The sequence below is a fragment of the Taudactylus pleione genome, unplaced genomic scaffold (genome assembly GCF_031769625.1).
Source record: "Taudactylus pleione unplaced genomic scaffold, aTauple2 ptg000179l, whole genome shotgun sequence".
NCBI lineage: Eukaryota > Metazoa > Chordata > Amphibia > Anura > Myobatrachidae > Taudactylus > Taudactylus pleione.
The window spans coordinates 11,887,599-11,959,687 of record NW_028284581.1 but is presented as its reverse complement, the minus strand read 5'-3'; the positions used below and the strand labels follow the sequence as shown (position 1 = coordinate 11,959,687).

The 72,089-nt window shown below is 44.8% G+C and overlaps 3 protein-coding genes across 3 annotated transcripts; 2 read left to right on the top strand and 1 right to left on the bottom strand.

Moving 5' to 3' along the window:
• The first annotated feature begins 6,117 nt into the window (after window positions 1-6,117).
• CUNH6orf62 (chromosome unknown C6orf62 homolog) lies at window positions 6,118-14,818 on the top strand. The gene is made up of 5 exons (XM_088475866.1): window positions 6,118-7,568; window positions 9,208-9,384; window positions 9,682-9,804; window positions 11,644-11,778; window positions 13,466-14,818. Exons 1-5 carry the CDS (start codon window positions 7,440-7,442, stop codon window positions 13,589-13,591), a joined length of 690 nt encoding a protein of 229 aa, XP_088331992.1. The 5' UTR covers window positions 6,118-7,439; the 3' UTR covers window positions 13,592-14,818.
• A 30,049-nt stretch (window positions 14,819-44,867) lies between these two features.
• On the bottom strand, window positions 44,868-57,485 carry ACOT13 (acyl-CoA thioesterase 13). The gene is made up of 3 exons (XM_088475864.1): window positions 57,077-57,485; window positions 48,233-48,417; window positions 44,868-45,094 (listed from the first exon to the last, which is right to left on the bottom strand). The coding sequence occupies exons 1-3, from the start codon at window positions 57,152-57,154 to the stop codon at window positions 44,938-44,940; spliced, it is 420 nt and encodes a 139-aa protein (XP_088331990.1). The 5' UTR covers window positions 57,155-57,485; the 3' UTR covers window positions 44,868-44,937.
• A 228-nt stretch (window positions 57,486-57,713) lies between these two features.
• On the top strand, window positions 57,714-67,917 carry TDP2 (tyrosyl-DNA phosphodiesterase 2). The gene is made up of 7 exons (XM_088475863.1): window positions 57,714-57,969; window positions 60,904-61,022; window positions 61,760-61,930; window positions 63,461-63,552; window positions 66,548-66,666; window positions 66,878-67,048; window positions 67,574-67,917. The coding sequence occupies exons 1-7, from the start codon at window positions 57,787-57,789 to the stop codon at window positions 67,853-67,855; spliced, it is 1,137 nt and encodes a 378-aa protein (XP_088331989.1). The 5' UTR covers window positions 57,714-57,786; the 3' UTR covers window positions 67,856-67,917.
• Window positions 67,918-72,089: the final 4,172 nt, after the last annotated feature.

The following is a 72,089-nucleotide window of genomic DNA, read 5'->3' as shown; positions in this document are numbered from 1 at the left end:
CATTTGTTGTTAAAATTATTTGGTGGGTAAGGTAAATATTAAATGAAACCTGCTTAGGCCTAGATTAGAAAACATACTGATTCACCATAATACCTTTTGGTGTTTGTTTTTAGCCACAAAGCATGGTAAAATACTGAACAATTTTATTCATTACAAGATTAGCCATTAAGCAAGTTTTCATTTTTTTAACCAGGTTACACTTGCTTGTAATTTAGAAATGAAATGTTTAAACTTATCAAAAAATTTATTATTCACAAATAAGAAACACAAAGTGATGTTTCACAATCAATACACACAGTGAAAACACTCTCAAAAATACAGCCTACACCCAAAAAATAAAATTAAAACAACAATCAAGAACTGTTTTACGAAGTAGCATGCCAACATGATTCCACAAATGAGGCGACGAAAAATTTGTTCCCGAAGTTATATCCAATGTGTCCACATGAAGTCAATTTTTAGGATCAGGTAGTAGTCATCGTTTTTCCGAAAAATATTATGGAATAAAACACAAAAAGATACAAAAAAATTGTTAAAATTTATAATTAAATTATTACATGTCTACATTGTGTCAAATAACTTCATTTGGGACAATAATTACCTAAAAAATCTGGACACCACATCATCGCGTATGGCCCCCCCACATACTGACCTCCGACCAACCTCGGGGGAGCCATCCTCAGGCAAGGCATCCTCTGGCTGCATTGGGACACCACTCCTTATGGCGATGTTGTGAAATATCCCACACAGGACCGCAATTTTCGAAACCATATCCGGCAAATACATGAGCTCGCCACCAGAGCGGTGGAGGCATCTGAATCGGCCTTTTAAAAGGCTGATACAGCGCTCCACCACTTGCCTGGTGGCTGTAAGTGCGGAATTAAATCACTTTGTGGGCCTGGTGTGGGAACCAAATAAGGAGTGAGCAGCCAGGGCGTGCAAGGGTAGCCACTGTCTCCTGTGACAAAGAAGTTACAAAATCAGGATCACTGTGTATCAAGCTTTGCATTGGTATCTAATAAAGGTCTCCATTTACCCAGAAGCCACGCATCACCATCTTGTAGGTTGTTTAATTTATGCCAAATCCCTGATTGCCGGATGACGAATGAGTCATGTGCACTCCCGGGTAATTTTGCATTCAGGGACAGGATCTGGAGGGAGGCATCACATACCACCATTACATTCAGTGAGTGATAGTGTTTTTGGTTCCTAAAAATTGTCTCCAGCCATGCTGGAGGCTGAAGTGGTATGTGAGTACCATCCACAACCCCTATGATGTGTGGGAAGCCAGCTATTTGGTAAAAATTGGCCTTCGCCACACTAAGGGAAGCCATATCCAAAGGCATTTTAATAAAATGATGGAGGTGCTTGAAAAGGGCCTCCATCACTGCCCTCAGGATCCTTGAAAAGAAGGATTGGGAGATTCCGGCAACTTTTCCCACCGTGGTTTGAAAGGATCCTGAGGCACAGAAATGTAACACCGACATTAATTGCGTAAGTGGTGGTATTGCTGTAGGACTGTCAATTTGCCGCTCAAGATCACTCTCTATTAATGAAATGGTGTCTATGATGATTTGTGGAGGAAGACGGTATCGTCTTAAAACCTCATCATCGGGCATTCCAAAAAGGGTGACACGTGTTCTATATATCTGGGGCCTTGCACGCCTACGATGCCTATGCCTGGGACGAGATTGAGGTTGGTCGGCTTCCGGCAGCATGGCCAAAATAATACGACCAACATCAACCTGAAATGGTAAGTAATGTAGTTAATGTATGTTGAAATTAAATTTAAAAAAAAATACTTATCTTTCCGTTAAAATCCAAAGATGCTTACATGCCGGGGTATTGTCATGATTGCAACAACCTACATTTCAACATTAAAAAATTTATTTTGAAGTTTGGGTGGTCATTTTGTAATCTTCAGAATTTAGAAAATGGGCAAAAATATAGGAGGGGAGCACACATTTCGAAAAATTGTAAACCTACATTGAGAGGACTAACAAAATTTGCAAACAAAAATACCCCCAAAAAATTGGAACGCTAAATAGTTCGCATTTTTACAAGGGGGAAGAAGGAAACAATAGTGCGCTAAATAGTTCGCATTTTTACAAGGGGGAAGAAGGAAACAATAGTGCGCTAAATAGTTCGCATTTTTAAGATCTCCAAAAACCCCAAAAAACCTTACTGAGTCCAAAATATGCGAAGAACAATACATGAACATTTTAAGATCCAGTTATAATCAAAACTTACCAATACACGATAAATAAGTCACAGTCCAAAAACTTTGTTGGGGCCCAGCCAAAAAAAAAACTCCAAAAAAAAATACATAATATTTTAAGGAAAAAAACATCTATTTTGTAGATCCATAATTTAAACAAGGATGACGGGAAAAAACTTACTCCAAAAATAAACCACCAATAAAATAACCACACAAAAAAATGCGAACGGAAAATTTGCAAAATAAAGCGCCTCGAAACAACTCCAAAAAAACGCCTCCAAACACTAATCCCTCCAACAATACATTCCTACACACGAAACCTCCAACAAACAACACTCGCCACCTCGACTCGAGTCGCAAAAAGCCATAAATAGTGTTTAGTTTCCCGCTCAAATTAAGGACGGATCATAGGAACACACAATCAATGATGCGGTCGAATAATAAGGACGCATGTATAAATATAAAAACACAAACGGTCTGGTGTAGTTCAAGTTTTTACAAGCAAAATGGCTACAGACCAGCCAAACAATGGCCAAGAGGCGGCCGGTAAGTATTTCTCTCTTTTCTATTCAAGGATTATTTAGAACCAGAATATAGTGAAAGTTTGACATCTAAATTTAAATTAATTTAATGTAAATAGGTGTTGAGGATGACATGGAAGAGGCTGCTGGGCCCAGTATTCCGGCCAAAGCTGCCAAAAAGAAAAGGCAGCCACAATTCACAAGAAAGGAGATGGAGGTTTTGATTCAGAAGTGTGTGGACATCCTGCCACAGGCAGACAGGAATATGGGTGTAAGCCAGAAGTGGAGAATGTGGGAGGAGATAGCCAGTGCTGTCAATAGGGTGGGTGATTTTGTCCGTCTAGCCTGGGATGTCAAACGCTGGTAAGTAAAAAAAAGATTTAAAGAAAAAGTGGATACAGGGCCAAATAATGCAGGAATAATGCCAACTTTTTCACCCACAGATGGCAAGACTTCAAATATCGGCTGAAGCAAAAACTGGCTGACAGGGCTAGGCATGCAAGGGGGACAGGTGGGGTCCCACCCCTGTGTCATTGGAGCTGACTGATTTGGAAGAGCTGGCACAGGGGTGTGTGCAGGCTGTGGAGGTGTTTGGCGTGTCCAACATGGATACGGACATGCCAGACTTTGCGGCTCCTCATGTTGTCCCAGGTAAATGTTGTGATGTAACCAACTCTGAAATGTTTTTGAGACAATATGTAGATTCTAATGTGACTCTTTTCTCTTACAGAGACACAGGCGGATGAGTCTGCTCCAGAGGGGAGCCTTGGCCGCAGAATTTCTGCTGGCTCTGCAGGGGAGGAACCAGTACATCCGGCTGAGGACCCTGCAGAAGCCATTCCAGGGCAATCCCCCTCGCAGGCAGTGGCACTCCTCACAGAACTCAATTTTAAATCGGATTACCATACGGAGATTCTGCAGAGGATGGACGCCAGTCTGCTACGGGTGGCTGAGGCCCTGGAGCAAAATGCTTTGGCCAACGTGACCATTGGTCAGGCCCTGGCTGAAAATACCAGGGCCAACATCAGAATAGCCAATGCCCTGGAGCAGCTCATTCGCCAGCACATGGTGGAGCCGACCTCCCTTCCTGCCGGAACATCAGGATCCTCCACCTCTGGCACAACAGCCATTCCTCCAAATGTGCCTAGTCCAGAGGCCACAACATCTGCCTCTGGACAGGCCAGCCAGAGGACATCCCGGACCCAGTCTGGTGCCCACCCTACCCCAGCCAAACGGGGAAAAAAGCGATGACAGCACTGGCTACTTTTCCCACACTCCTTCTGTGCTTGCCCCCTATTCCTTTAGGGCCAAAACTTCCCTCTCCTTTCTTGTTTTTAATGTGTTTTTTTAATTTTGCCAAAACTGGCAATATTTTTGGGATAATTCTTTCAGTTATTATTGGCTAACAATGACCAAAAACTTGAATTGCCAAATGCACATGAAATATTAAAAAATGTGTTGATGAAATAAAAAAATTTACAAATATTCTCAATTGTATTGTGACATTATTTGAAAAATGGTTTAGAGTTAATCCTGGCCCACAAGCCAAAAACGAAATAAAAACAACAACAAAGGGTTAAAAAAAAAAGGTTTCTTTAAGGAACACTTTGAAATTAAAAAAAGGATGCAAATTCTCCAGGCCAAAGCAAAATGTTAAAATACACACAAACATGATGACAATATTGTTACAATATCACAAAACCAAAAAAAAATTGTAAAGAACATTCCTAAAAATGTACGCTAATTGATTGTGTAATCCTGAAATTAGCAGCTGAGATTTTCACCTGCGTACGGTTTTCTGCTAACCAAAAAAACTCTTTTCAAAACACATTACAAGCTGGTTTTCAATTCAAAGTTGATTGTTTTTCTGACAAGCCGTGATAGATCGATGAAACATCAAGGAGGCCCGGACCGGAGAACAAGCCCATCGACATTGTGGTCGAGTAATCCACACCCCAAGCTGTGCAAGCAGTTTGAACGGAAAGAGGATCAGCCAGTGACGTATGACTTGGTACGAACACATTTGACGTTCGCATGAGCTAATTTATGTATGCCCCAAAAACGCCTCACCACGCCTGCGTTTTCCCATCTCCACCCCCGTCAACGCCCAAAAACGGCCTGTTCTGTTAATCACATTTCACATGTCACTTCCTTTTCGCAATTTGACGAACGAGTCAAAAAAAGCTTGCAATCTGCCGTACGCAACTGCGCAGTGTTACACCGGCACATGCACGGTTTCACAACATCTGAACGCATCGAGCGTACTGCTGCTAACGAACGGCTCTGAATGAGGGCCCTAGTCCCTTGTCTAACAATTGGGACATTACACTACATTAATAAAAAAGGACATGGCCCCTTGATAGCACCTCTTTTTCCAGCGCACCAAAGTACAACCTAACATTTTCCATACCCTCACTTAGGGATGGCCATTGGTGGTTTTCCATTGATTGTGCCAGCAGTGATTACCATTGATGGTACAATAACCATCTATAGTAAACCAATGATGGTTTGCACCACTCGATGGCCACTACTGCCAGATGCATGATGGACTGCGGGCCAATAAAATTGGCTGGCGGAGCTTAGCGGGCAGCCAGGGGGCGGGGCTAAGCTCTGAGTCAGGAGCAGGGAAAAAAAAGCATCGGGTCCACTTTGCCATCGCTGGCAATAACCATATGCCATCGGTTGTAAACCATCGATTTTTATCTATGGCCATTCCTACCCAACTTTAAAATTCCCACTTCAACCACTGCCTACCCTCCAACATGACCCGATCCATTAGGTACAAAATGCTCTGTTCCTGGACTTCCCACATAATTAATGATTGCAGTCACCTGTGGTGAGGTAGGTGACTGATGAGACAAGTGTTTCTACACAGGTGGTTGCAATCATCAATTAATAAGGAAGTACAGGAGCAGAGCATTTTGTACCTAATGGAACGGGTCATGTTGGAGGGTCTGCCACTGCATTAAAGTGATGACTTCCTTGGTGACATTTGGCCGATGCTGTTTGTCTGCTATTCTCCTTTCATCTCAATAAAGTTAAGTGATGAGACATACAGCTAAGGGGATTCTGCACGAGACATCATGTGAATCGACGTCACCGTGTTGGCTCTGTGCCAGATCCAGCGTTCTTCATCCGACAGGGAGTTAGGAGTGGGCCCTTCCACTGGCGGGTTGAGGGGGAGAGTAGCCAGAGCCTGAGCCGCCGCTGCAGAGTGTGGCGTGGCGATGTTATACCAGACGTTACACACATCTATGATATGAGGCACAGTGATGCGGCATGAGGGCACAGAGACCTGGGACTACATTATTACACATTTACCGCCCCCTGCTCGTTAATGGTTTGGTCCGGAAGGTTCTGGGCGGGAGAAGCCAGGAGGTGACGCAGCGGCGGCCATCTTATTCCTCTCTGTGGGCGCTGCTAGTTGCTGCTGCTGCTGTTCCCGGGCCCGGGCTGAGCGGACGCTGGACCCGTTTTTCCGGCTGTGCGTCTGCGCCGCCCTCCCCGCATAGCTCCACCGAGACGGGCTAGGGGTCTCCGCCAGTTCTAGTGCTTCCTTCCCACAGGCTGAGAGCACTGCGTGGTACCGAGGCCCCGCTCCTCCCTCTCTCGCCGCCTCCTTCCCCTCTCACAGCGCGACCTCCGGTCCGGACTATGGGTGGGTCGGGGTGGAGTAGGGTGCGCAGCCCGCTGAGCACAGCCGCTCACAAGCAGAGGGCTCCGCTGGGGTCCCTGGTGTTCTCTTGACATGGATCCAGCCGGAGCTCTCGCCCTCACCGCCGCCAGCCTCCCCCCCACAGAGACCGCTGAGCCCAGCAGCAGACACCCCCATAATGAACACGAGCGGTAGCCGGCGCGGCTAGCACACCAGACTGATCACCCCCAGCCATACACCCTGTTTGTTTCTTCTTGTCGCCTCTTATCGCGACATGACCGCCTCAGTCCCTTATCGCTGAGCCTGCAGTTAGGGAGTCTGAGCAGAGGAGAGCGGTGACCGGATCAGTGAGGACAGGCGCCCACTCCCCTCTCCTGTCATACCCCTGCCCCGGCATCATGGTGTCCCTCCCCGGGGGGTGTCCGCTGGACTCGCACATGGGCTTCCTCTCTGCCCCAAAGGCCGCTACCTTGGGGCGACTCAACCTGTGCTGTGAGCAGCCCACCCCTTGTTGCTGTCATACGGAGAAATAATAGCGAATATCCGCAGTGTAGAGGAAGGATAGGGCTCTCCTGGGGTATAGCAGCGACAGCATCTCTTCAGTATGTATAGTACAGGCCTGGGGCCTCTCCCCTCCATCTGAGCAGGGAGGCTACAATAACATGCCTATGCAGGATGGCTTTTGATTTTATGGTACAGGCTGAAAGCAAGAAACATCTTTATTTTTTCACCACCGTGCCCCTAGTCTTTTAACATGTTTTTGGTTATCTGTTCATAAATGTGTGTATGATGCCTCTTTTAGTTTCATCAGAAAATACCACTTTGTCATGGTTGTACAGCCTTTACATTTCTTGACCCTGGTAGTACTATGGCCCTGTCACGCGTTGCCTAAGTAGTGATTTAGGTTGCATTGACCTAATTAAGTAATTTAAAGGAGGTAACATGACTTCTTTCTGTTGAACTGGTGTCCTACCTGCACATAAAAATTACCCGCAATTAGTGACAAGTATACAAGTTCCATAGGCATTGGCCGACTATTGCAAAAATGGGGGACCCAAACTCTCGTAAGAAGCAGGCTTTGAACAGGCTACGCTCTCAGCTAAGGAAGAAGAGAGAGTCGCTAGCTGACCAGTTTGACTTCAAGATGTACATCGCCTTTGTGTTTAAAGATAAGGTAATAAAATATGAAATTACATATTCACTGTATCAACTATTACAATTTTGTAACCTGAGTTTCTAGACCACCCTAGTTTTCAACTTTGAATAACTTTTTAGAAGATAAAATTTAAGGTGTGTACACAATTGCTGATATATTGTTCAGATAACGAATGATATAGCGCTAGTGCACTGGCAAGTGTATACACGCAATATGTCTGAACGACGTCAATCACACATCAGGTCAGCCCGACAGCACAGCCGATGCCAATATATTGGTATGTCTGGTTGTGTGTATGAGCAACCCACCACCCGTAAGTATTGCCGACACATAACTTGGCTGGCAAATTTAGATGCCTGTCCAGTTGTGATGTCTGGCCAGACATATCCAGCATTCAACAATTGGTAAGCTTACCAAATCGGTCATCAGCTGAGTCACTCGGGTGTGCCCAGAATTAGGCTAATTTAAGATGTCTTGACAAGGAAGTCCACACAGTTATTGTAAAATTAAGCACACATGTAAGTGTTTAATTTGGCTAATTTTCCCTCCCCGTTATAGAATGTATCACTAGTTACTGTTTTTATTTTGTTGCAATAATGCTGGATTATTATGTAAGACATTTAGGGGGAGATGTATTTATCAATTTTTGGAGAAAGTACCAACCTATCAGCTTCTGTCATTTTACAGGCTTATTGCTAGCTATAAGTAGTGTTCCCGCTAGGCTGTTTTAGCGGGGTGCGGCGCCCTGCCCTCCTGGAGGGCAAAAAGCACCCTGCCCTCACAGCCTGCGGGTGCCGTTCTCACCCGCGGGACGCAGTGTCCCGCGGGTGGAGAAACATGCGGTGACGTCCCGGTCACCGCCGGAGAATAGACGCCGGACTATTGTGCCCGGCATCTATTCTCCCTTTCTGCAGCGCTTGGGGGCTGTCTGGCATGTCCGTAAGCGCAGGGCACGCCCCCAAGTATGACGAAAAGGGGACGTGTCTTAGACACGCCCCCTTTTCATGACCACGCCCCCTTTTCGGGTGCGCGTCTACGGCGCGTGCATGAGGTTGCCCTCTCTAGCTCCGGCGCCCTGCCTGCCGCCGGTGCTAGAGTGAACACTATATAAGCCTATTGGTTGCTATCGGCAACTTGTCCACTTCTCCATTCTTTAGAAGGCTTGATACATCTCCCTTTATTGTTGTAGAGATGCCAAGTTTAAAAGGAAAACTGAAGATCCTATTTAGGGAATATAACATGAATCACAGACATTCATCACACAATATTTTAGGAGGAATAATCCACTTAGTTTATCAGTAAGTGTTTTCTTCTATACACCTCAACTTTTTAGTCTAATTACAGGGACCTACATGATTCAGTAAGTACCAATGTCAGCATCTGTAGCTGTCATTTTTCCCTTGACAGCTGGCATAGTTGAGTGAAATGGATGGGTTCCACATGTTCACTAAGCTCCATGGATATCTATCCAATGGCTACAAGGGAGAATTGTGGTGCGTTTGACATCTGGTGTAAGGATCTATTGAACTGCACAGGTCCTGAGTGATTTTAGATTTTTGGTACAGGAAATATTTATGGGAATAGAGCACTGTTCATACAAGTGAATTACAAAACTCAAACTAGCATTCAATTTATCTTTTTTTTAATCCTCTTGCAGAAAAAGAAGTCGGCTCTCTTTGAGGTGGCTGATGTTATACCGGTTATGACTAATAATTATGAGGAAAATATTCTGAAAGGTGTGCGGGATTCCAGCTATTCTTTGGAAAGTTCCCTTGAGCTTCTGCAGAAGGATGTAGTACAGCTTCACGCACCTCGCTATCAGTCCATGCGCAGGGTAAGATATTTTTAAATTGCATTTTAATAAACCTTGTGTTCAATGTGCACAGGTCTAGTATGAAAGGATTTGTTCCACTTAGCACTGTGGTATGTGGTGAACTTCTGAAAAGCTGCTAGAATTTTTAATGGATTTATCAATTTTATAGTCTTTCAATTTGGTCTGTATAGTCAGTGGTATTGCTTTGTAATATTTGGTCACCATTGCTAGCTTAGTTTCAACAATGGTTTCTTCTCTACTGTACTTTATCATTATTTGCAGAAATGGCAAATACTTTGTATCTATATTGTTTTATAGGATGTAATTGGGTGCACACAAGAGATGGACTTTATTCTTTGGCCTCGGAATGATATAGAGAAGATTGTTTGTCTTCTGTTTTCAAGGTGGAAGGGATCAGAGGAGCCCTATAGGCCTGTTATGGTAAGTGTCATATGTTGATTCTTCCCAATTAAAAGGCTTTCATTTAAACATAACTGTTCCATTTATGTTAACCTATAATGTCTTTAACCAAGCCATTTCTCATCTAGGAAAGGATTGCAACAGGCTTCTAAGCCAAGCTTACCCTTGTGGTTCACTGTCCAATGCCAGTTATCTTCCCTTTGTCATGTTTCAATGTTTGACCTATGTAGGCATGAAGCATGTGAAGTTTAAACACTGGTAGCCGTAACTAGTGTTGGAAGCTTGCCTGGAAGACAGTAAATCAATTTTCTATATTCAAAGGTGTTTGATCCACTATTGAAGATTTCATACTTGTGATTTCCCGTGTAACTTTGGAGAACATTGTTACTCAAGGCCAATGTTAAAATAAGTTTTTCCACTAATTGCTAATGGCATCCCCCTCTTAACATAGTTTCATAGTAACTGTAGGGTAAATATTAGAATTGTTTCTCAATAAAAACTTTCTGAACATGTGACTTCACAATAAGATCACATACCTTTTATCATACAATATATTTTCCTTGTGAAAATTTTATTTTAACACTCATACATTTCTTCACTTTAAACATGAATTACATCCACTTACCTGATGTCCAAACTAAAGGCATTGATGTCCTAGTTCCTGACCAATTGCTTGCTGGAAAGCAGGCCAGTGTGGCGATGCTGTCTGTTCCCATTAGTTTAGTACATGAATAACATCAGTAAGTACTTGATTGTCGCTTCCGCCAATGAGACTAATGCTGGCCATACAGGAGGGTTAAATATCGCTGGGTCGGGTATGACGGACTGTCCAGTATGCCCGTCTGATGCGATATTTGAGTTAAAATGTCTGCTGCATCGTGCAGTATATGCCCAGCCACGGCCGACAGACATTCCTTGTGTTCTTTCCCATGGAAGGAACAGGGAAATGTCTCCTCCCCTGGGGACGGAGCGCAGACGTCGGGGCTAATACACTGAGATCTCTCAGTGTATGCCACGGACATCTGTGGTGTCGGTCTGACAGGCATTTTATCTGGACGTGTATGCCCAGCTTCATGCTGGGTACACGCCTAACGGATATATCTGCAGATGATGGAGGTACATACACCGCGGCCTTTGCTGTAAGTGTACGGGCAGTCGACTGATCTGCCCCAATATATCTGCAGGTATATTGGGCATCTGGTATGCAGCCCAGCCAACATGAGATGTCTCTGAACGACGTCGTTCAAACATATCGCGTCGGCTGTGCTGCACAGCCGATGCCTAATATACCTGCAGATATATTGGGGCATCATGCTGTGTAATTAACCGGCCAATATATCTGCCAGTGTGTATTTAGCGTTAGGTTCCCTGATATTGAGATGAAAACTGCAAGTCAAGGTACAGCTGTACACAGCTGGAAAACAGAAAATTTTAAAGCCACAAGTTGGATTTGCCACAAAGGCAATCATGTGGAGCCTGCATAATTGTACTTGGGCTTAAGCCAGAAATATACTAACCATTGGGGTGTCTACAATTCTAATGTAATGTACTAGTCATATCATAGGTCCAATTTTTACATTGGTGTTTATATAGTCCTTGATATAAGATGGTCTCTTACAATCAAGGCATTATGGTTCTCAATATATCTCCCCAAATGGTTTTATAGTACTGGACGTAATAATTTAGTCCTGAAAAGTGTGTAGGTTATATGAGCACCTGATGGATGTTTACAACCACTGCCTAGTACTAATCTACTTTCAGGGTGCACTTTAAATGTAATTTGTCTCCGTTCATGCTTTATTATGCAACACCACCATTTGTATAAGTTCTATACATTGCTAAGCTTTTTCTTTCATTTAGGCCAAGTTTGAATTTCATCACAGTGATTATGAAAAACATCTTCTGCATGTACTTAGCCGTAATGACAAGACTGGAATTGTTCTGAACAATCCTAGCCAGTCGGTGTTCCTCTTCATTGATAGACAGCACTTGCAGGTAATTTAACCTCTTCTAAGAAAAACATTTTGGTATTTATAGATGTAGTGAAAAGGGTGTTTTTAAATTCTTTACTGATTTTTCTTTAGATCACTTCAAAATATTACATTTTAGATTCCATTATTAGAATAAGCCATAACAGCTTTACTTTTTGCCATGGAAACAATTGTTCCTAGATAACTTAATTCCCATATAAATTGTCTAACTTGTGCTATTGTTGTTGTGTATTTTGTTCCTAACAACAGTTCTGTATAAGAGGTGGTTTTTTTTTTTTTTATTATTTTATTTTTTTTAAGTTCCATTCCACAATTCCCAGCAGGTCATGTTTACTGAATTTCTATCTGTGGAAACAGGTGAAATGATTACTGATCTAGCAAATTGGATTAACTTGTCAAAACATGACTTGGGGGAACAACAACAAAAAAAATTCAAAACTTAAACTGTAGGGAGTACTCGAGGATTGGACTCAAAAACCAGTGGTCTAATTCTTTTGCTGGGCATACACTATACAATTATCTGTCCAATCTGGCTGGTTGGAATGAAAACCTGGTAGTGTATAGGAGCAAATGAGATTCAACCATTTGGTCCCAAACACATGAAAATGGGCAAACAATTGTTCAAATTGGTTAAATATGTTTGATTTAACTAATTTGCACAAATATTTTTGACTTTTCCAGTGTTCATGAGCAAATGGTCAATTATCATTTGATCCCATACACTACCAGATTTTCATTCCAACCAGACAGATATCTGACAGATAATTGTATAGTGTATTCCCAGCATTAGTAACAGGATCTTGTCTTTAATGTAAGTAACCCTCTTCATCTCTTGGACAATTACCAGACCTGTATTGCAGCACTTTTGTTGTTTTTTAAATTTCATAGTTTTCTAGCAGAAGTTACAAACTTGTGTTGTACTGTATCTAATTCCCCAAAAATGACTGCACCTTTTGGCATGTAATTTGAAGTGCTGATCTTTGATTACTATTTAGAAGTCCATTCAATCAGTGTTTACCTCCTGGTTTACACAGCACTACTCACCACAGTATAATTGTAAGTACTTAACATTACTGCAACAAGCCCAGCCATGTCTTAGGGTAAATACTGACCCGATGGCTTGACTGGACAAACTCTAGGGTATGTCTGTTATTACACATTCCTGGCCCATTTAAAAGAGCCTGCAGGTAAAACCACTGGTTCCTAAATTCTACTTAATTTTGTCCTTCCTACCCTAATTACAGAAAACTGTTTATTTGGTTCATGTTATCACTAACAGCATTTCACATAATTAGTTTATATGAATGAAGCAGAAATGTGTTGCTGTGCGGTTTGTGTTGTATGCAATGTGTATAAACGTTCTGTAAATGAGGAAAAGACCTAGCTAGAGAATACATTTGAATAGCATACTCAATAAGTGTCTCGAACATAATGTGATTTTTTTTTTTTTTTTTTTAACATGGTTAAAAGGATTGAGTGATATCTCCTTATTTAAGTTATTGTAGTGTAAGTGTACCCAAACAGTGCCACCTTCAACTTCTGTGTGTGCTTTCATGCACCTTTTTTTTAATGCACAGTGGTGCGGAAAGTGCATTGTGTAAGTAATTGTATATGGTTGCTTGTTTTACTTTACTCATTTTGTTGAATATAGTTAAAACATTACATTGGGGTTAATTTTAATCTGTTTGCAGACTCCTAAAAGCAAAGCCACAATCCTCAAGTTATGCAGCATCTGCCTCTACCTGCCACAGGAACAGCTCACTCATTGGGCGGTTGGCACCATTGAGGATCACCTCCGCCCTTACATGCCCGAATAAGGTTGTGACCAGTCAGACGGGGAAGATCAGATATTAGTGGCAAACTTATTTTTCTTCTCCAGATTCCAGAAGAATATGGACTCATGCTCAGAACACTTGTATGTTGTGAACCTTCATGCTGGATATTTTTTTTTTTTTTTTCATTTTATTTCTTTTTGCTTTCTTTTTTCTTTTCCATTATGATGCATCTGGACTTTTTTTTTTTTTTTTTTTCCTTTTATTTTGTTTTTTTTTTTCTGCATGGACCTTGTGAAAAAGAAATGATGTTCTGCAACATCTTTGCTTTAGTCTCGTAAAATGTGAAATGATGGGACTGTGGCACACTGAATCAAATGTATCAGTAAGCACAAGGTATAATTTGTTTTGGTGGTCTTCCCATTTGCACTGGTCATGTCCCCTAACAAAGTTTAGAGAGTTAGTCTACAATTTTGAGGCTGAAACATGAATGTAACAGGTATAGAAGCTTCACTGCTTTACCAAACTATGAAAGCACTATCTGAATCGCTTCATAGAAGCAAGGATTTGTTGCAGTAAAATGAAGGCTGGCTTTGGACAGATATAGGAAAAGAAATCCTGTTTATTCAGCATTTGCTTTCATATCTTAGTTCATTTTTGCAGGGGTGAGACGAAGTGTACAGGCACTTAAAAATTTGATCTCTTCTCCCAGTTGCTGCATACTGATCTGCATTTCCCACTGTGGATGCATTGACATTAATATAGCCTAGCAGACTGCAGTAGCTATATTAAATATTATAAGACAAGTACTTGGGCACTGTGGAAACCATATCTTTTTAGATAGAGGAATTGAGACAGAAACCTGCTGGTGATTTGTGCAGTTATTACTTTGTTCTGAAATAAAGTAATACTTCTATGAACTCATGGTGGGTTCTAGAAACTAAGTTATAAAGCAGTTGCAAACTGTAAATGAAAGTTGACGTGTGCAAAGTTGGATCAGAGGAATTTTTATTTTGTGCAATGAAATTAAGGTTGACTACTGTATTTTGAGAGAACGCTTTGCTTAAAAGGTTACAATACCTTTTTGATTAGACTTGTATATGCCTGATCCTGTTGGCTAATACTAGTGCTTACCTGGTTTAAATTTGTATCTAGCTTTTGTTTGAAATTGGATTACATTGGAAATTTAAAATTAAATGAGATTAAATCTGATTGTTCAGTTGTAGTCTAATTTCTGCAATGCTGAAATAAATGAAGTTTTTATTTCTGCTATGAGAATTATTTTTGTTAATAAAAAAAAAAAAAACCTGGTATAAAGCTACAAAGGAGACACATCAATACAAAAGGGCAATGTTTATTGAACCCCGGGCTTCTCAAAGTCTGCCTTTACTCTGAATAGTATGTTTGCATTTTGACAATATAATTTAAGTGTACAAAGATTATTAAATATACCCCATAACCCCTTAGTAAGTGTCCCAATCTCCTATAATGTATAATCAGATTGGTTATGCTTTAATAGCCAGCTTTTATTAAACCCCTTGCCTACAAATACTTGTTAGACAAACTTTTTATTCCAGTTAAGGTGCAGGAGGGCTGGTTCACACTGCTCAAGTGCCAGGAGAGCTAACTGGATTGCCTGGAGATAGTCATGCTGTTGCAGTTAGGGGTTTATAAACAGATTATCAGCACTCTTAAATACTATCAAGCACAAAAGTTGCCTGCTTTACACTTTTGCTGTTGTAAAATTAGGCGGTGTCTAAAAATCTGTCTAGTAAATAAACCCCTAAAGGTGCGTACACACTGGGGACGACTTGCAAGCGATGCGTTGGGCGTCCAGATTTTCATTTAAACCCCTGGACGACAATATAGTGCATATACACTGTGCAATCTACCGAACGATACATATTGTGTATCGTTCAGGACTTCCAAGTCTCACTTCTGCTTGAACAAACTGTCTAGTATTTCCTAGTGTTCTCTACTGCCAAAGTATACTGAATCTGCTGCCAGTTGACCCAGGCTTCCAAGTGTACCAAACCCACTGGCATTCACCTCGACTGCTATTGATAACTGTGTACTAAATCCTGGTGTTAATTTTAATCCAGGTTACTGATTGGTTCTGGTCCATTCTTTATAATCTTATCATTTTGGCCACAGTTGGTTAACTGCCATCTTCACTTTATAATTTTTCTTTAAGGTTTAATTAGATGTTTGTGTGACGTCCAGCGATTGAGGGGGTGGGGAGGGATCTAATGCCCCTTAATTTTCACTGGTCATATAAGAATATGCCACGAACAAACTGCAAAATACCATTCTAATGATAAGTGACTAAAAACTGGTCAAACAGCCAGCACAAAGCAAAGTGAGTACAACTGCTTTTTCTCAGATTTAGGGAAAACAAAGATAACACTAAAGTGTTCATTAATTTCTTCAAAAGTAGGTGAAAATTAATATTTTCAACTACTTTTGTAGATACTAAGAACGGGTGCTATTCTTTACAAAGATAATACAGGAGATATATCTGATTTCTACTGCAGACTCCACAGGGTGACCTTGGGGTATAAGGTGATAAAGGAAGTCATCCGGGCACCATGTAGTTCATTTTTCTTCCCAGGATGCACTGGGTCCCTCTCCTATACCCGGCCGGAGTTGGGTTACTGACTGCAGGGGGGCTGTTCAAACAGCCACTGAAGATTTTTTATTTTATGAAGATCTCTCCTGTAAGCGGAAAGTCCAGGGGATGTTCGCGCTGCCGCTCCATCACCCCGCTGACGCCGGTACCGAACCGGGGATCGAGGTGGGAGCCGGGGTCTGGCTAGTCAGACCCCGGGTGCTCCCAGGACTGCAGCCGGATGTACGGGGAAGGTAAGTGTGGATCACCGCCTGTGGTCAGGGCAGGCTGCCTCCCCACTGCAACAATGCGCCTTCTACTGTCGTCTGGCTCAGCTAGTGCAGCTCTCCTCCCACAGGAATGCCGCCTCCTGGATATCTGGTGGCCATTTTCCTGACAAGGTCACAGTTCTCTGAGGAGTGCGGAGCCTGGGTACCCCTACATATCTCTTCTCAGTGTATATAGCACTATATCCTACCAGGCGCTAAGTCTGTGTAGTTGATTAAAGTGCCATTTGTTATTTCTGCATTGTATGTGACTGCATGCTAGCGTTGTCTTGAGTTTAATTTTCTTCTGTCAGCCATTTTACTTTCCCTGTATCCTTTTTTTTTTTTTTTTTTTCTTCTTTGAGCCCTAATACAGGTGTTGTCAGAGAGCAACCTCAGTCTGTTATATTCTGTGTGGTGGGTCACATACTGTATTTTGTATCCTCTTCACCATGTCTGGGAGTGAATGATATGCCGAATTTGGCTCCAGCCTGGCTGTTGTGTAAAAAGAAAGAAAAATGTACAGCAGACTTAGGGGTGGGAGACATGGTACTTGAGGGATTACGTTTGAGGTGTTATACCCCTCCAGGTCTCGGCCACTCCGCAGGAGCTCCCTTGGGCGGCCATTGCAGGATGTTTAGCTGTTTCCCCCTCTAGGGTTCACACAGCAACAGCTTATGCCCTCCCAGCACCTGCATGGGTGCAGCTGGCTGAAGCAGGCACTATCTCCCCAGTGGGTTAATAGGATTCCCACTGCGTTGCAGAATGTGGCTGAGGAGCGGCAGGAGCAGGCACCCCAAGGACGACTAGCTAAAAGACTTGCCGTCTCAATCTACCCTATATGTTGATGAGATCTCATCTGATGATGGGGTGCTCCCGGATGGCTCTGACTCAATCCTCCACACGTGAAGTCCAAGTCGAAAATATATTTTCCGGGTCTGATGCAAGCTGTCCGTGCAGCATTGGTCATAGAGGAGGATGAACCTCCAGCACCTAAGTCCAGATGTGTCCTTTTTCAAGCCTGTGAAGGAGACTGCTGCCATATTTCCTTTGTCCGAACAGCTGGTAGACCAATTGGCGGTGGCATGGAAAACACCTGGAAAGCGGTACCAGCCGCAGAAGCGCCTGGCCCATGCTTATCAATTTGCTGACTATTTTTCTAAATGGGATACTTCACCGGCGGTGGATTCTAATGTCACGCGTTTGGTTAAAAGCGTGACTCCCTATGCCTTCCATGTCATCCCTGAAGGATACTACAGATAGGTGGAGGTTTGCCTGAAGTCTATTTATTCCTTTTCCGGTGCAGACCAGCCATGGCTATCTGCTGGGTGGCTCGGGCTATGAATTGTTGGGCAAACACCTTGGTCCTTGTCTTCGGATGCTACCAGGGAGCAGTTGAATCTTGTGGGCAACCTACAATATTTGGCTACCTATATTAAAGAGGCTGACTTGGATGTCAGCTTATTGAATGCCACGGCAGCCATTGTGGCTTGCTGCTCCCTGTGGCTTCGTTCTTGGAGGGCAGATGTGGACTCCAAAAAGGGCTTGGATTGTTTACTCTATAATGGTAAGGTCCTGTTTGGCCCGGATTTGGACAAAATTGTGGATACGCTGGCAGCTGTTAAGTCTGCTTGTCTGCCATCTGTTCCTGCTCCCTCAGGGTCTCTGACCTGTCGAGCCCTAGGTAAGGTAAGAACCCAGTCCTTTCCTAGGCAGTCCACCACCAAGAAAATTACCAAGCCTAAGAAACAAGCCTGGAGTATGAGACATCCAGCTGCCAAGCCTGACGATAAGCCCTCAGCCTGACTGGGTGGGCCTCCCCCCTGGGGGATCCCAGGATAGGAGGCCAACTTCTTCAATTCGCACAGTGCTGGTGTCGGCCTACCACAGACACCTGCGTGAGAGAAGTGGTCTCTCTGGGTACGCCCTCGCCTTCCGCAGATGACCTCCCCATCAGTTATTCTGCACAGGCCTCCAGTCAAACAAGGCCTTGGCTGTTCAAGAGGCAGTACAATCCATGCTTCAGGCATGGCTCATTGTACCAGTCCCATTATCCCAGAGGGGAACAGGTTAATTCAGCCTTTTTCTGGTTCAAAAGCCGAACAGATCCCACCGACCTATCCTCAATCTCAAGTCCCTAAACACATTCCTCAGCGTACCTCTGTTCACGATGGAAACTCTACGTTCCATCATACTGGCTGTGGAACTTGGGGATTTTATGGTGTCTCTGGATTTTCAGGATGCGTACCTGCATATTCCGATTGCTTTGGCTCTCCAGCGGTTTTTCAGGTTTGCTGTGTCGCAACACAACAGCGTTTCCAGTTTTAGGCTCTGCCATTTGGTCTCTCTAATGAACCTCAGGTGTTTACAAAGATTATGGCAGCCCATCTGCGGCTGCAGGGAGTCCGTATGTTGCCTTACCTGGATGACCTGTTGCTGTTGGCAGGGTCTCAAGAGGTACTTCATCACCACCACCACAACCTACAGTTGACAATATCTGTAATACAGATGCACGGGTGGCTAATCAATTGGAAGAAGTCCTCCCTGATTCCGTCTCAAAGGATGCTCCATCTGGGATCTCTGTTGTATTCGCAACAGCAGAGGATATTTCTGACCACAGACAAAATTTCCACTTTGCAGACGCGGGTGCGCAGATGCCTCCACAGTCACCGAGTGTCCATACACTCGGCCATGCAGTTACTGGGTTTCATGGTGTCTATGTTCGACATGGTGGAATATGCCCCGTTTAATTCCCGGCCTCTACAGAAATTGATCCTCTCCAGGTGGGACGGATAACCCCATCGGATAAGAACACACACGATGGTACTCTCTCCAGAGGTGCATCTGTCTTGGCTACAATTGGCCCAACTCACCAAGGGCCGCCCCTTTTGGATTCCAGACTGGGTCCTTCTAACAATGGACGCCAGTCTCTGGGGTTGGGGTGCAGTGACTCGTCCACACTCCTTTCAGGGGAGGTGGACAGCAAAAGAGTCTGCTCTACCAATCAACATATTGGAACTTCGGGCAGTCTTCAGGACCCTACAACAAGCAAGATTTCAGTCGGACAACGCCACGACCTTGGCTTACGTAAACCATCAAGAGTTCCTTCTTAAGTCCGTGGTAATGTCAGAGGTGTCACGCATCCTGACGTGGGCGGAAGGCAATCTACCAGCCATATCGGCAGTGTTCATTCCAGAAGTTCTCAAATGGGAAGCTGAATTCCTCAGCCGTCACGACGTGCATCCCGGGGAATGGTCTCTTCATCAAGAAGTGTTTTAAATTCCTAGTGGACAAGTGGGGCCTTCCGGAAGTGAACTTCATGGCCTCTCGACAAAATCACAAACTGCCTCTGTACGGGTCCAGGACAAGAGACGCCATGGCTCTCTTGGTAGACTCTGTCGGTCAAGTGGACCTTCTGGTTTGTGTACCGGTTTCCTCCAATTTCCCTCCTTCCTTGAGTAATTCGGAAGTTCAAACAAGGAGGCACTGCCCTGCACCAGCGTGGCCCAGACGCCACTGGTACTCAGTCTCTCCATCGACACTCCGTTGCTATTGCCTCTACGTCCGGACCTGTTGTCTCAAGGTCCTTGTCTTTACCCGGATCTGGGTAGTCTTTGACGATGTGTCTCTTGAGACATCCCTCCTAAGGTCCAAGGGTTTTTCCTGCTGGTTTGCTCCAAACATAGCGTGTGGCATTCACGTTAAAGAGTTCAATCTTTGTCTCATCAGACCAGAGAGTCCTTCAGGTGCATTTTGGCAAGCTCCAGGTGGGCTGCCTTGTACTTTTTTTTTTTTTTTTTATATATATATATATATATATATATATATATATATATATATATACACACCAATGAGTGACTTCCATCTGGCCACTCTAATATACAGACCTGATTGGTGGATTGCTGCAGAAATGGTTGTCATTCTGGAAGGTTCTCCTCTCTCCACAGAGGAATGCTGTAGCTCTGACAGAGTGCCCATCGGGTTTTTGGTCACCTCCCTGACTACGGCCCTTCTCCCCTGATCGCTCAGTTTAGATGGCCAGCCAACACTAGGAAGAGTCCTGGTGGATCCAAACTTTCTTCCATTTACGCATGATGGAGGCCACTGTGCTCATTGGGATCTTCAAAGCAGCAGATATTTTTCTGTACCCTTCCCCACATTTGTGCCTCGAGACAATCCTGTCTTGGAGGTCTATAGACCATTCCTTGGACTTCATGCTTGGTTTGTGCTCTGACCTGTACTGTCAAGTGTGGGACCTTATATAGACAGGTGTATACCTTTCAAAATCATGTACAATCAACTGAACTTACCACAGGTGGACTCCAATTAAGCTGTAGGTTCATCTCAAGGATGAACAGTGGAAACATGATGCACCGGAGCTCAATTTTGAGCTTCATGGCAAAGACCGTGAATACTTATGTACATGTGATTTCTTATGGTGCATACACACATAATAATTTTTTTGAATGATTTAACTATAACGATGTCGTTATCGTTGAAAAAATTGTTCAGTTTTTGAGTTATAGCGAACGATTGTCGTTCATGCGCGTTCCCGTTTGTAGTTCATTCTCACTGACCAACTGAACGATTTTCATTAAGGGAAGTTACAAAAATTGTTTGTAGTTCAAAAAATCGTTCATTACACTTTAAAAAAATCTGACAGAAAAGCGTTCATAAAATCGTTCGTTGATAACAAAATAGTTACGTGTGTATGCACCTTTTTTAGTGTTGTTTTTTTTTTTTTTTTTAATAAATTTTCAAAAATCACAAACTTTTTACATGTTGTCATTATGGGGTATTGTGTGTAGAATTTTGAGGACAAAAATGAATTTATTCAATTTTGGAATAAGGCTGTAACATAACAAAATGTGGAAAAAAAAGTCAAGCGTTGTGAATACTTTCTGGATACACTGTACAATAGTATGGAGACCTGAGGTTAATCAAGCTCCGAAAATAAAAATTTTCAGAACGTGTCACTCGTAACCTTCACCAGGCAAGCTTAGGCAGCTTCCTAGGGGCACCCAGACCTCCGGCCTAGCGATCACTTCCCCCACTTGCCGGGTGCCTGCTGAGATTATGTTACCAGTGGGTTCCCTGCTCCTTCTGATAACCCCCCCCCCGGCGGCAGCCAGAGGACAGAGCTCACTAACAGTAATATTCTAGGGATCTTCGGTTATAGAGTTGTACACAATATAGTATAGCTATAGACCAGGCTGTTAGTATGGGATGTAGTTGTGACATCCTGTCGGTCGGGATGCCAGCGCTCAGAATACTGGCGCCAGAATCTTGACAGCAGATGGTGTCTGGTGCCAGAAACCCAGCCACCGGCATCACGATGGTAAGTGTTAGGGGGAGGGTTAGGCTATTTACCATTGGGCATCGGTATTCTGACTGTTGGGATGCCGCTGTCTGTATTCTTACCACCGGCATCCCGTACCCAACCTGTCAGTATGACAGACAGTATTATACTGGTACATCAGGGCAATCCTTGCGTAAATGCAACAATAGGTCTGACATCTAATCAGCACAATGACTTAAGTCCCTGTTTCCCCTTCTTGTAGGGGTAAGACTAATAATGTGCCGTTTCCATTTTTCGTCCAATGTTAAGTACAAATGGGTAATGGATGCCAGTATAAGTTAGAGTTCAAACAAGTACCTGGAAAATAATCAAACTACAAAAAAAAAAAAATTAGTTGTTTCAGTAGAGTGCAAAGCTCTAAGGATAGTTTGGCAAAATTGTTCTGTATTGAAGCTGTCACAACTGTACTCCTGTGCAGAGAGGGACAGGTTTTTACTTAGGTCTGTAGACACCTACTGTATTTCTATGTTCCCATTGCCAGACAGTTTCAAGTTTATTTCAGGTTTTGCATCCTAAGCAACCATTATAGGTTTTCTTGTCTCCTGTTCGGGCCTGTCCGTGTCACTGAGAACTTTTACAAATGTTCTGGTCACTCATAGTGCAGAGATAAGAAAGCAGAAGACAGAAATATAGTCATATCTCGATAATTTGCCGATTGCAGGAAAATCAAGAGAAATCATACAGGAAAGAGTGAATTAGGGTCATCCTATTTGTTCAAGGCCATGGATGGGTTAAAAATTTAACTCCGGACCAGCAAATAAAGCTTCTGGGTGTACAAACAGACACTTCAGGACTTAGGACCTCATTCAGAGTCGGTCGCAAGCACCGATGCGCTTGTAACCGACTCGATGGTTAGTCATGCGCTCACGCAGCGGCTGCACTGCGCGTGCGCAAGCCCCGGAGCGAGAGAGAAACTCTCCCCCTTATAGAGTTCTACACCCCGCCCAACCCTGGAGCTTCGGACATCTGTGCCCAGACTCCGGAGTTAGTATAGCTTTCTACTTCAGGGTCCATAGGGGGTCCACAGGGTTGACCTTGGGGTATAGGTTGGGAACCAAATCCGGGCACCACGCAGTTAAAGCTTTTAGCTCCCAGGATGCACTTGGGTCCACTCTCCCTATAACCCCACCCCCAAGCCAGAGGCACCTCAGTTTAAGTTGTGCCCGGCCGGAGTCGGGTCACCGTTTAGTGCAGTGGGGAGCTGATTAGCAGCCCCTAAGCTTTATTTTTTCTAAAGGACAGAGTTTTTTATTTTTCCTTTGGATTCTTCAGAGCGGCAGCGTCAGACTGTCCATAGGACGTCTAAGCTGCCGCTCCGTCACCCCGCTGGCGCTGAGACGCCAGTACAGATCTGGGGATCTCAGCGGGACCCCAGAGTCTGTACTAGCCGGACTCTGCGGGCGCCCAGGACTGCTGCCGGATCCACGGGGAGCAGGTAAGGTCGCGGATCACCGCTTGCGGTGATCCGCGCATTTGAAATGCAGTCCTGTGCCTCCGGTCTCTGGGGACAGACCGGAGGCGCCGGCAGTGGCGGCGGGCCCCCCATACCCCGTGTGTCCACTAGACCACCAGGGACTTAGTGTTCGGTGCAGGGAGCCGGCGTCCCGGGGGTTAATAGCCGGCCAGGGGAGGAAGCTTTCCCTGTTACAGCGGCTCCTCCCCTCAGCTCAGCGCGCCTTTCAGTATCCATAGTCTGGCGTCGCTGAGCTGCTTCCTCCGCGGGCCACGCTTCCTCTGAGGTCTCCAGCGGCCATTTTCTCTGTGGTGCAGCAGAGATCTCTGGAGATGGCAGTTGGTCCAGTCCCCCTGCGTACCTCACCATCAGGTCAGTGTACACAGCGCTGTAGCCTTCCCAGACACTGAATCTGGGTAAGTTGCATGCAGTATAATAGTGCAGTATATTATATGACATGTTTATGTATATATCTGCATTGTATGTGACTTATGCTAGTGCTGACTGTCTGTATTCTCTCACCTGTCAGTGTATATCTATCCCTTTCCTTATCTGCCCTAATACAGCTGTACTTGGGGTGGTTCTGAGACCTCACATTTATATACTTGTTAATATTTGTGAGGTTTGTCACATACTGTTGCGTGCTGCACGTTGCCATATTTTGAGTGGAACTGTGTGTTGCATACGCTGAAAATGGGTCCCTGCAGCTAATTTTTAGTATCAGTCAGGACCAGTATAGCGCTGCTTGATCAAGAGCGTTATGCTGCACCCATTTTTACTATCCTGCAAGCCATGTGCTGCAGGTGTTAGTGCGGAGGATTTAACTCTTAAAGGGTTCTGTATGTGGCGTCATCGGGTGCCGGCCCCTTTCACGACCCCCTTGGGCGGTTTGTTTTCTCGGGATCCTCTTAATTGCGGATCGCCGGGCGGGCCCCATTGTTGTACCTCACTTGGGGTTACTTCACCATACTACCCCTTTTTCATCTCAGGGTATCTCGCAGTTTCTTGCACTCTTCCCCAGTGACACAGACTACCGCTCCCTACAGGGGTTTTTCGAGTATATGAATTCCCCCTGGTGCCACAATAGTCTGTCATGCCCCTTGCAGGGATTACCACTGGCCACACTGGGTGGATGTCGTTTTTCTATGAAACGCAAATTGGCGTGGTTGACGCCCTGTGGTTACTTCCCACTTGGCTCTACCGTGAACTGGATACTGTTTTGGGCTCTTTCCCTCTTACACGGGGGGAAGCCTATCTCAAGTATTATTATCCCTGCTTTGGGCTGGTAGCAGGTCCATTCTGGTTAGAGTGAATGTTGACCTGCACCTGTATCATACACCCTCAGTATGGCGTGCCTTCTGGTTCCCTGTTGCTGACTAGCGGGTGGATCGCATGGCGGGACTCTGGCTGTTGCCAGATATGAGGTATTACAACAGTGTTTGGTCTCCTGTCCCAAATTCCCTGAGGGTCATCATGAGCCCCTCCTGGGGTGGATGGGCATGTTACTCGTCTGATTACAGACGTTACTACGCCTCCCATTCCTGCGTGGTCGGATTCTTCTGATCCGTAGGTGGTAACTCTGCCTGAAATCAGTATACTCGCTTTCAGGGGTTGTTACCCATCCTACCATGGCTATAGCATGGTTGGTTAATACTATTACATACTGAGCTGATGCATTTGTAATGTTTTTTCCCCTCCAACACGTCTGGGGTTCAAATGTATTTGGTCGCTCTCGTAATATATGCAGTTGTCATAGGTGGACATGCCTATATTGGATACCAGCTCCTAACTTTCAGAGTTCCGGCTGCGACGGTATCCTCCGTAATACCCTATGGCTGCGCTCTGGGAATGCAGAGGTGCAGATACCATCTATAGGGTATATCTTGTTGGGTCCTGACCTTGACAGTGGCAGTACAAATTTCCCGCCTTCAGCTATGCTCACTATAGGGCCTCAGACTATTAAGTCTTTTTGTCCTCTGGGTCAGCCTAAAGGTCTGTTTCTTCATAGACTGTCGGCCTTTACAAGGGCCGACATATCCAGTTCCGAGCAGGCCTGGACTGCCAGCCGATCCTGCTTCTGAACCTACGGATATATCGTCAGCCTGACGAGACAGGCCTACCACTGGGAGATGGCGATTTTCTCAGTTTGCCCGGTACTAGTGTCTAGTTGCCGCGGCTACGTGGGTAGGAGGGTACGCACTCTCTTTGCTCAGGCGGCCTATTTCCATGTGATGGTACTCAGGCCCTTATTCGGAACAGGGCCTTACAAATCCAGAAAGCTATACAGTTGTTGCGGTAAGCGGAGCTAATTGGGCCATCCCCACTTTCTCAGCGAGGGACTGGTTGTTCTGCTTTCTTTCTGGTGCGGTGGCTGAATGGTCCTCTTTGGCCTATTCTCTGTCTCATTTCCCTGAACCAGTTCCTAAAGCTACCTGGGCTCAGGAGGCAATCCCTATGCTCCATCATACTATGTTTGGAACCTGGGGACTTTATGGTATCACTGGAGATACAGGACGCGTGCCTACGGGTACTTACAGAGACCTTACCTCAGCATGGACTGAGGTTTGCTGTATCACAGCACTTACGATTTTTCGGGCTCTGCCTGTTGAGACTGCTCTCAGCCCCACAGGGGTTTACCAGCGTTTTGGATTTTCTGACAGTTCTTCTGTTCAGTATATCCCAATGCTCCTGTACCTGGATGGCCTCCTGCTCTTAGCAGGATCACCGGGGTACTTTACAGCCGGGTCAGGTTGACTGTGGCTTCTTCAGGGTGCAGACGTTTAATCAATGGGGAAAAAGTCCTCCCTGCATCCCTTTCTGGGTATTCTTCACCTAGGAGCCCTGCTGGATTCTCAGAATCTGAGAATTCTTCTGGCGTAAGACGGCATCTCCACTCTTCCATTAGGAGTACATGGATGTCTGCGCAGTCGACATATGTCTTTACACTCTGGGATGCATGGTCCACTATTCAGTGTCTGCCTTTGGAAGGGTGGAATGGGCTTAGTTCCATTCCAGGCCTTTCCATAATTGGCTTATCTCCAGATGGAACAAGTTTTTTTCTGTCTGATCACTGTTCAAACGATGATGCTCTCCCCGGAGGCAAGTCGGTCCCTTTTCGGGTGACTATGGCCATCTCGTCCAGAGTATTCTTTGCTAAGGACAGTGTCTGGTTCGCATCCATTTCAGTGCAGTTGGATGTCTGTCGATTCCACCCTGTCAATTAACTTGTTGGAACTTTAGCCTGTCTTGGGCCTTCACTCTGGCATAGCCCTTGTTTCCCGGTGAACCTGAAAAAGTTCAGTCCGACAGGGTCAGAACAGTGGCTTTCTTTTTAGCAATACTGTTCGTTGGGTGGCAATGTCAGGTATGTCATACATTCGGACATTGTCTAAGGGTCTCCTCCCGACCATCTCGACAGTGTTCATTTCAGGTGCTCTCCATTGGGAAGCGGGAGTCCTCAGCCGTCACGACGTGCATCCAGGGGACTAGTCTCTTCCCCAAGAGAGGTTTCATCTCCTGGTGAGCAGGGGGGGGGGGGTCCTCCTGAGGTGACCCTCATGGCCTTCTGACTCTATCTCACTATGGTGTTACAGTCCAACTCTGGGGATTCTGAAGCAACCTTCAGTGACTCTTTGTCGGTGAAGTGGTTCTTCCAATTTGCGTAACTGTGTTCTCCGGTCTCCATTCTTCCTCGAGGGAAGTGTTTCAATCGAGACGGAGATGCTTTCCTGCTGGTGGCTCCTGATTGCCCCAGATGTCAGGGGTACTTGGTTTTTCGGAGTCTCTCCATCGATACTCCATTCCTGATGCTTCACTGCCCAGACCTGTTGTCTCAGGGTCCTGGGGTTTGCCTTGGACCTGGGTAGTTTGTCTTTGACTGCGTCCCTACAGTGGTCTTACGGCTTCCCTGGCTTTGTCATCGTTGGAATGATTAGAGCACATGGATCAGCTTTTGCTGGGACCTACCACAAACTGTGGCAGCCATAATTCTTATGGTATTATACCTGTCGATATGATCCTCTGGGGTCCAGGATTTCCAGATATTCTGGCATTCCTTCTGGCTGGCTTGGGTTTCACCCTCGGCCTGGCCTTCCTGACAGTGCGGATCTCTACACTGTCAGTATGATTAAGATATGGAATTGCTCCGCTCTGATATCCAGTTCATCCTTTGGAGTGTTTTCTGGATTATGCCTCCATTTGTCCTCCCTAGGGACTCCTTGGGAGTTAGTAGTGGTTCTTCGTTAACTCCGGGGAAAGTTAATGGAACCGCTGGTTGTGATAGCCATTACATGGTCTATTGCTTTGGCTTTCTCTCTTTCTCTCAGGGAGTTTATATCACCCAGGTGAGTGTCGGAATTGGGAGCGTTCTCATGTGGCTCCCTCTTCTGGAGGGCATCTTGTCAGGGTGTGAGTTGCTCTCACCCTGTGTTTCTTCTTAGTGATTTTTAGGTTCCATATTATTCTGGAACTTATGGTGAGGCCATTCAGTCCCCAGTCCTCTCGGCTGGTGTGGCCTCATTGACTGTAGTCCGGCCTCTGTGGATTTATGTGATCCGTTAATCGGACTCCTTGTTGGTGGTCTGAAATTTCTGGTTTTAACAGGAAAGGATGGCCGGCCTATGGCCAAATGTTGGCTGGACGGCCTCGTATGTCTTCTTCAGGGGCCTACCCATGGGTAGGCCTTTCTGTTATTGATGCTTGTTGTTTTTTCTCGGGCCATGTAACCCTCGTGGGTGGCTCGCTGTGGCGCCTTGGCTGTTTTGCCTTGCTAGATGGCCACGTGGTCTTCTGTCCACACCTTTTTAAGGTTCTAGGCATTGGTTTCCTTTGCCTCTCCGGATGCTTCCTTTTTGGCGGCGGATTCTCCTCTCAGCACAGGAGCATCCCCTCCCTTGGTTGAACTGCTTTGGGACATCCCCAAGGTCAACCCTGTGGACCCCCTATGGACCCTGAAGTAGAAAACAAGAGATATGGTAAGAACTTACCTTTGTTATCTCTGTTTCTACGAAGTCCATAGGGTCCACAGGGCGCCCGCCCTGACGCACCTGGCTTCGAATGGGCTGTGTGGCTGGTCACCGGTTTTCCGTCTCCCATTTCTGTGAGTATGGTTATCGAGTGTTCCAGTTCTCTCTCTTTTTCTCTCCTCCTCCGGCCTTTGGCTACTTACAAACTGAGGTGCCTCTGGCTTGGGGGTGGGGTTATAGGGAGAGTGGACCCAAGTGCATCCTGGGAGCTAAAAGCTTTAACTGCGTGGTGCCCGGATTTGGTTCCCAACCTATACCCCAAGGTCAACCCTGTGGACCCTATGGACTTCGTAGAAACAGAGATAACAAAGGTAAGTTCTTACCATATCTCTTGTTTTTCGCAGCGGTGCGGCCCGGTCCCTTCTAGAGCTGCATGAGATGGTGTACAGACTACAGTGGCGTGGGTGGTCTCGGTGGAAATGGATGGACAGGCTCTAAGGGTAGGACTTGGACACAGACCATGAGAGATAAGTAATATAGGGGGGGCTCTGGGCTGACACATATGGGTGAACTCGGGCTGGCATATAAGATTTTATCAACGAAGAACACTTGAATAATTGCTGGGAGGCAAACTGCGAGAAAAAAAATTGTGGCCCTCCAATGAAAGTAATTTTCTTAATATGACACTTCAAGAAAAATGTTTGAACGCCCCAGCCTTGCATCATCAACTCAAGTTAAAACTATTCACAATAATATATCTCAGCTGGTGGCAAATTTCTCTTTCTCAATTGCAATATCTGGTACTCATAGATGCGAGACGGTAGGCTGGAGATCCCATTTATTGGCACAAATTGCACAAGATATGTAGACCCTACAAGAAAAGAAATTGTCTTCAAGTCATCTGGAGATTATAGTGGCCCGGAAGGCAATAAGTTAAGGTGCGTACACACGGACAGATATATCGTTACGATATTAACCATATCGTTCAACGATATATCGGTCATTTTTATTCAGTGAACGACCAACGATGCGCATTCCCGCATGAACGATAACGATATCTATGATCGTCCGTACATGCAGGCCAATCTGGATGATATTGTCAACTTTGCATGTTCAGAGATGTGGCAGGATGACTCACTAATAGAGATCTTTCAAAGATATCTTTCATGTCGTTGGTGGAACAGATCGTACCGTGTGTATGCAGCTTTACTTTGTCTCTTCCGAGGCATGGTTTGGTATATTATGTCAACCGCAAACATTCAGCATATCAACATCAATGAAATTACATAGTGTTGAAATTTTTTTTTTTAAGGTAAGCCTAAGCCCTAACCCTAATATTGATATTTTCACTGTCGACATTTCATGTGTCGACATTCTGTCCATGTAGACTTGTTAGATGCCGACAGTTTAACCACAGTGAACATCGGTTATATGACTGTATTCCCTGAGAGAAAGCCACATGATGGTGTTTTCTAACAATATGACAGTAGTGGCATTCTTAAACCACAAGAATGGCACCCAGGACGGCATCCTGCACTATGGGGTTTGTGTATCAAGCAGTGAAGAGTGTGGAGAAGTGGACCAGTGGAGAAGTTGCCCAATCAGCTTTGAAGTAGCAATTATCCATTACAGTCTATAAAATAATAGGTAGGAGCTGATTAGTTTCTATGGGCAACTTTTCCACTGGTCCACTTCTACAAGCTTTTTCACTTGTGTGATACATAAACCCCTATGCACTTACTAGTAGGCTGCAGCGTCCGTCCTGGTGTGTGCACTTTAGATCGTCAATCCAGTTGGCTCCACTCCTATGCTGGGATATCCTGGCTCTGCACTTGGTGGTTCTCTAGTGGGCGTCCGGAATCCTCGCAAGTCCTGTGGAATCCCGTCACTATGTGTGCTGTGGTCTGAAGAGAGAACTTCCTCCAGGTAGCGGCAGTGACAGCAGCTATGTCATACCCTCTCATGGAGGTGTAACAACCCTGACGCCAGTGCTGCCATCATAAATTGTGGGTCCTGGGACTGACAAAATAGGTAGGTACCCCCATTCCCACGCTGCTACGATATCCCTACAAGAACCAATCTCCTATTTCTTTTTATGATTGTAATCAGCTTTTTTATTTCTTACCTTCTTCTTTGGCTGGTCTTTCTGTCCTCTTCTCTGCAATGCAATCTTCGCTCACTTGGAGCTCTAGGGCACGGTATTCTGCCATGCCGCTTCACCCCTACATGACGTAACATAGGTTGAGCGCAGTGGACCTGCAGGATTGCTTCACAGAGGGCCAATGCACAGGGAAGGCTTGTTTTCTCCCAGTGGTCAGTGTCCTCCCCAGTGGTGTAACTTCAACCCAGTTAACTGGAGGCAAGATAGATGTTGGTACCTCCCCACCTCTCGACAGGATTGAATTTTAACTGTTCACAAATTTTAACACTAAGTAAGAATCACTGCAAGAAGATTGTGGTACCTTACATCCTCTCCAGGTGTCTCCATGTCGCTTCTTACTGGATGCCAGCAGAATGCCATCTCCATCACCTTTAGCAGCAGAAGAGGCAGAGGAGGATGGTAAGGGGTAAAGTGGGCATAAGTGAATGAAGAAAGAGGGAGGTGAGAGAAGGTGCAGGTCAAGAGGAACAGCGGTTTGTGAAGACACAGGGTGGGTGGTTGCGGGTAAATGGTAGAAGTAAGTATGTGTGTGTGTGTGTGTGTGTAATATATATATAGGAGTAGTAATGGATGACACAGGCAAAAGAGGAAAAGGAAAGGCCAGACACACATAAGGATGATAAGAGACACATTGGGGCCAGGACATGGAAACATACACATTGGGGGGGGACATAGATACATATATATTGGTGACTGGATGGGACATACACACTGGGGACTGGAGGATATGGAAACATATACATTGGGGACTAGAGGGGACAGCTCTCATGGTAGCAAAAGTAAAGCTATTATGAGCAAGATGACAAAGATAATGACTAGTGCAGAGAAGAATGTATGTTCCATTTCGGCTCTCCATGTTTCGGGCATAGAATTTGTGGCAGGTCTCCTCAGTCGGAAGACTATTCTTCAATGAGACACAGAGGTATTCCAACTTCAAATAAAGAAGTTGACACGATTCCTGTAGTATTACTCTTCCACTAGTGTGCTGCACTTCCGCTGGTGCTCCTAGCATCCTATGGTTTGTCTCTGCAGCTGCAGGAAATTTGTTAAAGAGCTGCACCTGTTACTCCTGTTTATTGCCCACCTTCTCTGAGTATTCAGGGACAGATCATCAGTCTAGTCAATTTTTTACTTAAAGACCTGTTTATGATGCAAGTATAGTAATCTGTAAATTGCTACTACTTGTACAGTATCTATCCTGTTCCTGGCTTCCATTTCAGCTCCCGGGCTGCTCAGAATCTGTATTCCTACACGGCTTGAAATCAGCAGTCCATTACAGCTCCACGCAGACTCACAGGCAGGTCTGCACAGTTTCTACCCATTCTCCTCAGATAAGTATGAAGCAATTTCCATTAGCACTTTTAGTGCTTTCATGTTACGGAACTCTGCCTTATTGCTCCTGGGTTACTTGTATTTAAGACTTTCCACACTGCGTTCTATCCTTCTGTGAGCCACCTGTGTTACAGGACATTGCCAAATCATACCCCAGAGCTGGGGCGGATTGGGGTGGAAAACCAGCCTGGGAAATTTCTGGAAGCAGCTCTATGGAGTCTGTTTAGGGGGTGGGGTTTGTTAAGGGGGCGGGATCCAACCTCATAGGACCTGGTTCTGAGTCAGAGGCAGGGGCGTATCTATACCGCTCCGAAGTCCGTCGGGTGTAGAAGCCCTGCACAAAACGCCTGAAAAATGCTGTGGCCATTTTCCTGGTGTTTTGCGCATACGCAGTGGAGAAATCGCCGGGAAAATGGTGGCCACACCATTTTCCCGGTGGCCTGCGCATGCGCAGTACACTCAGGGAACAGACTAATCCCCAGAGTCTACTTCAGTGGTCAGTCTACTGCCGGGGTGAGATGAGGGGGCCCTGGACAATGAATGCACACGGGCCCCCTCCTCTCTTAATACGCCCCTGGTCAGAGACAGTCGCTACCTTCCTACAAAGTCCTTTTCCTGGTGTACATCTTTGTTGTTGCTTGCATAAGCTGCATTTGTCTGAACAGGCCCCTACTGTCCTAGGCCAATGATTACATGCCCCCCCACCTCAAAGCGTAAGGAGCTATAAAAGTGTAAAATGCAACCATATTTGCATAGAATGTCAGGATAAGATGTTATGAAAATGTGTATATGGCTCAAATAAATATACAAAACTGTCTCTGTGCTAAATAAAATAGTAATTGATAAACATCAGTGACTAGTAGCAATTAACATGCCAAATTGCTAGTATAAGATGATAGATGACAATCAGTAAAAAATAATTCCACTTCTTTCGCATCTGCTTTGTTCACTGAGGAGTTCCATATAAATAAAGAAACAAGCCGTCGCTATGGGTCTCGGTACAAAGGGGGCGTGCTGTCAATGGTGAGTGACAGCACGCCCCCTTTGGTGGGCGTGCCGGGGGCGTGGCTGGCCAGACGGAGGCGTTCCCATGGGAACGCCTACCATCTGGGGCCGGCCCCACTGACATCACTAGTGATGTCAGTGGGAGTGCTTTTGGCTCTGATAGAGCCTAAAGCACTCCAGGGCTTGCTGCAACGAGATCCTACCACAAGGGTCTCGTCGCAAGCCCGATGGTCGCGATGGTCTTGACCATCGCAACCAACTTTTTGGCCGCTCGCTATAGCTGTGGGTGGTCACCCACAGCTATGCGATCGGCCAGGAGGCTGCTCTAAAATTCAGAGGGACAGCCCTGATTCAGAGCGAGCGCTCTGTCAGAGCGTCCGGCTCTGAATCAGGGCCTCTGTTCTATTAAATTGAGGTGCGTTTAAGTAAGGTAAGATGTGATGTTCTTTGAGATTCTGGAATTGGACATAACTCCACTTTTACTCCAGTTTTTAGACACTCCGCTTTCACAAATGGCCCCCAATGTGTTGCATGGACAACAATCTTGTCTACTTTTATTATTAACAAATTAATTCAAACTTATGACACTGTTTACTGGAACATGTTGGAAACGGTATGCGGTCAATTTCCCGACCGAGGGGATACCGGCTGGAAAAATGCTGACACCGGAATCCCAACACCTGTCAGAATCCCAGCGCTGGCATCCCGACCGCCAGAATCCCGAAGGCAAGTAGCGGGGTTAGGGGGAGGATTGGTGTTAGGGGTTAGGCACTAGGGGGGGTTAGGTTCAGGCACCCGGGAGGGTGGGTAAGGGTATGGAGAGGGGGAGGGTTAGAATACCTACCGACAGGTGTCGGTATCCTAACCCTGCCGGGATGACGGTGTCGGGATTCTGACCGCTGGGATCCCGAGCACCGACATCCCGTACCCATCCCGGTGGAAACATCTCTGGTGTAACATCTCAATACCTTTTTTTTTACCCATTTTGTTCCTCTTAAGAGGGACTGTCCATTGATGCTGACTCAGAGAATTATATGCTATACCCTTGACCAGCATTGCTGCCACATTTTGTAGTGGCAAAACTAACATTCATATTGCTGTGCTTTGTATTTTTTTTTTCTATTAAGACTATTAAAAACTACTGATCATAGCAGGGGCAGATTGAGCCACCGGGAAAGTGGGAAAGTTCCCCCTGGGCCGTTCCCATTCACACTGCTTGCCCGTCCGGACAGGCGGCCATGCTTCCGGGATTTGCGCTCCACTGTGGAACGCAACCCGGAAGCTTACATCTGTGCTGGCTAGCGGGCACTTCTGGGTGCCTATAGCCGGGTCTCACTCTCCAGAATCTTGGTTTGCATTAGGGGTAGGTTGCAGGCAGCTGCTGCAGATCAGGCTCTGGAATCCTATACTCTCAGGACATGCTCATATGCAGGTACTGCAATTTGCATACCATCTGCTGCACAGTGTACACAGCATTGTGCTGCATTGCAAGAGCAAGGGAGCTGGCGTGTAAGAGTGAGACACCGTAGCACATCTGCTGTGTAGGGAGCAGTGCTGATAGATGTGTGCCAGTCAGTGTACTGAAGAATAAACGTGCATTGTGGATGCATTATACGGGTAGAGTTTTGTCTTCTTAGTACAACTTTTCCCCATTCACTTAATGTGACAGGACTTTAAGTTGTGCTCTTCTATTTTTATTGCTATGATCAGGGGTGAATTGGGATGGAAAACTAGCCTGGGAAATTTATAGTAGCAGCCCTATTGGAGGCAGGCTCTGTTAAAGAGGTTGGGTCTGTTGAGGGGGGGAGGCGGGATTCCTCCTCATAGGACCTGATTCTGAGTTGGATACAGTTGCAGCCTTCCTTGCATCTTTTGCTGCAGTTGCGTCTGCGACTTTATGCTAATGACGCTACAATGCCCTTCCCTGGTGTACAGCTGTACTTTCATATATGCAAGAACTGAGATGCCCACTGACAGTGTCTACAGACCCTGCAATCATGCTTTGTGCATCTTTAGATGCCACCATCAGTCGCACCATTTAAACTTTCCCCAGCCCTATGCTAGGTGATGTTCATCCATCTGTGTATGGCCTCCAATGTGAGCAATTCATCATCTCTATAGCCAACCCCCTGTAACCGCCCAGGAACACCCAATACATTTCTAATACACTTGTTGGTGCATATGTCTAAATCATACTTGCCTACCCTCTCGATTCGGCTGGGAGTCTCCCAAAAATCGTGTACCGCTCCCGGCCCCCCGGAAAGGCAGGCAAGCCTCCTGGCGGCCGCTGACCTATCCGCCCTCCACACAGTTACATTAGAAACCCCCCGCAGCGCCCCGGTGATGTGATTCGGCGCCCCGGTTATACAGCGCTGAATCATATCATCGCATGGCCCAGTCCCCTGCTTCACAATGTTGTTAATTTTGGCATTGTAAAGAGTATGCTGGGCCACAATGACTAGCGCTGTCACACCCATGCTCTGCCCAATGGAGCATCATCACCGCACCATGGACCTCATTCAGAGCCGGACGCTATTTGCGCTCGCTCATTCAGAAAAAAGGGGTGGCTATTCAAATGAACCGTTCGCTCTTTGCGGTCTGTTCACGCCTCTAGGTCTGAACGAGCGTACAAAACATGCGGTCGTTTTTTTGAAAACTACGCCCCCTGGCCGCTCGCATCCTACGTCATGTCCGCTATTTATTAGATTAATCGAGTACATCGACCAGCGTATGAACTGCTCGCTATTCTTGTGGTTGGTTTTTCCTACCGCAATCTTGCGAGCAGTTCTGTCTATAAAATAACCCAGTGACGTGGTCAATGACGTTGCTGTATTAATTATGCACACCCATAAAACGCCCGTTTTGACCTTTAAGCACGCCTGCGTTCGGATCTCCACTCCCCGTTTTCAAGCACCTTCCCCTGTTACCACCCACATACGCCTCCTCCTGTCACTCAAAATAGCAGGCATTCGCTATTTAGCGAACAAACGATTTTCGGCCGCACTGACTGGTTCGCGCATGCTCAGTTGTGCAAACATCGCTCGGAACGAACGAGCGGCCGCTTACGAGCGGCTCTGAATCAGGCCCCATGGCCCCTATCAGGTGCAACACGCCCCCCCCCCCCCTGCCGTGGAAGCCTGACGGCTCTCTCTGAAAGTAGGCAAGTATGGTCTAAGGGCCTGATTCAGACCCACTCGCCGGCGGCTGTCCGCTCGCAAGTGGGTCGATGGTGTGCACTGCGCATGCGCACGACGGAGGGAGCTCCGTCGTGCGCATGCGCGAGACGCGACGAGCGAAGGACTCCCCTTTGGTGGGCATGCCTGCCAGACGGAGGCGTTCCCAAGGGAACGCCTACCGTCAGAAGCCGGCCCCACTGACATCACTAGTGATGTCAGTGGGAGTGATTTTGGCTCTGATAGAGCCAAAATCACTCCTGGCCTTGCGGTTGAGAAACTCAACCGCAGGCTTCTGCTCGCACTGGCGATGGTCAAGACCATCGCGACCATCATCCTGCACGCTCGTATAGGCTGTGGGTGGTGACCCACAGCTATACGAGCGTCCAGGAGGACGCTCCATATTTATGGAGGTGGGCCCTGATTCAGAGCGAGCGCTCTGGTCAGAGCGTCCGGCTCTGAATCAAGGCCTAAATTCGCGCTGCAACTCTGGGCCTGATTCAGAGCCGAACGCTCTGACCAGAGCGCTCGCTCTGAATCAGGGCCCTCCTCCATGAAAATGGAGCGTCCTCCTGGACGCTCGCATAGCTGTGGGTGACCACCCACAGCTTATGTGAGCGTCCATGATGATGGTCGCGATGGTCAAGGCCATCGCGACCATCGGGCTTGCGACGAAGACCCTGCGGTAGGGTCTCGCTGCCGCAAGCCCTGGAGTGATTTTGGCTCTATCAGAGCCAAAATCACTCCCACTGACATCACTAGTGATGTCAGTGGGGCCGGCTTCAGATGGTAGGCGTTCCCATGGGAACGCCTCCATCGGGCAGCCACGCCCACCAAAGGGGGCGTGCTGTCAATCAACATTGACAGCACGCCCCCTTTGGTGCGAGACCCGGAGCGACGGAGAGCCCGTCGCTATCCGGGTCTCGCGCATGCGCACGACGGAGCTCCCGTCCCGTCCCATGCGCAACCCGCTTGCGAGCGTCCAGCAGTGTCGGCCAGAATAGCAGAGGGGTCCATGGGACCGGCCCAGCGGGAACTTTCCTGCTTTCCCGGCGGCCCAATTTACCCCTGCTTCTCGTACTGACGATGCTGCTTACCCATTGAGGTGATGGTTAATGAAGGGCTAAACCCAGCAACTTCAGCTTTCAGCTGTACTTTTTCGCTTCACCCAGATCCTTAGTTCTGCCAGGATGGTTGTACAAAACGCCTTTAGACGACTGAAAGGACGTTGGAGTTGTTTACTAACGAGAAATTATATTGACATAAAGCTGATGCCTGATGTAGTTGCAGATTGTTGTATTTTACATAGAGCAGTTTCTGCTTGAGTGGAATGTGCAGGAACATGAACTTTAAACAAAGGCAACATCTATCCAGTGGTTCTCAAACTCCGTCCTAAGGAGCCCACACAGGTCATGTTTTCCATATCACCCAGTAGGTGCACAGGTGTAGTCATTACTCACTGACACACTTTAAAAGATCCACAGGCGGTGCTAATTATTTCACTTGTGATTCTGTGAAGAGACCTGGAAAACATGCACTGTTTGGGGTCCTGAGGACCGAGTTTGAGAACCTGTGATCTATACTAAAATAATAACATTGTGTCTGTTTGCTCCACCCATATTTTTAATACTTACCTCTCCCACGCTGGCGCTATCAGCGCTGTATAAATCGCCTGGAGATGGCCGCCATTGCCATTCGCCCGATGTTTTGCACATGCGCAGTAGAGAAATTGACCTGTGCATCTGCAGTAGACTCTGGGTGCAGACTAGTGCCCAAAGTCTACTGCTGCGGCGCTGCGCTCAGTGCGCTACTGGCCGCCGGAGAGAGGAGGGGCCACGGACAGAGACTGCACATGGCCCCCTCCTCTCTTAAAACGCCCCTGCTAAACACATAGTTAAAGGTATGCTGACTTCAAGTTCTCCAGGGAATTTTAGAGAAAAGTTCTTCAGTAAAATCCATTACAGTATCATTAAACTGTTTGCAAAAGTTATAACTAAAATATTGACTAAAATTAGACTTATAGTAAATGAAAACTGAGGTCCACTGACAAAGTCTGGACTAAAACAAAGCAAATAAAAAAGAGACTAAAATGTGACTTTAATTAAACCAGCAACAATTTTAAATAAGCGACTAATGGTGCGTATCCACTAGCAGATAGTGGAACGACAGTACGATTACAGCATTGTAATCGTACAGTCGTTCCTCTTCCCCTGCAGTGCCTACACTGAACTATCAATCATTCAGTGTAGGCACCCTCCCTCATCCCTGAACATGGTCAATCTGTCGTTATCGGCACATTGTTCAGGCAATGATTGATGTCAGAAATGACCAGCAGGAGTGTGCATTGCTGGTCGTTTCCAACATTTTCATGCCAGATTTGTGCACGATTAATGAGCGATTGAACGATAACGATATCATTCAACCGCTCATTTTATTCGGCAAGTGGACACCCGCCTTAAGACTAAATAAAAAACGAAAAACCTTGTCTAAATTCAAACTGGTATTTATTTACGGAGAATTCCATTTTGTTGATCTCAGCCAGGTCATCAAGCACAATGTGTGGAGAGGGCAGGCTACATTGGTTGTGGGCCGGAGTACTTTGGATGTTTTCAGGTGACTACTGTCACAGCTGGAGGAGGATATGGGAATGCCAGCGCCGATTTGACAAAGACACTATTACATAAGTCATGATTCATAACTTCCAACGTCACTTCTCTTCTGGTTGTGGTCATGCAGCTTGCTGAATTGTTTGTGTAGTGCCTTTAGCTTGTTGACCACCTGCTGCAGTGAAGGCTTCACCCCCCTGACAGTCAGAATTTGTGCAAAATTTCTATAGACTGTTTGTATCCTGGACAGTGCTTATGTCATTTGTGTGCGTGTCTCCTCCTGTCCCCTTATTGCTAGCAGCTCCCTTACTTCTGCATCCTGCAAAGTAGCCATGATGTGTGCATTGTGGGTGCTTGGAGATTACATCAACTAAATATACAACAAGAGAGAGGTTTTGTTTGTGTTAAAAAGATTCTTCTTTATTCGATATGCATTAAAATGCCCCTTTTGGAGCACACTTCAGCAAAATAATGGTAAAAACAATTGAAAGAGAATAAATATGAATAAGTTTGAAATTGCGTCAATAAAGATTAAAAGAAAGAAACCCTGCTGTGTGTCTATTTCTTTTAGATTGATTTAATATATATATATATATATATATATATAATTGAGCTCTGTGCTATAGACAGCATGTGAGAAGGGGAATTGGCTTTATTTCAACCTTTGAAATTTTTGCATATGCATATATTTTATTCCTTTATTTATTAAGGCAGGTTATCTGATAAAGACTTCTTAATATATTTTAAGATCTTAATATATTCCGGATTTTAAGTGATATTAATCATTCAATCCTCTGGGTTTGTGTCACATATTTTCATTCCCTATAACATGTAGTTTTGCTGTGACTAATCCAGCTGAGCATCATAAAGAGATATATATGTTGTAACATTGTTGCTAATGTCCACCATGTTGGTAATTAAATAGCTCAGAGAATCAGACACATTCGCTTGTCTCTTAAGTGAAGTAATACTGCACACTGTCACCCCGCTATTTCACATAATAGTTGCATTACATTAACATGGGGGTTAGGATCAGAGTAGCTCTCTATGATGCGAACGCTCGTAGCTGGCCGATATTTACAATCTGCATCACAATGTGCATACGCAAACCAGTGCGAGAGATCAGGATGTGTTCGCTTGCTGCGCATAGACTGTCCAGCAGAGTGAGTGACAGGAGAAGCCATTTGTGGGTGGTGACAGGGGCAGACCACTAGAAACAGGGGAGTGGAGGTGCGAACACAGGTGTGCCTAAGTGTCGTTACAGACGCTTGCATAATTAATAGGCAGCATCATAGTACACGTCACTTGGTGGGATTACAATCTCAAGTGATCGCAGTGCTTGTGGCAGGGTATAGTCAACCTCAAGCGCTGCGATCGCATCTCGATGGTGCTCTATGTACCAATGTTTTCATGCACTTCCAGAAGATAACATGCACAAGTGGGCGTCTTAAGAATGGCTGATGGGTGTCTGCATACACTAAGTGCGCTGGATTTGCATACGCAGGGTGTGAGTGAATGCTTCTTGCGATCGGGACTGAATGAGCTCCAGAGCGCACACAGCAGGTGTGCCGATGCGCGTTTCGTTGTCTTAGGCTTTTTCAAAGCAAGCCGATTGCCTCTACTTCCCCGGACTATATTCATTCTGAAGGGCCAATCAGGTTCCGTCTTTCAGTCACATGATCGTCGGGACCAATAAAGGTCCTTTCTCTCTACTGATTAGAGCACCGTGTATCCTCCAATGAGTTGTATGATCTCATGGACTCAGATAGAGGGTGTGTTCGTTTTAACCAATCGGATTGCAGTCTTATTCATACTGCTTGTATCTGGCATACTAAGTAGCAGTGAGTGAAATTTACATCGATCCTATTTAAATCATTGAACCAATCCTAGTATATAATTGATATGGATCAGATAGGCAGCACAGATGGTGTAATGGTTAGCGTTACTGCCTCACAGCAATGAGGTCATGGGTTCAATCCCACCATGGCCCTAACTGTGTGGAGTTTGTATATTCTCCCTGTGCTTGCGTGGGTTTCCTCTGGGTACTCCGGTTTCCTCCCACACTCCAAAAATATACTGGTAGGTTAATTGGCTCCCCTCAAAATTGACCATAAGTGTGTATGTGTGTGAGCATGTGTTAGGGAATATAGATTGTAAGCTCCACTGGGGCAGGGACAGATGTGAATGGCCAAATATTCTCTCTGTAAAGCGCTGCAGAATATGTGTGCGCTATATAAATAACTGGTAATAAATAAATAAATAAGGAACATATTTAAGATTTTATTGATATAGAGATATATATTTGCACTATTATTGTCATAAACTTTTTAACTGTTATCTACACATCATAATAAATGAGTTTAATTTGATCATATAATTCTTTATAAATATTATTCTATGCTAAAAGCACGATATAATGTAATTACATAAATATTACGGGATGTAAGATTTAATTGTTCTTCCCTATAATATACTGTATAGTTGGAGGTTAATATTATAGTGTGAGTTACCAGTGGCAGATTATAATTATTATAATTCATTATGAATTTTCTTGATTATACAATCAGAGATTTCTTAGTATATCTTAAAGGTTGGATAATATGAAATGTGATAATGTGTGTTATATGTGAATATTTAAAGGAATTATAATAGTAACTAAAAATCTAATTACGATTGTGAGTGTACAGTGTGTACTAATATAAGTGAAAAAATACTAAGTGAAAGGGAAAAATTATTTTAATTTCTTTGTGATACATATTTAATGTGATAGTGAAAAAAATCTCAAAAAAATAGTGAGGTGAATTAAAAAAGGTGTGGTGCACGTCAGACAAATTGTGAAGGTTTATTGTATCTTATTCATATTAATCTTGAAATATACAGTGACTAGATTAGAAATGTTATTATTAATGGAAAGGAGATTAATAGTTATAAAATAACTATAGATACTGCTGATATCATATTTGGTATTTACTATATCAGGTTAATATCTGTTCTGGATAGAACTCACTGCTCCTCCACAAGTTCCAGGACTCCTTCCCCATGGTAAATATGTCATTAGATATTATTATTAACAGTTGTTCATTGGTATATTATATTTGTATATTGCCATTTACAGATTTATAATTATTTTTCACTGTTACACTTGCTGACGGTGGGTACCTATATTGGTCCTCTACATTACTCTTTAAGGGGGATATTTCTTAAATGATAGGTCAGCAATATATAAATGTACATCTCCATATCTTCATTTAATATATTAATCATATTGTACTTTGGTGTTACATATTTCTGTAGTTTTTATTAAATCATATCATCTAATTTGAGTGTTCTTTCATGGGTGTATTATTATTTGAGATCCCTAATCCAATACCTTAGCATAAATCTTCTTTTATTTATATATATATATATAGATATATATAGATATTTCCAAAGTAGAGGCAATCGGCTTGCCTTGAAAAAGCCTAAGACAGCGAAACGCGTGTCGGCATGCCTGCTGTGTGTGCTCTGATCCTAACCCCCATGTTAATGTAATGCAACCATTATGTGAAATAGTGGGGTGACAGTGTGCAATCTTACTTCACTAAGAGACAAGCGAATGTGTCTGAGTCTCTGAGCTATTTAATTACCAACAAGGTGGACATTAGCAACAATGTTACCACGTATATCTCTTTAGGATACTCTGGATTAGTCACAGTGAAACTACATAAATTATAGGGAATGAATGTACAGTACCAGTCAAAAGTTTGGACACATCTTCTCATTCAATGGTTTTTGTTTATTTAAATTATTTTCAACACAGTAGATTAATACTGAAGAAATCAAAACTATGAAAGAACACATATGGAATTAAAAATCGCTAAGTGGATACCCCCCTTTAGAATATAAATATTTTCCTGCACATTTCATCCCACCAAAGACACAGAGATTACTATGTTTACTTTGAGCAATATGCACTCTCTCCCTTTGCCAAGGTGCAAAGTTTCTTGATTTTTTTTCTTCCTTTGCTCCCAACTCAGAATCAAGCCCTTTAAATGCTGTTTTGTCTAAAGGCTCCAGGTGAGCAGAATCCAACTTTCATTATTATACTGTATATTTTGTCACATAATGTGTGCATTATTTTGTTTCATTTTCTTTGTCTCCTATGTGCTCGAAACAATGTTAAATAAGAAAAGGGACACAAACACACATTAACATGGCTGATTGTGAGAAGACAGGGATTCTCTCTTTTTAACAAACATTAAACGGAAAGACACTAGGTCCCCATCTATTTCTTTGTATGTCGGCACAAATCCCCTTCTGTTCTTTTTTTTTTTTTTTTTAAGCCATCAGCATAAACTCTAAATTACTTGCACTTATACCCCTTTCAGATCACAAATAGCGGGTTGTACCTGGGATTTGTACACGAGTCCATCCCGGGTGCGGGTCTGAGACCCCTTTCAGACTGGCGGCCTGACCCGGCAATATTGGCAGGTCGATGACATCACCGCCATCGCTTGGAGATCATCTCGAAGCGCTGGCTCTCCCTATGCCGTGAACAGGACCCTGGTCACCCGTTCACCCCGCATCACAAGCCGGGTTAAACTCAAGTTCAACCCTGCTAGTTACCCAGGTTGGGACCTTTCACACTGTGCAGTAACCCGGGTTGCTGCGCATTCATGTGCAGTAACCCGGGTTATTTTATGGCAGTGTGAAAGGGGTATTTGTGACTTCACAAGTACTCCTCAGTTGGGAGTGAACACGTTTTCATTTCCTAACCTCTTCTGTCATAATAATGACAGCCTCTTCAATCCATTTAATGTCTTCTTCACCATACACCCCACCTACCCTCTCAAGACCATTGCTGGTTATGATTATCTTCTAAGACAAGATGCAATATGAAATGGTCTAATCTTCCCAGGGCAACACCTGCTCAATTCCTTTTCTACGCCCTCTGCCCACTTCGTTTCATTTGATCCCACAGATGGTGATGCAGCATCTGTTCTCTTATTATCCCACTCTAAGACTGGTCTACTCTGTGATATCAAACACTGAACATGCAGTAGTAGAGCCTTATTCTAGTAAGGTGCAGGTAAACTAGAAGCCAGTAGGTCAGTAACTGAATTATACTAGTCCGGGTCTGAGTAGGTAAAACAGTGAGCTGTGCACACCGAGCAAAAATGTCAAACCCTATACATGCAATAAGAAGCCATATCCAAATGTCCAGGCAGAGGCGAACAGAACCAAGTCTACGTTCAAGAAGATGTAAGGGCAAGTGGCAAAAAAGAATAATCAGGATCAAAGACTCTCTTTTCCAAATCCACCTCACTTTGGAGTATATTTACTAAGCAGCAGTAATTCTAGTAATAGCCAAACTAGGAGTGTTTTGCATTTAATATTATTATACTTTAAAGTCTTGCAGCGGCTTTGAAAAGTTGCCACTTAGTAAATATAGCCCTTTGTCTGGGAACACACCCTCTTCATTTATATATCCATGTCAACCACAGGATACACAGGTATTGTATATTACTATGATGAGAATGACTGGTATTAACAGATGGGGACAGTGATGATTGGCACATTGATATTGAGGTCATGTGACGTATAAATTGAGAAGTGTGCTATGCGGGAATACAGTGATCGAGATATTGAGGTATCTATATAACATTTCTTATACTGTGTGCAGTTATGGGAACAGCAGTATTTGTGGTGTGCCTATTAGTTTGTTATTATTAAGTAATGGAGTTGTACTGTGCACAAATTTGTTGCATATTATGGGAGCAGGAGTACTGTACTAAAATTATTACAAGAGAAAAATATGAGTCAATTTGCAGTAATTAGATTTCTGCATAATATTGTGAAGATCCAAGGTCTGTACAAGGGAATTGTATACATAAAATGGAGCTAGGAATCAGTCAGAAATATAACTTAATATACCTACACAAATAAGGTTGCATCATCTATATTATTCTAGTATATATTCGGAGTGTAAGATGATCTTAGCAAAGATAACACTATTGTATAAGTAAAGATTCTATTTCATAAGCATATATCCGCATTGTGATTATGGGTCTTATACCACCTTGATGCAGTAATTTCTGTACAGAGAAACTCAGGATTTTAGGTTATTTAAAGTAGTGTGTCTTCTAAGTAAGTGTGAAAAGTGAGTGGGTGATTGACGAGATTATCCAGGAAAAGTGTACTGAGATAGCGTACACATGGTAACACACAACACTATACTTTCTTCAGCATCCACCGATATATAAATGTTCCCTATGGAGAAAATATAATGAAAATTGGTAGAATACTTGTTTGCGTGTTTTAATAAGCGATGCAGTTTGAACAATACATATTTCAGACTAGGGAGTCAAAAAACAAAACCGTAAAATATTGTAGTAAGTAAGAGTTCAAAGTAAGCACAATTTCAGTAAGTATTTAATAGTGAAAACATCCTCCTGTTGAACAGAAAATTACAACTCTATGAAACATTAATTTCCAAGATGTTTTGTGTGTCTTCCTTGTGCTACAAGTTTCCCTGTCTCCTTATTGACCAAATCTACTGTTGCAAAGGCCAAAGTTCTTCCTTGCTTCAAAACTTGAGCAGTAATGAGTATTGATTCACCTATTTTAGCAGCATTCATGTACCTTTAAAAGCAGAAAAAATACAGATTAAATGGCAACAACATGTATATAAAAAGGAAATTAATTAGGGGGAAAGGTTACAGAGAGAAAAAAAAAAGGCAGGAGTAAAGGGCCCATACATCTGCACTGTAATTCCCAGATCCCTCAACGCCGTTGGGGAAATCAGGGAAAGTCTGCATGTTATAAATCGTTTTGTGGCCAGGATCGGCAAATCAGGGAAATTCAACATGTTGGATTTCACAGATCCCCAGACGCCAGGGTCGGGGTATCAGGTAATCGTGACAATCTGTCACTGATGTATGGGGGTCTTAAGGAGGAGAACACTGGGCCATACAAAAAAAAAAAAAAAAATGTGGCAATTTTTGTTATAGGGGAATTGACAGTTTGGTATTAATACACAGCATTGTAACACAGAAAGTTGTGTATCAGTAAGCTGATGAGACCGCTGCGGCAGCCAGCCAGCAGGAGTATCTGACGCATGATGTTTGAGAGCACTGAGATTTTCTTTCCTGAGCAGGAGGGATAACGCATCTCCTTAACAGTACTTACAGGGAGATGTATCAACCTAAAGAGGACAGATGGAGAAGTTGCCCAAAGTAACCAATCAGCTTTTATCTATCATTTATGTAGTACAATCTATAAAATGATAGCTAGAAGCACATTGGTTGCTACGGGAACTTCTTCATCAAAGTTTGATACATCTCCCTCATGCTCACAAGTACTACATTCACTGCAGAACTGTTATGAGTACTCTGATGAATACACTATCTTTACTGAGTGTACTGTGCCACTTCAGTACACTGTCTTGACTATAGTTAGTGATCTAATGACCATCATTTACTGTATGGCAGTGTTTTGGAGTAGGATATTTGACTAATATGAGTAAATATTCTAGGGAGGGAAGTCAATTCAAAACAATGTGCCGTCATGTTCCATTGTATTGGAATTTGAGCACTGAATCTTTTATCCAGTGGTCATCCCCTTTCCATTTTTGCCTATTGCCGCTTTCTGCAGTGTTTGAATAAATATAGGTTGTTTTTACAGATAGTGGGCAGAGAAAAAAAAATCAATCTATTGTAAACCGAACCGTGATTATACTGCATATTGCTTGTTTTCGAAGCATTACCTTACGTGTTTTATGAAAAAAATTTATATATACACACACACACACACACACACACGGCGTAAACATCCAATTCTAAAGTGTAAGTAATGACTCACTAAGATCTCTAGATGATTTAGCTCACAAACTCCCTTGGGGCTATGGGAGCCAACACTGCACACCCTGTGCCTGTTCACAATACTTACCTCTGTCAGCTCTGCAGAAATCACTGGGAAAATTATACTGACACATTCCCGGAGATATGCATATGTGCAGCAGACTCCTGCACAATGCCAGTCTACTCGAGAATATATACCGGCGAGAGAGGGGGAGGCCCACGCGGAGACAGCATGAACCCCCTTCTCTTTTAAACCGCCCCTAGCACAGAAATAGGTGTATGCATGTGAAACCAATAACTCTAGCGCTCAGAGGGCCTGATTCAGACCCACTCGCGAGCGCTCGCAAGCGGGTCGATGGTGCCCTAGTGCGCATGACGGAGGGAGCTCCGTCGTGCGCATGTGCGAGACCCGCATAGCGACGGCCAAGCCGTCGCTATGGGTTTCGCACCAAAGGGGGCGTGCTGTCGATGGTGAGTGACAGCACGCCCCCTTTGGTGGGCGTGACGGGAGCGTTGCTGCCCAGACGGAGGCGTTCCCATAGAGCCAAAAGCACTCCTGGGCTTGCGGCAGCGAGACCCTACCGCAGGGTCTCGTCGCAACCCTGATGGTCACGATGGTCTTGACCATCGCGACCATCTTTTTGGCCGCTCGCATAAGCTGTGGGTGGTCACCCACAGCTATGCGAACGGCCAGGAGGCCGCTCCAATTTTAGGTAGGAGGGCCCTGATTCAGAGCGAGCGCTCTTGTCAGGGCGTCCGGCTCTGAATCAGGCCCAGAAATCAAAAGACATCTCCACTGTGAACGGTGTAGTGTGATTTAGTGTGAGATATTGGTAAGAGCTGTGTATCTATCAGGTGTGTAATAACAATGTAATAATCAACAATACCTGTAGTTGTGTGCTTTCTATCAATTGCATATTTATTGTGAATAATTATATTACAGTCAAAACTAGCAAACTACTAAAAAACGTGAGGAAGTGGATAATGTAGTCTAGTGCGTTCTGTATACATTCCCCCTTCTTCCCCAAGCTATTGGGCAACACTATCCACACCCCCACTCTTTTCAGTAGTTTAATGGTTTGACCGGTTGAATTTTAAATGTAACATAGTTTTTGTTAATTATTTTGTTGTAGTGGTGCAATATTTAATGTCACCATGGTGCAGACATGTAGTAGTTGCAAGCTGCAGTAATTTAAAAAGCAAAAAAAGTTGGCTAAACAATGACACAGAAAAGATCCAGAGTAAAAAAGTGGGCATACTGATATTTGCTGATAAAATATACAACAGAAGCCTACCTGGAGCTAACACATAACATGCTGTTGATTGGCAATCAATAATAGGTAGCTATGATATTTAAGGTGGGTCCACATGATGAACCTTAGTGTTCCAATGACCTACAAACACCAATCAATATTTTAGCATATTGTATGTTTTTTTTCCACATAAATATGGGTAACTGTATAGCACCACAGCTATTTAAATGTTATATTGTACAATTATATGCCATAGCATCAGGGGTGGTTTAAGAAAGGACGGGGTCTGTCCTCTCCGAAGGCACAGTAGATTCCGGCTTTACGCCCGAGTTTACTGCGCATGCGCAGGTCTCTGGAAACATGGCGCCTGCATTATGTTCCCAGAGACTTCTCTATAGTGCATGTGCAATAGTCGCCGCTCAATTATCCCAGGGATTTTTGTCTGCAGAGCCAGCCGACAAGGGACTCTGGAAAGGCAAGTATAATATAATATGGGTGCAGGGTATGCGGTGTGGGCCCATGTGCACCGCACTCCCTGCACCCATTATAGATACTCCAATGCATAGCATGATAGAAGAGTGGCTGTTTACAGAGCGTATCTCCAAAACCAACTGACCATTGCTTGTCCCCACATAAATGTAGGATTAGAACATGAAAAATATACTTACGTAATATTCATGTCCACGCTAACTCCTGGAGCGCCTCTCTCTGTATTCATTAGAGCAACTGTGGACACCATATCAACCAAGGTAGCAGTGAGGCCTCCGTGTAATGTACCTCCATGGTTTGCGTGATCTTCATCAACTTTCAGTTCACAAATAATCTTGCCAGGACTTGCAGATACAAGTTGTAACTGAAAAAAAATCATAACATTTACATTGTCATTTTATTTCCATGAGATGTGGCCCCAACACCTCGGGACCATAAATTTACAAAAAACTTCCTGTGACTCAGATTTCAGTCTGCCTGTTCATTCTAGCTAATCTCTTGAAAAAGTGGATGGATTTTGATGGGGTTTTCACTATTCTATACAGCATTGGCAGAGGAAGGTTTAGGTGTATGAACCATTCATTTGTGACTAAAGAGAGCAGAGAAGTCACAATTTTAGTGAAACAAGTCACAGAAAATGATCTTGCATCAAGCTGCTGTATAGGAGCTGACCGTGGTGCTGAAACAGGAAAAATAGCATCTGAAATTGAGCAAGAAATAGCAATGTGCCCTGTTGCTTAGCAGCAGCCTAGAGAGGGGAGGGAGTCAGGGACTGAGCAGGGTCATGTCTGAGGCAGACATAGTGTGAAAGACAGCCTCCAACGAAGCCATAAAGATGCCCTGATGCAGACACAGTAGCCAGGGGAAGCATAGCTATCAGGAATTTAATAAAAACAAACAACCATCGGAAAACCATCAAATGATTTCCATCCGATGGTGGCAGACATTGGAAGTCGGTGCTGTTCTCGGACAGGGGCACCATGACGAGGAAGCCCAGGAAATATAGAGTACATTGTGCAAAGAGGACATTGCTCATCACCATGTTCTGCAGTTGGGGAGAGGTGTGCATGGAGACTGTGGAAATATGCACAAGTGCCCCAGTCCCGGGGACATGCTGCTGACAATGCTTATGGTAGCTACAATATAAATTCTGATCCATGATGATCCTGCCCTTCCCAGCACATCCCAGTGACCGGACCCCAGCCAGCTGAGAGGCAGCAGCAGTGGGTTTGTGGTGACACTGGTCAAACGCAGGATTGAGAAGCAGGGTTTTGTGGTGAGATACAGGTGACTATGGGAAGAAGCAGGAGTGGAAAGCAGAGGCCTGTGCTTAGATGCAAGGGGCTGTGGTGAAATGCAGGGAGCAGGAGTAAGAAGCAGGAAGCTGCTGTGAGATGCAGGGGGCAGTGGTGACATGGCATAGGTTGTTAGGAGATGCAGATGGCTGTGGCGAGATGATATTGCTCTGGTTCAAAGCCAGGGCGGATCGCATTTATATGGTAATCTAAAATCCACAACTCCATCACTGTTTTTATGTCCGGATTAGTAGCATGGCAAAGTGCATTGAAGTCTTAGTGGAGTTTATCCCAATCTATATTTTGGAGATGGTGGTTGGCATGCCAGGAGTGAGAGGAACTTCGGTAACGCTGATGTTTCAGTCTGTTTTCAGTTCTATGAAACCACATACCCAGAGACTGTTTATTCTGTACTGCTCAAAATCGTTCTAAGGTCCTGATTCAGAGGCGCTCGCTATTTGCGAGAGCACGCTCTGAATCAGGGCGGATTTAAAAAAAAAAAAAATCCACCTCCAGGCCGCTCGCAGAGCTGTGGGTAACCACCCACAGCTTGTGCGGGTGGCCTGGCGATGGTCGCGACCATCGGGCTTGCAACGAGACCCTTGTGGTAGAGTCTCGTCCACCGCAAGCCCCAGTGAACTTCCTGCTCTAATAGAGCAGGAAGTTCACTACTGACATTACATGTGATGTCAGTAGGGCCGCCCACAAACGGCAGGCGTTCCTTCGGGAACGCCTCAGTTTGTGCAGCCACCCCCCCCGACCCGCCTACAAAACGGGCCGAGCTGTCGATCAACATCGACAGCTGCCCCGTATTGCTGCGAGCCCCGAGCGAGTGAAGTTCTCACTCGCTCCGGGACTTGTGTGCGTGCGCACTGCCCGACCATTGACCCTCTTGCGAGCAATGTGCGCTCGCGAACGGGTCTGAATCAGGCCCTAATTGCGAACATCAATAAGAGAGTTCTAAATTCTGACTCCTCACTATCAATCAGAGGGTCCTTCAAAGGGCTTGGAAGCATATGTACTATAGCAATGATTTTTATTTCAGTAACAGCTACAGCTGAGGCTGGTCAAACAAAACCTCTCACCACTTACACAAGCATCTACCTACTAAGAAAACATATTGGGCGATTCAATTCAGCACGATTTGAATAGTGCCAGGAATCAGTTCCTAGAGCTAATCAATTGTCCCCACCACACCCTGCACTTAGTTTGGAAGATGCCAGTTACCACGCCTTAAGCGGTGTGAAGTTGAAGAATGACAATTACTGCGACTTAAGTGTCGGTTGCGATGCTGTTAGCACACTAAGCTAGAAAACAGCTTCACTACCCTAGTCTAGTTGGATTTCTGATCACACCTCAGGAGGGTGCAAGAAGAAATCCTCTAGTGCGGACATTACAGCGTGGTCAATTGAATAGCTCCGGGAACTCCTTCTCAGAGATATTCAACATTGCGCTGAAATGAACCACCCACAGTCACCCTAATCATCACTAAACATACATACACACACACATATATATATATATATCACTTTTACATAGAGACAGTAAGATATACTACAATTCTAATTGCTGTTTCAAAACACTTCATTACCTCTCCTCCTTCATACATCTCTGACCTCACCTAAATGCAGTCCCTTCACTCTCTCAGCTCTTATCTTGCCTCTGTGTTGATTTCCTTCTCCCCTCCTGCACTCAAGATTTCGCGCACACTACTCCCCTCCTCTGGATCTCACTCCCCTGCCCTGTCAGACTGTCTACCAACTTACACTGGTTCAAACACTCCCTTAAAATTGGGATGTAGTCTACATCCCGGCGTACTTGATGCCGGCAGTCGATATACTGTCAACGGAAACCCGACAGCGTCTGGATCCTGGCTCCAGAGCGCCAGCATCCCGAAGGCAAGTATCGGGGGTTAGGTTTACGCACTAGGGGGAGGGGTAGGATAGGGTGCAGGCACCAGGGGGGGAGGGAGGTTAGGGTTAGGCACCAAAAAGGAGGGTTAGCATACCAACCAACAAGGGTAGGTATGTCAACCCTGTCGGGATTCGGACCGCCGGGATCACGACTGCCGGCAACCCATACCCAACCCCTTAAATCACACCTGTTCCTTAAAGTCAACAGCTCTCTTCACCCTCGACTCTTCCCTCCCCACTTTGTTCTTTCAAGTTACAGTTACACACTATGAGATTTTTTGATCAAACCGATAATTGGGACGATTTTTTATCAAAATCATAGTTTCGCTATCTGTGCTACACACTATACAAATTAAATTAAATACCTGGTGTATTTCAGAATGAATTTTCATATGTACGCCCATAAGGATAATGTGGCAATCAGGCAAAAGCATAGGAAATATGGGCAGATTATGGAGAATGCACACAGTGATCTTTATCAGGAAATTGAGGCAGAGATTTTCGATCTTGACCGACAGATCATATAATCGAAGGAATGCATTTGTGGATGTTTTCTAACAATTTTATTGGTGAAACGCAGAAATGATCATACACTCTTTACAGAAAATGAGGCAGAGACTACCCATGTCCTCAGTGTTCTCCCACTCATGGTTGTTAATGTCCTTTCATTCTGCCCACCCCTGGGCACTGGGTCATTGAGCGAGTTTTACTGTCACTCACAAAATTGTCTCATTTCATTGTTAAGTCTATACTTTTATTTTCTGGGTTTTTTTTGTGTATTTAAGTGGTGGTATTTTCAATGTAATTGTTTCTCTGTTTGGTGCTGCAGACACTTGATGGTGCCATATAAATAAGGGATAATAAGAAAAATAAATCAAACCCAAATTGGTTATTGCTTCTGTCCACATGCCCCATTACAGACCTTTCAATTTGTGAGGTTACCAGTGATATTCCCAAGTGAAGAAAGCCAGAATTGTTATTCAAGGTAAACTGGGAGCTGATCTCGAATGCCCTTCAGCAAGCATCATATGTGGCATTTAGGTAACACTGGCTCAACAGCTGTGAGTTGAAGTCTATCAGATCCAGAGAATCAAACCACTCATATTTGATCAACAACTCCTGAAAACTGCACAGTATCAGCAGAATGGGTACGGGATGTCAGTGCTCGGGATCTTGGTGGTCAAAATCCCGACAGGGTTAGAATACAGACACTGTAGGTAGGTACCCTAACCCTTCCCGGTGCCTGAACCTAACCCTTCCAATTAGTGCCTAAACCTAACCTCACCTTCCACGTAGTGCCTTACTCACCCTTACATATAGTCTTATGGTGGGTACACACTGGGCGATATTACTGAGTGACTGCACGATTACGACATCGTGCAATCGCTCAGTAATCGTGCACTTTTATGTCGGAAACGACCAGCGATGCGCACTCCCGCTGGTCGTTTCCGACATTGTCCATCGCCTGAACATGCAGCACTATCTGACGACCTCGTCAGGTTGCTGCATGTTGGGGAATGGGGGAGAGAGCCCGGCGCTGAATTATATCGTTAATGATATCGTTCAGCAGCTGTGCTCAATGTCATGAACGACATTGAGCACAGCCTGCCGGGGACACACTACACGATATCGTTCAGGGAGCATATCGTGTAGTGTGTACGCACCTTAACACTGCAATAGAGAAGGCACAGCAGGGAGTCCTCTGACTCACTGGAGTCTTCCCTCGTAGACATAAACAAGATCTCTCTATTTTGAACACTATAAAACTGTTAGAGGACCTCGATAAGTATGCATATGCTACGATCAATGAAAAATTTGACATTTCCAAGGGTTTTACTTTTTTCCTTAATAAAAATTTGTCGTTAATGGCCAATCGCATCAAATAATAATGAAACTTTGTCTGTGTGACACTTCAGATCAAGAAGAGTAATAGCCTAGTATGCATGTGGATTATGTACTTTCCCACATTTAGCATAGAATAAGATGGGTATAAGGTGATGAATTGTTCTGTGGAACAAGCTACACTAAATACTAGTACTATAATTTAAGATGTGCTACACAATGACAGACTCAGCTGAATGAGAGGCTGGTATAAAACCATTAGAACAGTAATGAAGTTTAACAGTGCTATGAATTAATAATCAACGCAGTTTGAAGTATTATTTGGGATGGATATTGAATGGTTTACCATTGCTGGTATGGCCTCCTTCAATGGCACCATTGGTACTTTCCATTGATAGCAGGAAACCATCAATGAAAATCCACTGATTGGTGGCTGGCAATTATGACCGTAGTAGGGTCCAATCAGAGAAAGATGGTGGAGCAATAGGAAAAAAAAAATAAAACATTGCCAAATCACCATCAGAATTTTGCCATCGGTGTCAAAACATTGATCATTGGAAACAAACAGACATCGATGGCCAATGTCCATCTTTAGCACTATTACTCTAGAACAGGGGCATCCAAAAACAGCCCTCCACCAGCTCTAATCCAGCCCATCAACAGGACTGCAGTTTGAAATCTTCGATCTAACGTTGCTACTCTACACCTCCATGCAGTGATAAATCTTAAGAGAAAAAAGCCATGATCAAGAGACAAACAGATCCAGACAGTGCTGAAGCAGCAACCTATCTAGGCAACTTGCCCCTAGACCGTGGCCCAACCCTGAACTCCCACCCAGATGCAGGCACAGCCAAGGCTGCACAAGCCAAAGACTGGAAGCAACAACCGATCGAAGAAGATTAGAGACCATGGTAATATCTGAGGATAGGGACCAAGGAAGGCGTTTGGTTAAATTATGGACATAGGGCATGATTCTGACCCGCTCGCAAGCAGGTCGATGGTGCCCTAGTGCGCATGACGGAGGGAGCTCCGTCGTGCGCAATGCGCCGGGACCCAAATAACGACGGGGTAGCCGTCGTTATGGGTCTCGCACCAAAGGGGGCGTGCTGTCGATGGTGAGTGACAGCACGCCCCCTTTGGTGGGCGTGCCGGGGGCATGGCTGCCAGATGGAGGCGTTCCCATGGGAACGCCTACCGTCTGGGTCCGGCCCCACTGACATCACTAGTGATGTCAGTGGCAGTGATTTTGGCTCTGATAGAGCCAAAATCACTCCAGGGCTTGCAGTCACCGAGATCCTACCACAGGGTCTCGTCGCAAGCCCGATGGTCGCGTTGGTCTTGACCATCATCATGGATGCTCGCATAAGCTGTGGGTGGTAACCCACAGCTATGTGAGCGTCCAAGAGGCCGCTCCAATGTTAGGTAGGAGGGCCCTGCTTCAGAGCGAGCGCTCTGGTCAGAGCGTCCGGCTCTGAATCAGGCCCATAATCTGTAGGATAGGCATTGGGAATTGCATATGAGGAGAAATCATGGGAGCTGGGGGGAAGCATAGAGACCAGAGACAGCATTTGAGAATATATAAGGGGTCTATGTATCAAGCAATGTAAAGAGTGGAGAAGTGGACGCGTGGAAAAGTTGCCCATAGCAACCAATCAGCTTGGAGGTAGCATTCATTAAGTACATTCTATAAATCAGGGCTCTACAAATCCCGGGAACCAGGTTGCCATGGCGACTAAGATTTTAGTCCTGGCGACCGGGATTTCCAAGCCCCCCCCACAGGGAAGCTCCTGCCGGGCGCGCGCTGAAATTTTACCGTCGGACGCCCGACTCCCCGCAACGGCAGCCGGAGCTCACTTCTGAGCTCCGACGTACGGCTCCCCCCACGGGCATTATGGGAGAGACGTCCATAACGTCTCTCCCATAGTTCTGAAGAGCGGCAAACGACAGTGGACGCAGGATCCTGGCCTGAGGTAAGTATTCTGTTTTTAGAGGGGGCTTACTACAGGGGGCACTAATACAGGGAGCTTACTACAGGGGGCACTAATACAGGGAGCTTACTACAGGGGGCACTATTTCAAGGGGCTTACTACTGGGGGCACTAATACAGTGGGCTGTCTACTGCGGGCTCTATTTCAAGGGCCTTACTACTGGGGGCACTAATACAGGGGGCTTTCTACTGCGGGCTCTATTTCAAGGGCCTTACTACTGGGGGCACTATATCAAGGGGCTTACTACTGGGGGCACTATTACAGGGGGCTTACTACTGGGGGCACTATTTCAAGGGGCTTACTACTGGGGGCACTACTACAGGGGGCTTACTACTAGGTTGAGGGGCACTGAAAGGGCATGTGTGGTGGTCTATACAAGCTTTCATATATTTTGGTAATGGACGATTGTCTGGCTCCTAAACTTTTAAGATGGCTCCTAGATTTTATAAAAATTTGTCGAGCCCTGCTATAAATTGCTAGGTAGAAACTAATTGGCTGCTACGGGCAACTAACTTCTCCATTCTTTATACTGCTTGATAGATCTCCATAGCAAACCAGGGACTCTCAACTGCAGCCAAAGTAATGACACTAATAAAATCTAAAATCATTAGTTTATTTCAAGATATTTTTATTAATTTTAATATTTCTGACATAAGATTTACTCACCAAAGAACCCTTGCTTAATTGGTTGGAGGCTACACACTAGACGATAAGTTGGACAATATGAATGATATTTATATCGGCATCATCCATCGCGCTCAGTGTGTATGCAAGGTATCGTTAACAATGAACGCTTCTGCAGATAGTTAATGTCTTTCATCGCCCGTACTTGCAGGGCAACCTAACGATATCGTCATGCTCTGCAAGTACGGGGATGAGAGAGGGTGCAGTCACTGAACGATTAACGATATCATTCAGTGGGCGGAATTCAATTGTTTTCGTGGCCCGCATCTCCCGTCTAAAGTGACAGATCGCGGGCCGCTATTCAATTGTGCCAGCTTTTCACGCTGATCGCACCCAAAGTGGTCGGGTTTAGCCGGGTAAATCAGCTAACCCCGACCAAAGTGCTGGGCGCGATCGCGAAAAGTGATGTTTGGGCGCCCAAACATGTCACTTTTCGCACATTTCAGCTCTCATCCCCCAGGGGCTGCGAGCTGAAATGTAGCGCTTGGCAGCTGATCGCGCCCAACAGGAGCAAGAATAGAATAGCTCCGTCGGGCGCGATAGGGGATGAAAACAATTGAATTCCGCCCAGTATCTGTATGCTCAATATCGTTAACGACATTGAGCCCGGCAATGCAGGGGAAACACTTAACAACGTCGCTCATGGAGCATATCATTAAAGGTGTGCATCCATTACCTGACTATGGAAAGACAGTACAATTAAGACATCGTAATCATACAGTCATTCCAGATCCCCTGTAGTGCCTACACTGAACGATATGTCATTCAGTGTAAGCACCCTCCCTCATCCCTGAACATGGGCAATCTGTCGTTATCAGCAGAATGACCGCCTTGTTCAGGTGATGGTTGATGTTGGAAACGACCAGCGGGAGCGTGCATCACTGTTAGTTTTCAACATTATAGTGCACGATCAATGAGCGATTGAATGATTATGATGTCAAACGTTCAATCACTCATTAAAATCGCCTAATGGATACGCGGCTTAAGTGTGTATGAGCTTTAAGATTTGTGGCTCTCCGTTCAAAGTTGTTTTTTAATACGACACTCCAAGTAGGGTTTGGACACCGCTGCTCTAGTACATACAGCAGAGGTAACAAGTTCTCCAGCATTTCTGGGACTAGCAATGCCGGCATGCTGTGATGTGTAGTCCCACAGCAGCTGGATGCCGCAGTTGGCCAAAACCTCTGAAATATTATATTCTACACGTTATATACACACAATTTGCTCACTGGGGTGCCAGTAACAGGATCCGTATAGGCTACTGCTCCCCTTCCAGCGCGATGTACCATACATCATTATACCTTGTTCAAAACTCGATCAAATCCACGAGCTTCTCCCAACGATTTCATCATCATCCTCAGGGCGGAGAGGGAGCCCATGGCTGTGTGCAGCAGTTATTACCCTGCAATGACAGACGATGCCGGGCTATATACAACAGCGCTGCTCCTGCACACACCGGGAGGGCGGGAGGGAGGGAGGGCGGGCGGTCACCTTCAGGCCGGCTCCTGTCATACCAAGCTCCGCCCTAGCCAATCACCGGCCCCGCTCCCTGGCCTGATAAGTCACATGGGTCCGTTACCCATGTAACCCCGTATACACCACCCTCGTGTGGTGGAAGTATCAGTACGCGCGCAGTCAGGACATCTGGTCAGAGCGAGGTGAGCGCGGCTCTTCTCTAGGTTGGAGATAGAGATATCTCTCCTCTGTCACTCGCAACTGACCGAGTAACGTCTACTTCCGCCATCCCGGCTGCAGCGCGTCACATGACACAGTTCGCGCTCATCTTCTGCTGCTGATTGACCGAGGCCTTGTAAATAAATCCCGCGATTCATTTACGTCATCTTTGCATCTTTCTAGCGAGTCAGCGGAGAGCTGTGTGAGGAAGCGGTCGGTGATTGGACGTCTCTTCGGCGGTCGGTGACGCTGCTGCAGGTGGGCGTGGCTAATGGTTCAGCTTGTGTGTCAGTAGTAGTCTTCTCCCTTCACTTTGATTGAGCCGCCCGGGCATGGGATGGAGGAGGACGGGGCCACATCGGCGCTGGAGTCAGGGGATGGGGCCACATCGGCGCTGGAGTCAGGGGATGGGGCGCTGATCAGCGAGAGGACACAGAGATGTGCGGAGTTTGCCAGCATCGCCGGCTGTGACCTGGCCGTGGCGCAGTGTTACCTTGCGGAGAACGACTGGGAGCTGGAAGTAAGCGCCTGTCTGTGGCATGGCAGAGGGGGCACTGTGCGGGGACTAGCAGAGAGGGACACGTTACCCAGCAAAGGGAGTATTATAGTTCTGTGTACTGTACAGATATTGTTATAGTGCATCATGTGCCCATTAATGCTGTGCCAGTCACCAGAGCAGCGGGCAATGCAATGACTCGGGTGTGTCCCGTGTCCCTCACTCTCATAACCTTTTTTGCTTTTGTTTTCTCTCCTGCTGGAGGGGAATGTGGTACAGCTATAGAGCCACAGGTTCCCCACTACTGACAGTGCGCCCAAAGTCTGCCCATGCTAATATATCCTCAAAGGATCAAAACAGTTGGGAGGGATTTAGGTCCTGATGTTTCTGGATCTGCGCATGTGCAGAGCGGGTCCTGTAGGCTCGGTCACACTCAGTCCTCCCTTAGCTGCAGCGTGATTGATATGCTGCGGCCGGAGAAGCGCATAAAAAGTGGGGAAACCATCCTGGACCCCAAAAAGTGACAAATAAGACAGCAGGACTTTTAGTGGCAATGAGGAACTTACTGGAGGTTTTTATAAGGTTATAAGGTGTATTATTTTTTGCGTTTTTTATTAATGGTGGAAAATTTGCCTTTTTTAGCAAATTAAAGTTTTTCCAGCATTTTGGGGTACCTACAAAGGTCTGTTTAGTAATTTTTCAGTATTTTAACTTTTTACAAAAATGGTTTTAAAACAAACACTTCTAGCTCCCATCTGCAAGTTCTAAAACTCCTCTCTTGTCAATACACCTCCACGCGGACCTGTCCCAGATCCCGCACGCCTCCACGCGGACCTGTCCCAGATCCCGCACGCCTCCACGCGGACCTGTCCCAGATCCCGCACGCCTCCACGCGGACCTGTCCCAGATCCCGCACGCCTCCACGCGGACCTGTCCCAGATCCCGCACGCCTCCACGCGGGAATTGGTATGAAATACTGCCGGCCGCATGGCCGGCGGTTCGATCCCCGGCAGCCCAACATCAGCAGAGATCCCAGCAGCGGAAGCCCGATAGCACTGGATATCCCGATCGTGGATAGGTAAGTATTGTCTAACCTAACCCCCCTAACCCTCCTTAGGGGTGCCTAACCCTAACCACCCCCTTCCCCGCCGCCTAAACCTAAGTCCCCAGGGGGGGGTGCCTAACCCTAAATCTCCCCCCCCCCCCCCCGGGGTGCCTAACCCTCCCTCCCCCTAGCCTAACCCTCCCGGGGGGATGCCTAGCCCTAAGTCCCCCCCGGGAGCCCTAAACCTAACCCCCCCCCCCGCGCGCGGCTGTCACCGGCGCCCGGCATCACTACGATCGGGATGCCGGGCGCCGGTCTCCCAGCGTCGGGGAAATGCCGGGCTTCTACATCAAGACGCCCGGCATTTCACCCTTGCCGGGATATGACAGTCGGGAAGCTGGCTGCCGGTATTTAGGCAGTCGACTTCCCGATTGCATACCTCCACGCGTACCTGTCCCACATAGTTTTACCAATTATTGAGCTTTGTCTTTATTGGCCAAATTATGTTATTTAAACCCTTCCAAGTGCATGATTATTCATTAGGAGAGGTGTGCCAGAGGTTCTGCACTGTGTCCAGAAATTGTTACCTTAAAATAAAGATTTTCCCTACCTTTTCACCTGTGCAGGGGCTGCGCAAAAAAACACCAATTTCCTCTGAAAAAACAAAGCGAGTTTGGAATTGCTTGTAAATGGAATACGCATTGCGTTTCCGCCTGATAAGGGTTTGCAGGACCCAACTCACACCTATTTCGATTGACCCCTATTAGTGATGATGGCTACTTTCACAAGTGGATGGATTGGGACTGTGGGCTGCAAACATGCAGCCAAATAATTTGTTTACTACCTGGCAATTGTTCAGGTTTGTATGGTGATGTTTATGCAGACTGAGCGATTATTAGCCACTGCACACGCGCAGTGACTGTATTGCCATTACACTTGCACAGAGGATTAATTTGTAAAGGAGTGACAGGTAGTCAGCGTTTGGTGGAGGTAACCGGGAGTGGCTAGAGAAACACAGGCATGTCAGGATCATTTCAATACTGTTTTCTGGGCGTCCATAAATTAGCCACTGTGTTCCTGCTCACAGCAGGAGAGTCCTCTGTGTTTCTGGAGTCACGCTGCGTCAGCTAAGACTAAAGCTGGGCATTCACTGTACAATTGTCTGTCAGATATCTGTCCAATCTGGCTGGTTGGCATGAAAACCTGGTAATGTATGGTAGCAAATGAGTCGATCATATGATTTTAAACGCTGAAAAAAGGACAAAAAAAATTGTTCAAATTGGTTACATTTGTGTGGTTTAACCTTTTTGTCTGAACAACCATTTTTGGATATTTTCCAGTGTTTGTGAGCAAATGGACGACTGTCATTTGTTCCCATACATTACCAGGTTTTCATTCCAACCAGATTGGATAGATATCTGACAGAAAATTGTATAGTGGATGGCCAGCTTTACTCAGAAGGCTGGTGTCTGAATGATCCGCGTTCTATGTTTCCGGTTTTGTGCGTGAGTGGTGGATGTGAGATACTTTCAGTGGGAGTCTCTAAGCATATTTATACTCTAAGGGTGAGTCATTAGCATATTTTCGCAATAGCGATCCGTGAGAACGCAACTGCAACCCCATCCAAATCGGGCCCAATGCTTCCTACTTGCTCACAACTCTGAATCAGGCCCAGATTCTTTGAACACCGTGGGCGTTTGTTCAGGTTAATGTGATAACCATGTTATTGACTTAATTTGTGACTAAACGTAATCATTAATTTGTGGTGCTTCTGTATCCTGAATATACAAATTGTTCATGCTATGCTCACGGGAATAGTGATTATTTCCCTATTTTTATAATGATCTGTTGATCTGTTTTTTTTTTTTTTTTTTACATTGTTTTATCTCTGTTGTATATTTTCCTGGTTACAGAGGGCTGTCAATTCGTACTTTGAACCTATAGTGGAGAGTCTTTCACAGGAGCAACCTTTAACTAATGCGACAAACCCATCTGAAGAACAAGCAATGTCTGTCACTTCCTCAAACACCTGGTAAGGTAAAGTAGTCCACACAGAGAATAAGATGACTTGGAAAACTAAAAGAAGCCAACTAACTAAAAGCATTCATTTAATCTAAGATAATGGTGTACAGTACCCTATAGTTTAGGTAAAGTCCTAAGCTGTAATAAGCTTACAGTGGTTTGTATAAAGTAAATATTAGTTACTGTAGATGGTAAAAAGAGTCAAGGCTCCAGTGGGGTCCCTGTTCAGATAGGAAAAGCGGTAGTCCACAGTTATATTTGAGGAGTTAATTAATGGTGTATATAATATTGTGTGGCCTTTACAAAAATGCTCCATTATGGTGGTCACTGGGAAGCACTGTGCGTTGAATGGCGGTTAGTGTGGTGCTCTGTCTAGTGTATGGCAGCCACTGGGATGCTTTGTTGTATGGAAGTCACTGGGTTGCATAATACTGTGTGGCAGCCCATGAAGGTCTAGTAAATCCATTAGTACTAGGTAATGATAATGATCTGTTCAGACTGCAGATTGGTGGGTTTTTAAACAAGGGTATGCCTAGTGATATACCAGTTAAGAATTGCACAGTGCAGAGATAAATATACTGTATAATTTCTAAGCTTTTACCTTGAGTCTGTATGCTAGTGTGCAGGGGTCTAGTTTATATCAGTCTATCAAATGTCTTCAGTCATATGTTTGTTTGTCTACATGTTAAATAAAGCTATGATGCAGTGATGCTATATAAAATATGATGATCTTGTTTCTTAATCTAGCATTGACCTGACTGATGAGGCAATTATTGGACAATCACCTGTCGCTAGTAGTCTCATAACATTAAACCAAGAAGATGAGAGCCATTTTACCTTCCTAACCTGGAATATTGATGGGCTTGATCAATCCAATCTTCCCGAAAGGGCTCGGGGTGTTTGTTCTTATTTGGCATTGTAAGTGTTCAGTCATTGCATTTATAAGAGGTGTTTTTCAGTATGTTTATCTAATAGTCTGTGGAGAAGTAACTTATTGTCTCTGTATAACCATCTGGGGCACATAGCAAATTTTAATCATATTGTACCTTAAATGAATCATGACCATTATGTATGACACTGGTGATTAGTGTTACAATAAAAACAGCCTTATAATGTGGACGCAAAATACCAGATACTCTGGGTTAAGTTTACTAAACATCGGGTTTGCCATCGGAATAGAACAGACGGGAATCGAAGGTTGATTGCAGTCTAAATAAACATTGTTTACTATGCATCTGTATTGTACTTTGGGGGTGGGGGGCTGTCACCACTTACATAGGGATTTCAGCAATGGACTGTTCAGTTTGGGGCTGGTTGCCGTTATGGCAGGGTGACCACATGCTGTGTGTCCTCCTGCTATAGTGTCAGCTGCCGCGAATGATTCAGCCTGGTGCTGGTTATTGGATAATTGGGGGGGCCCACACCGTTTTATACCCCTATTTTCAAATACTAGCCTAGGTTCAGAGGCCAGGAGCTGGTTAATGAATTTGATGGGGGCACACATTTCTTTATTTTAACCAGTTGTAAAGATTAATGGTGCATACACACGATCAGATTTTTTCTTCAGATATGGACGATAACGATTTAAAAATTGTTCAGTCGTTCATATCTGAAGGAAAATCGTTCATATCTGACATGCCTGAACGATGGACGATCAACGATGCGCGTTCCCGTTTGTCAGATAACGATATCTGACATCTGATGGGTTTGCAGTCAGACTTGGACGATTGCATTCATTTTAATGCAGTCAAAAATCGTTCAGTCGTTCAAATCGTTCAAAACTTTGGTCAAATCGTTCAAATCGTTTAGTCGTTCAGTCGTTCATCTGACAAATCTGACAAATCTGACCGTGTGTACGCTCCATTATACAACGAAGTCTGCACCGATTATAGTGATCTGTGCAGTTCTCTCAAACTATTGTTTGGATGGCTTTGCGGAGGGTTACTAAACTCAACGCTTAGTAAATCCGGGGTCTATTCTCTTAACTAAAGAAACATCAGTAGTAAGCCAATGTTCTAAAGTCAGTCATTTGGTCGTCTTTCATCAATATTATTTTTTTTTGCCTTTTAGTAGATGGATGAATTGCAAAACTGATGGAAAAACGACCAAAGAAAAGAACTCGACCTTTAGTAAATTTGCCCATTAGAATGCATCAAGGCAGCTTACATTTTCTGCTGATGGAAGAGTAGAGCGTTTTTTCCACTATATCAGATTTGATGATTTCTCATGTACTTAGGAGATAATAGACCTTTATAAGCCAGGAGTAAATAAATCCTGTAGTAAATGTTCAAGATTTTGGAATAATGTATCTCGTGAACGCTTATGATAGAAAAACATAAATAAAAAGCTATTTGGCATCAACTCTTGCATGCACAAGCCTTATATGGTCTGCCATAAAGTTTTAAGTATCTCAGTTAAAGTGGTGGGTGTTTGTCTGTAATATCACAGGTACAGCCCGGATATAATATTTTTACAAGAGGTCATTCAACCATATTATGAATATTTGAAAAAGAGAGCTGTCAGTTACACAATCATTACAGGTATGTTATTTTATTTATATATTACATAAGCATTTTATGAGGTTGGGTGCCATTAGAAAGGCTACAAATGACTTTTGTCTCTAGAATTATCTATTCACCTAGAATTTACCAGATCTGACTGGCTAGTAACAATCTACCCATGCTTGTAGAGGGAAATCCGCAGAACATGGGCAATAATGTCCTTTACAGTACAAAGTACTGATGAATTTATTGTCTTTAATGTGGAAGCACGCAGAGTGTTAAGTTTTTAATATTGTCTTTTACAGGTGGAACTACAGGTCCCAGCAAGCCTCCCCTGCATGCTGGTAATTGGAGAGCCACAAGTATGAGCAGGCGGAGCATTAAGGGCCCGCTGGTACCTATAGTACCCCCTGTATAGTGAAAAAACAAAACACTTGGGGGGCGGCGGCCTTTAACCTCTTTTATATGGCCGACACCTCCCCCAGGACTTCTGCGGCGTCTTCACCTGGAGGACGGCGTTTTTTAAGGTATTTTACATGGCCGCCGCCCATCCAGGACTTCTCCAGCATCTTCTGTCTTCAGGAGCTCTTCACCGTTCCTCCTCCGCTGTGTGACTTACACGCGCTGCTTCGCACTGGCTTATGTAAGATGGCATAAAGGGGGCAAGGCAGTGACGCGGCTCACTGTGATTGGCTCTCCTTGGCCATATGGAATATCAAATATGGTGCTGCAACGCCATTTTTGAAATAGGAAGCCACGCTATCGCCCGCTGCCGAACTCTACATAGGTAATGCTAGCCACTTACCGCTGCTGCCTCCCACCGCTGTGCCTTCCGCGTCTCGCAGCAGTGCGGGATTCCACCGGATGCTGCACTGCCGCCACGTTGATGGTGTTTTGGCCAGCCGGGACCGGAGATCGGTTGCTAGCTCCTGTCTCCACAGACTACACACTACAAAATCAGTCACGAGGTTGGCGGTCAGGTCTCCCAGCTTTTAAGCATGATTATAAACCAGAAGATCCGACAGGTGACCAGGATCGGTTGACAGAGGGTACACTCTTGTCCAATGTCGGGCAGACCGGTCGGTTGGAGTTGGATCTCCCGAAGATTTGACCTGTGTGCACACAGCTTAACTGTAACTACACTAGTGATGTCACTGTGTTGCCCAGGTAGAACATAGGATGATCTGCATATTGTTGGCCTAGACCGGATCATGTGGGTAAAATAGCTTTATATGAGGATGACCTGTTTCTTTTTCTTAGAGGATCCTAATAAGTGGTTGGTCGAGCTTCTCAGTCATCTACAAATGTGGGTGTTTTTCTGGGTTGCCTATGATCCATCCTTTTGCTTGACAAAGATGCTAGGGCTCGGGATTCTCCAAAGTAATCTTGTATGTACAGGTTTCTTTAATTAGTTATTTAATCTGTATGCTCCATAGCAGCAGTTATTGGAAATAGAGAACTATTTAGACCATAATCGACATCATTATTTGTGGCCTTATGGCCACCTTTTTGGCACTCAACTCTCAGAAGATATAAATATTCGCTCTAGATTCCATTATATACAGGACCCACATTAATGGCACAGATGAGGGATCACTGTGATTGTGGAGCAGAGGGTATATTACACTCCAAAGGTTGTTTCATTTAAGACTTTTATGCCACCTAATAAAAGTTCTCTGAGAATACTGTGGACCACGGGTTTCTATCCTTAGTTGGTTCAAATAATTTCTCACCGGCAGGTCAGAGTTTCTTCTGGAGTATACTCCTAGTCACCACTGCCACTTCCATGTGGTGTCCCACAAGATTCTATACTATCTCCCATGCTTTTTGCAGTATACATGCTACCACTGGGTAGGTCAGATGTAATGGCCTTGTCTACCACTGCTGTACAGATAACCCACAACTGTACCTGTCCTTTGCTAGGGGGTACAGAGAACCCAATACCAACCCTAATTGGGTTTCTAGTTGAGTGGAGGGAGTTCCAGTTCACTGCAACTGAATCCTGATAAAACATGTCCTTATGATAGGAGCTCACCATCAAGGGACAAGACTGCAGCTTAGCCAACCAACTGGACTTTAAGTTGTTGGTTCAGAAATACAAAACACTGAGCATGTGTAAAATCTTGGTGCCATACTCAAATCCTTATTCTTTCATCTGAGGAACATATACAGAATCCACTACTTAATTCCCTCAGATCTGCCTACAGTCATACGTGCATTTATGTCATCACGCTGAGACTATTGCAATGCCCTCTTCCTGGATCTCCCAGTAAGAGAATTGCAATGCTTGCAGCTGGTACAAAATGCAGCTGCCAGACGATTAACCAACCAGCCCCGTTCCTGCCACATAACAGCTATTCTCTACTCCCTTCACTGGCTGCTTGATAGATGGCGAATCTATTTATTATTGGCTTACTGACTTTCAAAGCCCTACATAACCAGTATATAAGGTACCTGAGCAGCTTCTGATTCCTTACTGCCCCACTCGCTGACTGCAATCTGCAGATGAAGGACCATTAGCAGTACCTGAATTCTCCCTTAATTCATTTGGAGGTTGACCTTTTAGCATTGTGACTCCGACTTTATGGAACTCTCTTCCCCACACTATTTGAGAGGCCTCCACTCTACAATCCTTCAAAACAGACTCAATACTTGTTTACTTAATCATTTCATTAATGTCTCTTTAGTTCCATAAAAATCCTTAGCTTTTTTTTTTTTTTCTTCTTCTGTGAAGCTTATTTTGTGTTTTTAAATGCAAATGTGAAGCATTTTGAGTCCCATTGGAAGACAGTGCTATAGAAATAAAATTTATTATTAAACCAAGCACTCCTTTATGACCTGTACTCTTTACATGATTTATACTAGTGATACAATCTTGCTTATGAAAAAGATTTGATGGCAAATATTTTTTAATTTGTCCGTCAATGGGCATTAAAATTTGGCCTTGGCGACACTGAAGATGTACGGCATAATTTGTAAATGCAGTTTTTAGAAACCATCTTTCTTTACGTAATATTGGTTTTGTTCTTTCTAGGAAATGACGATGGTTATTTTACTGCCATAATGCTAAAAAAATCCAAAGTAAAACTAATAAGCCAAGAAATTGTTCAATTTCCAAGTACATCCATGATGAGGAATTTGCTGGTAGCGAATGTAAGTAAAAAAAATAAAAAAAAATAAATGATGGTAATATGAGGGAGGGCAAATCTGTCCTTCACTTTATTTTCAGAACTTTGATTTCATACCTTTGATAGGTTACTGCATATCTTGTATAACCTTCAGGTGCTAAGGGGTGGTTTTTGGGCCTTTATGGCTTATACTTTTAATAAATTCTCTTTAAAAGACTTGTGTTTCTGCCTAATAGGTAAATATATGTGGGAACAATATCTGCCTCATGACTTCTCATTTAGAGAGCACCAAAGATCATTCAAAAGAACGGGTGAACCAGCTGCACATAGTGCTGAAGAAGATGCAGGAAATTCCTCCAGCAACCACTGTGATATTTGGAGGAGATACAAACCTCAGGGACAAGGAGGTCTGTAAACATGTGCTCTTTGAAACTGCCCAGTGGAGGGTTTGATTTATGCATTGAAAGATCTTGAACATGTCTGCATTGTCCCTCTGAGTTGTGCAATCAGTGATACTGTAATCTTGTATTATACAAGCGTGGTATGTTCTGGTGGGGATACATTCAGTATCCTGGCACAGGGGATACCGGTGCCGGGATCCTGACACCTGTCAAAATCCTGGCGCCGGCTTCATGACTGCTGGCATCCCGAAGGTACGTAGCGGGGTTGGGGGAGAGGTTTAGGGTTAGGCACTATGGGGAGAGTTAGGGTGCGGGGAGGACAGGTTCAGGCACCGAGGAGGGTTAGGGCACCTACCAACAGGTGTCTGTATCCTAACCCTGTCGGGATTTTGACTGCCTATGTCCTGTACCCATCCCGTTCTGGTGACATTCAATTTCAAGCTCCCTACCACTAGTAAAAAAAACTTTCACTTCTACCTTTTCCTATAATCTGAAATAACTTCTGACGACTAATAAGTGTTATATCTACAGGTTGAAAAGATGGGAGGCCTACCAAGTAACATTTTGGACATTTGGGATTTTCTTGGGAAACCTGAACATTGCCGCTATACGTGGGACACAAAAATAAACAACAATCTACAAATCCAATACACCAGCAGGTTGCGTTTTGACCGTATACTGTACCGTGCAGCTGTTGGTGGGAGCCAAGTGGTTCCCCAGTCTCTGGACTTAATTGGTACTGAAAAACTGGACTGTGGACGATTCCCTAGTGATCACTGGGGCCTATTGTGTGATTTTGATGTCATTTTGTAAAACTAGTGAAGTGATTATTTTAATGTGTCTTAAGTTTGTTTTAATTAAACTTTATCATGGGACTTCTTGAATTTTTTTTTTAAATTGAGTAATTTTAATGACGGTTTTGAAATACACACCTAACAAAGAAATAATAATAAATGCGGCAGACATGGAATGAAATGTGGCATGCATAAGGCAGAGTACAATTTAAAGACAGAATAACCAAAGCAGGATAGATATATACATATACAACCCCAAATAATGGAACATGCCAAGTACCCGAAGGTCAGGAGTCGGAGCCGGAGGTCACATAAGATAACATGGTACAAAATTACCCCACCAGTGTAGAATCCAAAACTAACCACATATCAAGACAGAAAAAAATTCTAAAAATAAAATGCTAACCACATCTGCCAAAATATCAAAACTAAACAAATACACCCAAAGCAAACCTCCCCCATAACCCTCCACCCCTGTATTACCTAACCCCAACCTAGGTATACTTGGATCTCATAATGCCCCCGCTCTCCCCCCCCCCCCCAAAAAAAAAAAAAAAACCCGCTAAGCTAGCTCTAACAACCACTGGGGCAAATAAATGGCCATAATTTACATAAAGCAGGCAGCAGGTGTCTGTTGTAAAATAGTAAGTTGTGTTCAAATAATTAGAGTAGGCTGGAAACAGACATAATATAAATGACTGGGGCAACTAAACAAAAAAAGTGACCTTAGTCAAATATGGTAGTGATCCCATAAAATAATGAGGTACGTAAATATATTTAGATATAGAGCTAAATACAGACATAATGTAAATGACTGTCCAACTAAATAAGAGGCCTCGAACTAAATAAGGCAAGTTTTACCCTTAAAATAACCACTCGTATACATACAGTACATTTATATGAAAAGAGCTCAAAATCAACCATCATAAAATACACAAAAATAAAGTATCTAGATAGAGCAGGATTCACATGTAAAATAGTGAGTTGTATGCAGATATTTAGATAATAAAGAAGTGACAACCAAATATGGTAGAGTGATCACATAAAATAGGGAGTTATATCAAAGTATATAGCTAAAGAGCTAAATATAGACATAATGTAAATGACTGGGCAACTAAAGAAAAGGCATTGAACAAAATAGGGCAGGTCATACCCTTAAAATACTTGTGTATATTATACACACACACATACACAAATTGTGTTTTTAAAAAGGGCAATAAATCAATCAGTAAAATACCCAAAGGTATAATAATATGAAAAAATAAAAGGGGCAGAGACTGGAATCAAACGGTAAAGCAAGATGATGGACTACAGGATATCAGTCTGGCCATGCCTCGGCCTCCCGCGAGAATGTAACATGAAGCAGTCCCGTTCCAACACACCCGAGAACAAATAGAGAAGCACATAGAGTAGAACAACGGCAGATCCTCGAGCCACGGCACACCCGATAGGATTGAAAACGGAGCTTTAAAGGAACCACAGTTGAGAACAACCACCCTTGATCGAAGTAGATATCAAATTCAGGGAGAATCGCAGCCATAGGGAAGGATAAATCCATGACATTATTTTGCACAAAAGAAGTTAGGACTGCAGATCAGGAAATGAAGATTCAAACACCTCAATGTCCTCCCAAGGCTTCCAATGGATACAGCAAGGAGAGAGAATAGCCACCTGTAAGTCTCCAAATTTGCTGATAAACCTCTGGGCAGAGGCTTATTAATAGGTTGAAGTATCTGTTGTAGGGAGGTCTCCATTCTTGCTGTGTACAGAATAGCAGGTGAGTTGAAAGGAGAAAACCAGCAGTGAAGAGACTGTGTAATGGAGGTGTGGGTGGGGTCCAGGCAATATGGAGGTGATGGGACTACAGCGTGGGTAATCACGCAGGAAAACTGCCCCTCAACACACCCAGGCTCAACCATTCTCTGGAGCAGCTTAATGGGAGGTAGAGGCGGTGAGTTAAGCAGGCAGTCATACACCTCTGACACCAAGAGAGAAGCAGGCACAATAGGGGCTGTGGATCCAGTAGAAAGCCACCTTACCCAAAATAGCAGCCGCAGGGATCGACGGCGTTGGGAACCAGACCAGACACTTGCACCTCTGGGCTCCATTCACCAGGCAGTGGGGGTTGCCACGGCCCAGGTAGCACAGGAGTGCGGGAGAAGCAGCGTGAAGGAAGACGTGTCCGGGACTGCAGTCAGACTAGGAAGCTGTCTTCAGCACCGGTGCCGGTAAGTAAGGTCAGCGGGCACGCAGGGTGACCAAACTACCTCCGGAGGGGCAGTGAGGGTTAAGGCACCTATGGTGCAAGTTTCAGCCCGATACCACCAGGGAAACAGGATATTAAATGGAGGTTAGGCAGGAGCTAGTGCAACCAGCTGCCTACTCCATGCATGGTCAGGCCACGACCTCGACCTTTTGAAATCTTCCTCGCCTACCATACCCTTCATATCCAAAGGTGTCTTACTTTAATTTAGTGACTATTTCCATGTATATGTCATGTCACCATAAAATTTTGCTTAACTTTTTATTTTGTCTACCAGCTGCGGTTTCCCCAGATGGGTCTCGAGGGTCAGTGCTATTGTACTAGGCACTAGCCAAAGCCTGTGACATTTCAACCTGCTGACAAAAGATATGGAAGGCTTATGGATGGGAGACTGGGGGCACATGGCCAGCCTCCAACTTTATTCCAGAAATACACGAACACTGTGACTAGTGGCTCTTGCTTCATGCTGCTTTGCATGGAACATTTCCCCAAAAGCCAGGACAGTTGAGATATATAGATATATGCAACACCCATCCATCCCATTCATTTCTCCCCACACATCTTCCCCTGTAAATCCTCCCATGCCAATGTATTCTCTACTACAGCCCTCTTCCTGGACACTTATTTCTCCCTCATCCCCTTCCTTTGTAATTAATGTCTCCCCTACTGTCAATCATTTTCCCCACCTCACCATCTACTGTAATTCTGGATTCCGATTATACGGCCTCCCCAGCAATTTCCACACCCAACTATCCTGCTTCCTCTTTTCCCACAGTATCTGGAGTAAGCATAGTCTGCACCGCGTGCAAGTATGATCATTATCCTGTGTATTATGCAGAATCTTGAGGGCTGGGAAATCATGGCAGAAAATATTTTTTTTGTCTACATATTCCTCATAGGGGAGTTAGGTAGATAAGGGTGGTTTTAGGCCAGTGGAGGAGTTGCTCATAGTAAAGATGAGGGCTTAGTACCTGGAAAGGTTTGGTATCTTAAATATGACAGGGAAGGGTGAATATCATTTTCTCCTCTGTCGCTTCTTACCTTGCAAAGCAGATGGACAGTGGAGGATATGTGGTCGAGTGATCCAACATCATGCTTGTTACTGCAAGTCAGTGACTGGGAGCATGATGCTACATTCTGACTTATCTGTGCAGTGTTCTGCTCCAACTCTGTCACTGACCCTGAGGCACAGCAGTCTCTATGGTTGGCTGAGTTTTAACTATCAAGTCTTCTCCCCTCTGAAATACGAACTTTATATACTGGTCCTTTTACATTCAATACCCAGATTGTGATTAGTGGCATATCTTGTTAAATATTAACTAACAATATCAGGTAAGCTAGTGTCCAAATTTTGCTCTCTTGGCAGTCCTCCAAACAGCCACGTGCCAGCGACATGTTACATCTTTTTATCACTGAAATCTTGCAAGATGGTAAGTACCTGTTCAAATCATAATCAACAAAATCTAGGCTCCACGTTGTTCCAGACTGCCCTGTATTATCAATCTAGTGAGTCCTATTACTCAACCTCTTCATTGTCCTGTATGTCGTCTCCACAGTCTTGGGACAGCTGCTCGAACAAAAAACAAAACAAAACATACTTGCTTGAATGAAGGAATGTATTGATATGGGTTGGGTATGAAATCCCGGCTGTCAGGATGCCGCTGGTCAGAATACCGACAGTGGCATCCCGACACCCATAGGAAGTCACGGTAAGTATTTTCCTGACCCCTAACCCACCCTCCCCGGTACCTAACCTCACCCCCTAGTGCCTAAACCTAACCTCCCCCTCCCCGCACCCTAATCCTAACACTCCCTACCCGGTACCATCCCCCTACTGCCTAACCCCGCTACCTAACCCTAACACCCCGATACTTACCTTCTGGATGCTGGCGGTTGGGATACTTGTGCCGGGATCCCGACAGTCGGCATCCCGCACACCGTGATGCCGATTACATCCCTATTGATACACTTACCTAGCTACCCAGTAAGC

Excerpts from the sequence above, each read along its gene's own strand:
- CUNH6orf62 (XM_088475866.1), top strand. The coding sequence starts at position 7,440 with ATGGGGGACCCAAACTCTCGTAAGAAGCAGGCTTTGAACAGGCTACGC. Across the intron at positions 9,805-11,643 it reads AGCCCTATAGGCCTGTTATG|GCCAAGTTTGAATTTCATCA; the intron begins GTAAGTGTCATA and ends TCTTTCATTTAG. Across the intron at positions 11,779-13,465 it reads TTGATAGACAGCACTTGCAG|ACTCCTAAAAGCAAAGCCAC; the intron begins GTAATTTAACCT and ends ATCTGTTTGCAG.
- ACOT13 (XM_088475864.1), bottom strand. The coding sequence starts at position 57,154 with ATGGGCTCCCTCTCCGCCCTGAGGATGATGATGAAATCGTTGGGAGAA. Across the intron at positions 48,418-57,076 it reads TTGATCGAGTTTTGAACAAG|TTACAACTTGTATCTGCAAG; the intron begins GTATAATGATGT and ends ATTTTTTTTCAG. Across the intron at positions 45,095-48,232 it reads AGCGTGGACATGAATATTAC|GTACATGAATGCTGCTAAAA; the intron begins GTAAGTATATTT and ends CTGCTTTTAAAG.
- TDP2 (XM_088475863.1), top strand. The coding sequence starts at position 57,787 with ATGGAGGAGGACGGGGCCACATCGGCGCTGGAGTCAGGGGATGGGGCC. Across the intron at positions 63,553-66,547 it reads CAGTTACACAATCATTACAG|GAAATGACGATGGTTATTTT; the intron begins GTATGTTATTTT and ends TGTTCTTTCTAG. Across the intron at positions 67,049-67,573 it reads CAAACCTCAGGGACAAGGAG|GTTGAAAAGATGGGAGGCCT; the intron begins GTCTGTAAACAT and ends TTATATCTACAG.